A 57,500-nucleotide genomic window follows, 5' to 3' on the forward strand; every position below is an offset into this window, starting at 1 on the left:
TAGGGGACCTGTTTCAAACGTTAAAGACATTAATCCGCTTTGATTGTGCTGTCTCCAGCGAACAAAAGATTTTTACTTATTTTGGGGTGTTGCGTCACATTGCAAGTTTCAAAGAGGCTAAATTGCAATTTTCTCGACTTGTGATCGGCGTTTATGCAGAATTGCCAGTAAATCCCATAAAAATGAAACTGAAAACCTAAAATTCACTGACTGAACTGTGTTTTGCTACCGGTCAGCATTACCGGTCAGCATTACCGGTCAGCTTTTTTCCGCACTGTATTTGCATAACTTTTGAGTTTTGTTTTAATTAGAAAAGTATGTGTACTTAGTCGGGGCTCAATTCGCTCAGAAAACGCAAGAAATGAAAATAATCACTATATCTTGATTGAAAAAGAGTCAATGTATACATTTAAAGTTGAGAACTTTTCACAGCGATGTAAACGTTTGTGTAGCAAGAAGCTGAAAATTGTAAAATTTGGGTTTATCGTGAAGTGAAATCTGAGCTTTCGGTACGATGACGTTTTTCCGTGAATTTCTGTCGTTATATTAGATATTTCAAAAAACTAACTTGATTCCCTTTAGTTACTTACCTAGGCCTTCAAACCGGCAAAGTATCAGCGAAATCGATTTTTCGACCGTGGCCATGATTTTTTTGATTTTTAGTGGCAAATACTCTTAATACCAAAATGTTCCGCTTTACTTTTTTTTAATGATTCGACCACATACCGTCAGTGTTTGACCAATTGATCAGTTAAGACCGGAAATATTTGGAAACAGGTCCAGTAGTTCAAATAATACTTTGGCTGAGTTAGGATCTGCTAATATCGTCGTGGTGTCGTCAGCATACTGTAAAAGTTTCTATTCTTGCTCTTTTCCGATATAAATCCCTGAACTCCAGAATGTCTGAATTCTGTCTAATGGTGATAGCCAGTGTTTTTACAGCAAATATGAACGGATATGGAGACAGCGGGTCTCCCTGCCGAACTCCTCGTTCCAGGGTAAAGAAATTTGAAGTCATACCGTTGCTTAAGATCCAACTTTGTATATTTTTATAGAATATTTCAACCCAGTGAAGGGAATCTGGACCAAAATTGAATGCTTCAAGACATTTAAAAAGAAATTCCCATTCGGCTATCGAAAGCCTTTTGAAAATCAACGAGTAACATTGAACCGGGAATGTTGTTTTCCACAGTAAAGTCCACGACATCGTAAATAGATCGTATAGTTTCGCCTATGAAATGATCCTTCCATATCCTGTCTGATTAGGGTGAATAATATCGGGCAAGACATTTTTTTTATCGTCGATGCAGTTGCTTTGGTAATTATTTTTGAGGGAGATTGGACGCCAATTTTCTAAAAGTGAACGATCTTTCCCTTTCTTTTTAATTAGTGTGGTGACTGCTTGTTTTAGAGAGCTAGACATCTCACCTTTCTCGAAACATTCATTAATGCAGTTCATAAAGCTATCGCTAATTACTGACCAGAATGTCTTATAGAATTCAATGGGAATGCCGTCTTTACCAGGAATTCTACTACCGTCAAAGCTATCAAGAAGACAAAACATTCTTCTGCTGAAATTTTGCCTTCACAAAAGTTTTTCTGCTCTTCAGAAAGTGTGGGTATATTTAAATTGTTTGGTAAAGAAGAAATTTTCATTGCAATATCGGGATCAATAGTACTGCTTTTGTGCAGGTTTCTTTAGAACCGTTCTTGCTCCTTTAATATATATATATATATATATATATATATATATATATATATATATATAAATGGATCCGATTTAATTACTCCACTGAAATGAAGTTGTCGTATATGTTTCTTTATATGATCTCTTTGCTCGAGGTTTTAAAATATTTTGCTCTCTTTTCCCCATGCTCATGCCAACGAGCACGTGCTCGTATAATCATTTCTTTAGTTTCTTCTTCATAAAAGGTTTATAACTTTTCCTGAGCCGCATTAAAGCGAGTTGCGTTAGAGTCACTGGATATAGTTTCGTATTCTTCTTTGGCTTTTACAAGCTCATCTTGGAGATTTATTTGCTGTTGCATTTCTTTCCTTGGCGTTTTTCTTTGATTAGTTAATAGGGTGCGCCCTTATATTATATTTGATCCAACTCCAGGCGTTGCCACTATCGGAACGTTCTTTGTGCCCCTCTGCCATTCATACTGGAAGCATTTCAGTAACAGTATTTACATATTCTTCATCCTTCAACATGGAACAGTTTATTTTTCAATACCCGGGACCTTTATGCTCATTTTCTAGCTCACAAATCTCTATCGAAATTGCATCATGATCTCTTCGAATGGTTGGAATTATATCACTTGATTTTACTAAATCATTCAAATTATTAGAAATCAACGAATGAAAACGCCACGTTTTAATCTTGATCTTTACCCCAGAGTTCCACAGCGTCGTACTATTTTTCTTAGCCTTAATATGCGTTTCTACGTATCACATCTCAATCTACGTTCGCTTCGAAATTCTCTGAACTTTCTTACAAAACTTTCTTCGCGAACCTCGCGAACTAACTTACATATTAATTCTCAAAAGAGTAAAGTTAAACGTACTTTTTCAAAACAAAATGTCACGTGCAGGCGAAACTTATCACATCAGTTGGATTCTATTGATATTCTATTCGATGGATGTTCATTTGACTTGTCAATTATTCGAATTCACTTGCTAGCAGGCGGTCTTAAAATATTTTCGATCGACACGCATACAAAAGACACGACAGCGGCCCCGCAAACGTCAAAGTCCAAACGTTTGCTAATCGTGGCAAGTGTCTGTCCTACCCATCCGATAGACACAGCTTAGCAACAGGGCGATGTAACTCCGTGCTGGAAGTCTTCACCTTGGCGCACTCTTGAATCTCGTCCCATAAAGACCTCTGTTACACGACCCAAATTCCACTTGTTACGGGGAACATTCTCTTCCAAAATGAGCACGATATCTCCCACTCTAACATTTCGTTGATCCTTCAGCCACTTTTCTCGTTCGGTCAAGGTCGGTAAATATTCGCCAATCCACCTTTCCCAAAAATTGCACCTTTCTCGATTGCTTCCTGCCTAGATGGTCTTCCCTAATGAAAACCCCTGGAAGCAATCCAGCCACCTTTCTTTGCAGCAAGAAATGATTGGGGGTCAACGCTCCCAAGTCGGCAGGGTTATCCGACGCTGCTACAATCGGGCGGTTGTTCATAATGAATTCCACTTCGGTGAACAGAGTTTGCGACGCAAACTCACTGAGCAATCTGTCTCCCACGATAACTTTCAGGCGCTTCTTCGCACTCTGCACCAGTCTTTCCCAGAGTCCAGACATGTGCGCCGCTGTAGGAGGGTGAAAAGTCCAGTTGACTCCTTTGTGCTACAATTCTTGGTAGATCTTAGTGTTGTTCCAGCCTCTGATTGCTTCCTTTAATTCACGCTCCGCTCCAACAAAGTTAGTACCTCTGTCCGATCTGATCTCCTCAGAGGGTCCCCTTCGGCTGATGAACTATCGCTAGGCCATGATGAGATCGTCGGACTCCAGTGACGGTACTAGCTCCAGGAAAACGGCTCGCGTTGTTAAACAAGTGAATAGGCACCGGCATCCCCAGGGTTTTGCTGGACCGCGGCCCCATTTAACCATTAGTGGCCCGAAGAAATCGACACCGGAGAACGTAAAGGGTGGCTTGTACGGTTGCAATCTCTCTTTAGGAAGGGGAGCCATGACCTCCTTCATTAGCTTCTCATTCAGCCGGCGACACTTGAAACAATTTCTACTGATATTCTTCGCCAAACCTCTGCTTCCAAGTATCCAGAACATTTTCTCGTCTGCGCTAGGGTTTGCTCTCTCCCAGCATGGGCCAGACCTTCGTGACAGTAACGAACAATCAGCTTACTAATGTGGTATTTCTTTGGGAGTATGATTGGGTGCTTTTTGTCGTAGGACAGTACAACTGCTTCCTCCAGCCGGCCTTCAACACAAAGGACCACCTCTGTCAGCACCGGTTTCAACTTCGCAAGTCTGCTGGAACTCTCTACTTCCTTGTTGGCTTTGAGGTCTCTCAGGTCTTCAGCGAAACTTTGAGCCTGAATTAACCTCATGATTAGCAGGGTTGCTTCTCGTAGCTCCTTTGAGGTTAATGCTTCTGTACTTGAAGAGGTTTTCCGGTTCTTTAGCCAATGGCAAAAACGCACTAGCCAAGCAACGCAACGTTGCAGCTTTAACCATGAGCTATAGTGAAGCATCATCTTGTAAACGCATGGAGCTTCTGAGTTGAGTTCAGCGTCAGGGTTTTCAATCTTGGTTGAATGAACTTGCACTTCATCCCGAACTTCAGGATCGTCTTTTGAGACTTTGCTAATCTCTGCTTCAGGCCAATTCTCTCCCGATTCCCATAGAAACTCTGGTCCCTTCCACCAACGATACTGATCGGTCAATTTCTGGGGCTTCAAACAACGGGAAGCGTCGTCGACTGGATTCAATTTTCCTGGGCAGTGTCTCCATTGGTCTAGGCTGGTTATCTCACGAATCTCAGTAATCCTGTTGGCTACGAAGACGTGAAAACGTTTGCTTTCGTTCTTGATGTACTGCAAGGTAGTTTGAGAGTCGGTCCAGAATACCATTCTTTCAATCTTGTAGATTAACTCCTCTCGACAAACTTGATAAATCCCGGCAGAGAGCGTTGCAGCTTACAGCTCGAGTCTTGGGGTTGAAATCGGTCTCACTGGCATCGCCTTTGAATTGCCAATCAGGAAGGAACATTGAATAGAACCATCCTCATAGACGAACCGCAGAAAGGAGCACATGCCTTAACCCTCATCTGACGCGTCAGAGAACTGATGAAGAGAGATTTCTTTGACTTCGCCGCATAGCTGGAAATGGCATCTCGGTATCTGTTCCCGCGTCAAAGCGGACAGCTCAGACTTCCTTCGTTCCCAATGGGCAACCTCACACTCTGGGACAGGATCATTCCATCCTAACTGTAATTTCCACAGCCGCTGCATGATCTACTTTGCTTCCAGCACGACTGGACAAACGAAACCCATAGGATCGTAAAGGGAACTGATAGCTGACAGGATCCTTCGTTTAGTGGCTGGTTTGTCAGGTTTGAAGGCTTCAAATTGGAAGACATCTCTCTCGACGTTCCACAGAACACCCAGGGCCCTCTCAATAGGCAACTCATCCAAATCTAGATTTATAGTTGGCCGCACCCGTTAATCTTCGGGTATACTCGCTAACACTTCTCGACTATTGCTCGTCCACTTAGTCAGACGAAATCGGCCCTTCTCGAGTAGGGCCAGGGAAATCGCTTTGCTGGGTGTTTCTATGGCCTTCAACAGATAGTCAACGTAAAAGTCTTCTTGGACGGACTTAACGGCTTCTTCACTAAAGATATTTTTGTTATCGTCAGCGATTCTTTTTAGACAGTAATTTGCACAGCTCGGAGAATCTTTCGCACCAAATATGTGAGAGACCATCTGGTACTCTTCAGGAGGCTTACGGAAATCAGCGTCTTCCCACTATAAGAAACGAAGGGCGTCGGCGTCCTCGGGAGGTACCTTCACCTGAAGGAACATTGATTGTATGTCTGCTGCAAGTACGATGCGTTCTTATCTGAACCTCAGTAACGCACCAAGCAAACTGTTTGTTAAATCTGGCCCTGGATTCAGCTGACTGTTAAGGGAAACTCGATCATGCAATGCTGCAGCATCGAATACCACTCGGATTTTTCCCGGCTTGTGTGGGTGGAAGACGCCGTGGTGTGGCAGGTGCCACGTCCTGGAACTTCGAGCCGCAGCCTCATCTTCCGTCAACCTTCGTGCATATTCTTTTGTCAAAAGGTCATCCACAAAGCTCCGGTACTTACAGCAAAACTGCTTATCTGTGCACAGCCGTCTTTTTAGGGAACGAAGTCTAGCTACAGGGGTCATTCTGTTGTTTGGTAACCACGGATTCTCGTGCTTCCACAGGATTCCTACCTCGTAGTGGCTATCTACTAGGCGAACAGAACTGTTCAGTTTGCCTAAGGCTACTCGTTCCTGGACTGAAATCCCTCTCTTACTGCTGCTGATTAAATCAATGTTCTCCAAACCAAGAAACTGACTCATTTGTTGCTCTAACATCTCGCTGCCATACTTCAGAAAGTTTACATTTACTTTGTCAGATTGGCTTCTAATGTTGCTATTAAGCGGACCCATAATGGCCCACCCAAGTAGAGTACGAACGGCATATGGTTCTTCCGCTCCACCAACGCGAACTTCCTCCTGTATCTGGGCTTCAGGGATATTTGCTCCTGTTAGCAACGTAACTTCTTCTCCACCAATCTCTAGAGGCTGTATGTCATTTAAGTGTTCCCATTTCGACAGGTCCTGCGGCCTAGAAATGTTCACATTGAGGCGTTCAACAACCTTGACATCCCTAATCTGAATTGGATGGCCTTCTGGATCTTCCATTGGTAAAACTGCCAGGTCTACTTTGCCTACACGTACTGTTGACTCCTCAGTCAAGGTACACACTGCCAAGGACTCGAAGCTCTTCACTCTCAACTTCAGTTTGTCAGCGGTAGGTTTAGCAATAAACGACTCCTCGCTTCCCGTATCGAGCAACGCCTATGTGTTCACTGATTTCCCATTCTCTCCTTCCAACCTTACAGGGAACACTTGCAGAGCAACTTTATGCGAGGTGAACGCTGTCGGATGCACGCCTTGTAGGATGCGGACTTGGCACAATGCACCGTACTGATCATTGGGGTTTCACTGGTAGCTTGGTCGTAGGTGAAGCCAGTGAAGGTACCACCATCGGCCGTCATCACGTTCCCGGATACTCTAACATGGTCCTGGTTTTGACTAGAGGAGAATGTACTACCATTGCCCATCATAGTGCTAGCGGTTACCTTGACTTGGTCTTGGCTTTGGTAAGGAGGGTCAACACAGTGTGACGTAGCGTTGTACTAGAGGAGGTGATATTTCTGTGGGCACAGGTTGCACTTCGATTTGGCAAGGCATTGGGAAACGAAGTGTCCCTTCCTCAGGCAGTTTAAACAAAGAACTCTACCTCGAACAAAGACTCGTCGTTGTCTCGCAGTGATGTTCTTAAATTTATTGCAATCGGCCAACTTGTGGGATGCCTCTCAATTCATACATTTAACTGGGCGGCCTGTACCTCGTGAACCATTCTGCCCAGGCAGAGAAAGCTGCGTTGCTAGCGTAGTCACTTTACCGTCAGTTCTCCCGGGAGGAGGCACTTTCGAATTTCTCTTGCCAGATACATTCGCGGCTCCGCTTGTTTCGCCAATTCGTCCAAAGATTTCATCGTTTACAGCATCTGCGCGTTTCTCTACGAACTCCACAAGGTCTTTAAAGCTCGGCAACATCCCTCGCTCGTAGATCCGTTGCACTTCATCCCTCCATCTAGCCTGATGGACAGTAGGTAGCTTTCTGGACATTCTTCCAAGGTTCGAGAGGTTCATTTCTGACAGTGCGTTCATTTCTTTCAGAGTCTCGTATAAGGTCCTGCTACAATCTGCAAACTCTCTCAGGCCTTCTCTGTCGCTGTTTGAAATGTTTGGTCCTTCAATCAAAGCATGAACACATGCTTTGGCTATCATGTGTGGTGGCCAAATTGTAGCTCTTATAATCGCATGGCTTTCTTAACTCCACCAGGCGAGCCTTTGAATCCTGCTACAGCCTTTTTTGGGTTGCCCTCGAGAAACTGCAGCAGACGGGACATCTTTTGTGCGTCAGACAGACTCTGAGACTCCACTATTTGATGGAAACGTGTATTGAATTTGAAGAACTCACACGGATCTCCGGAAAACTTTACCACCTACAGGGGGGGGGGGGGGGGGCAAGCTCGCTCCCGTAGCAATCAGGTTCATATTAGTGACAACACTTTCGAGATCACTAGTACTGTCAGTATTATTAAACTTAAATGAAACTCTGCGTTCACTCTGGCTGAGGAAAAGGAGGAGCCCTAGGGTTCAATAATGATCTTGGAACCTCCTCAAGAAGTCTTGGATCTGGAACAATGGTATGCGGCTAAGACCCTTTCAGGCAAGCTCCAGGAATAAATGGTTCAGGCTTCTCATTTACCCGCGGATCAGAGTACTGGACTACCTTCTCCAAAGCAACTGGCTCAGTAGATGTTTCGTTGACGATAGGCACTTCTTCCGACCCTTCGCTTCCTTTGTCTAAATCCAAATATTCGTAAAAACGAGTCTTCGGCGTCATCTATCGCCCTCGTCGTCAGCTATCTCATTTTCTAACTGTAACAGCTCCTGTTTCAACTTTCTCTCTTTAGCTCTCTTTAACTGAGCCAATTTCGCTACGGCCAAAATGCTTTCTACTGCGGCCTTTTCGCGTGATCTTGAACCACTACTTGAACTACGACTTGAACGTCTCGATTTTCTAGAACCAGTCAAAACGGAACTTTGTGCATCTCTAGGAAAACTAACACGCTCTTCGGAAATACCTGGTTCCTGAGCTGATAGCGCTCTGCCTCCTGTTCCTCCATTCTGAAGTTCTGCACGGGTCAGGAACTGCTTAATCAGAAAGCTGTATCTTTCGTACGCTCGAGTCCAATCATTGAAGCGATCTCTTTCATTCGCTCTTTCACTATCCGCCAGTAGGCTGGTTGTCCAGCGGCACTCCGCTGTAGTCGGTCGGTCAGCGGCGTTCATTGTTGTATAAAAGCCCGCGCGATCAGCCTTCATTCGTCCGCCATCTTGGTTGTATCTAGTTCTCGTTACGGGGAGATTTCGCTTGCATTAAAGATAAAGCTTACAGTTCGTCGGGGCCTAGTGTGTGCCCATTTAGACTACTGGCGTGTGGCAGCGATAAAGATTCGAATCGTCACGTTCCCGTCAGATCCAACGCACTTTATCGACAGATTCGTCGGGATTCCCGAGCAGCCAAGAGTCGGTTGTCGATATCATCTTGTTCCGTAAGCTGCGATGTCTTCTAACAGAGCCCCCAAGCAGTGGTGCCTCTCAGAGAACGAAACTTTAACCTCCTTCGAGAGTTGGAAACAAAATCTTCTCTACACCTTGTCTCTGGACGCCAATTTCGCGCCATTTTTGGGCGAAGGGTCGTCGTGGCTGAAAAAGACTAGGGCGAGCCCGTTACGCGGTTACGCTGATGATGGGGAGTCGGTTCCAGCTGCTCGAAGGCGAACTGCTACCCAAAAGGTAAACATGCTCGAACTCATGCTAGGCTAGATTGCAAATTATTGCCCAATTATCTCTCGTAATACGATTGTCAAGAATTCTACTTGTATTGGGGACATATGGCAGACAATTAGACTTCATTTCGGATTCCAGACTACTGGGGGTCACTTTTTAGACCTGGATGACATTCATTCGATGAGCGCCCGGAAGATCTTTTCCAGCGTCTTATGGCTTTTGTGGAGGACAGTTTAATTAAACCTCACACCCTGTTCCACCACGGTTCTGTTCTTGAGGAGGAAGAGGAATTGTCACCGACGTTAGAGAATTTTGTTATTTTAATGTGGCTGAGATTGATTAACCCTGCTTTACCTAAACTTGTTAAACAACGATATGGAACTGAACTTCGGTCTCGTACTTTGGCGTCCTTAAAGCCTGAGATCTCCCAGGCGCTGGACTCACTCCTTGATGAAATCCGTTCTGCTGAAGACACAAAAGTCATGCGTACAGGAGCCTCATTTGCCACTCAGAAGTCCTCTTTTCGGAGGGGTACACCGACCTACAGTAAGTCGTCTGCGAGGTTCCCGGGACGCTCCTCTCAAAAGGCGAAAGAATGCCCCCTCTGTAAACAAGCTGGCCGCGCTTCTCACAGCCACTTTTTAAGCGAATGTGGATTCCTTCCTGAACAGGACCTTTTGTACCTTCTGAAAGCTCGTCAGATTGTTTCAATCCTGGATGACGACAGCGTTGAGTTAGACCTTTTGTCAAGTAATGTTTACCCGCCGCGTCATCAGAATCTGGTTGAGCAGAGTGATCCATTTACGTCTGATGCAGTCAGGAGGGTCCTCGTACGTCAGTCCCCGTACATTGACACGTTTTTCGGCCATCATCAGGCTAGAGTCATCATTGACAGCGGCGCCACAGGTAACATGATCAGGCTCTCCGCTGTACAGAGGCTCGGTGCAGGGATTTGGCACAGTTCACAGTCAGCTCATCAAGCGGATGGCTCCTCTCCTTTGAAAGTCCTGGGGAAAACTCGCCTGAGCCTCACCCGTGGGAGTCATTCGTTTCAATTTGAAGGTCTTGTTGTGGAGAATCTGGACGTAGATGTCTTGGCTGGTACTCCCTTCATGGAAGCGAATGACATAACCATTCGTCCTGCCAAACGCCAGGTCATCCTCGGGGATGGTACCATCTTCACCTATCCTCCGACTCACAATGCTGTCCGCCGTGCACAAGTGCTGCGTGCACCCTCTTCTTCTACCACTGTCTGGCCTGGCGACTTTATAGAAATAGTTCTCCCGGAAGATTCCTTACCTGATGCTGAGTACGCTCAAGAGCCTCGATTTGACGCCACTAACGCCCGTTCGGCCAAAGTCGTCGGCGCGTGGTCGCCTCCCTGTCTCATCACAAGCGTCGCTGGTAGAGTGCGTATTCCTAACCTCTCAGATAGGCCCTATGTCCTGAAACGAAATGAACACTTTTGCCAGGTCAACCCTGTCTTCTGTCCGTCTACTCAAGATCAGTCTTCCAACCCAGTTGACAACCTTTCGTACCACAAGGTGTGTTCAGTCCCAGTTTCAGAGTCAAAGTACTCCCAGGGCGTGGCACTAGACCCCGACAACCTCCTCCCTCCAGACATCACAACCAAGTTCCGTAACCTTTTGGTCCAGTACGACTCCGTCTTTGATCCAGCAATTACCGGCTACAATGGCGCCTTTGGTCCCCTTCAGGCAAAAGTAAATATGGGCCCGGTAGAGTCTCCTCAGCGTAAAGGTCGCCTCCCCCTGTACAGTCGCGATAAACTTGTCGAGCTCCAGCAGAAGTTCGATGAATTGGAAAATCTTGGCGTGTTCCGTCGCCCCGAAGACATTGATGTTTCTGTCGAGTATCTTAACCCGTCGTTCCTGGTCAAAAAGTCGTCGGGTGGCTTTCGTCTCGTCACTGACTTCGCAGACGTAGGTCGTTATAGCAAACCCCAGCCTTCTCTGCTCCCGGACGTGGATTCTACCCTACGCTGCATAGCTCAGTGGAGACACATCATCGTCTCAGACCTAACCAGAGCCTTCTATCAGGTCCTCTCGCCCGTGAGTCCATGAAGTACTGCGGAGTCGCTACCCCATTCCGGGGCGTACGCGTCTATGCCCGGTCGACCATGGGTATACCTGGCTCGGAAACCGCACTTGAAGAGCTCATGTGTCGCGTCTTGGGTGACCTCCTCCAGGCTGGTATCGTAGCCAAGATAGCAGATGATCTGTATTGTGGGGGCAACAGCCCAGACGAGTTGCTTCGAAATTGGTCTTCTGTTCTCCAAGCTCTGCATAAAGCTAGCCTGCGCCTTTCGGCGTCGAAGACCATCATCAACCCCAAAACTACTTCCATCTTGGGTTGGACTTGGTCCCAAGGCACTCTTCGTGCCAGCCCTCATCGCGTCTCAACACTGTCCTCCTGCAGTCCTCCCAATAAAGTTGGCGGCATGAAGTCCTTTATCGGTGCGGTCAAGGTCCTTGCTCGTGTTGTTCCACATTGTTCTGCTCTATTGGCTCCCCTTGACGAGGCTGTAGCCGGGAAACAGTCCCAGGATGGCATTGTCTGGTCCGAACATCTTACTAAAGCCTTCAAGTCTGCTCAAGCTGCCGTGGTGTCTAGCCAAACAATTACTCTCCCGAAGCCAGATGTCCAGTTATGGATCGTGACCGACGCTGCTGTCAAGAGACCCGGCATCGCCGCCACTCTCTACATCTCGCGGGGCGACAAGCTAGCCCTCGCTGGTTTCTTTAGTGCAAAGTTGCGTAGTCACCAATTATCCTGGTTACCGTGCGAAGTGGAAGCACTTGCGATTGGTGTTGCAACAAAACACTTTAGCCCCTACTTAATACAATCTAAACACAAGGCCTGCGTGCTCACCGACAGTAAGCCTTGTGTCCAGGCCTTCGAGAAAATGTGCAGGGGAGAGTTTTCTGTTAGCCCGCGAGTGTCGACTTATTTGTCAGCTGTCAGCCGCTTCCAAGCCAACGTGAGGCATGTTGCTGGTGCTGCGATCCTACCTTCTGACTTTGCAAGCCGCAATGCACCGGACTGCTTTGATCCTTCTTGTCAGGTGTGCAAATTCATCACTCAAGCTGAGGAATCTGTCGTCCGACACCTATCTGCCCAGGACGTCCTATCTGGTCAGAAGAACCTCCCTTTCACAAGTCGAAAAAGTCTCGTTACAAGTCTCGTTACGGGGAGATTTCGCTTGCATTAAAGATAAAGCTTACCGTTCGTCGGGGCCTAGTGTGTGTCCATTTAGACTACTGGCGATCCTCCATACAAAACAATACCGCGCCCATTGATCCTTTAAACGACGACTCATGTCCGTTACTTCGCTTGTAAAACGATAATCTTTGAGCACTTCGTCTAAACGGCTAAAAATCTTTGTCATTTCGTCGAGGTGACCAGCTTTCGACCTCTTCCAGACCGTAATCCTTTCTTTCGGCACTCCTTGTTCAAGAACATCGTCGCTTTCGACTAAGCTGTGCGCAGTTCGCAGAAATTATCCGTTCATCCGCAGGATTTTGAAAAATCCACAGAATTTCGAAGAACAAAAACTCCACGTTTTAATCTTGACCTTTACCTCAGAGTTCCACAGCGTCGTACTATTTTCCTTAGCCTTAATGTGCGTTTCTACGCATCACATATCAATCTACATTCGCTTCGAAATCTTCTGAACTTTCTTACGAAACTTTCTTCGCGAACTTCGCGAACTAACTTACATACTAATTCTCAAAAGAGTAAAGTTGAACGTACTTATTCAAAACAAAATGTCACGTGCAGGCGAAACTTATCACATCAGTCGGATTCTATTGATATTCTATTCGATGGATGTTCATTTGACTTGTCAATTATTCGAATTCACGTGCTAGCAGGCGTTTTTAAAACATTTTCGGTCGACACGCATACAAAAGACACGACAACGAATAATCAAGACCGCAAAAGATTCTTGGAGATTTTCGACTCCAGGTAAAACTCCTTGTGTCTGGGTTTTTGATTCTCCAGATATTAACCAGATCGAGTTGGTTTTGTAAGCAATCAATGCAGTCAGTAACTGATTTTCTTTGAACAAGTATACCTCCTTTTCTTTTTATCTCTTGGTTAATGTGCAATTGAAATCGCCTCCTATACTGATATTATCTTCCGAATCTAAGTTTTCTCTTGGTAACGTTGTAAACAAATGATTGAAAAACGAGAAGAAATCTTTGTCCTTGTTTATAATAATAATAATAATAATAATGATAATAAACTTTATTTTTTTTAGGGTAGCACTCAACAGTAATAACTGAAAAACCAGTGGCCCTCATACAAATATATATGCACCTGTTTGGTGCATATATATTTATTAAAACATATGTTTTGTCTTTAATATCAACTTTAAAAACAATGAAGCTCCCCAAAGGGTTCAGGATCTTTTGATGGTTGGTACAATCAAACCCATTTTAAATCAGAATAGCAAATCCACTTGCGTTTGAGCTACCATGATGTGCTATAATCTCTGCACCCCATTCATTCTTTCATTGAGTATTTCTTTTATTTTTGAATGGGTTTCTTGCAAAAAAAAAAAAAAAAATGTCAGCTTTAAGTTTCCTGGACCAAGTAAACATTTTTCTTCTTTTTTTATTGCTTATGCCCTTTACGTTGATTCACCAATGCTGCTCGATGCATACAAGCAGCTATAATCCTACATGCATTAGTAATCAGAGAATGGCAAAGTAAAACAAAACCATCCTAAATAAACAAGTAACATAAATACGCAAATTGTTTGTCTGACGTGCATTTAGTCCCAACAGCCCCCCATATACTAAAGCTTATGTGCTATTCATAATTAACCCGTAGTGAGGAAAATTTTCAGTTTCAATCCCATTAAATACTTGACCGTTGATGATCAATTTGTACTACCTTGAAGAAAGCTGATTGTTCTTCTTCCTTAGCTTTTTTTTAGCTACGGGTACAATTTCGCCTGAATCGCTGGATTTCTTTAAGGTAGTCATGCGAAATTCCAATTTTAGTGCCTTTAAATTTTTTTTTAACTTTTGACCAAACGAACTCCTTATCTTGATAAAATCTGAATGGACTCTTCGCACGATCCGGTCACATGGTATGGAATTAATTGTTGTGGAACGCAAGTTACGCGTTGTGACTTCCAAAACAAAGGAACTCGTCCCAGTCCAGCCCGACCTCCCTTTGTTTTGGAAGTCCCACTGCCTAACTTGCGTCCCAGCGTAATGAATTCCGTACCATGTGACCGGATCCTGCAAAGGGCCTATTTAGCAATAACAGGCCTTGTATTCGTGGACCTCCGCGGGCTACGCCGCGTCGGCAAGAGATGTACTCGTTCGTCTAATCTCATTCATATCATCACTTGAAATTTTCATTTTCTCCTTCATCTTTAAATGAACCAAATCTTCTGTTTCACGTGGTGTCTCATCTTCAGTTTCCTGGAGGTTGTAGATCTTTATACTCTCCCTTCTAGTGCACGCCTCCAATTTGATGTTGCGGCATTTCAACTGTTGGATCTCCATGTTGAGGTTCTGCATCTCTTCGGTATCACTCGCTGTTTGAGAGCACATGTTGGCTACACAGGTTTTTAAGTCTGTTAGCTCCTTTCCCGTGTACTCAGCGGCCTTCTTTAGCTGTTTGGTTTCGTCTTTTTTCCTCTGTTAAACGGACTTTCAGAGATTCCATTTCCGTGAACAATTATAGTAGTTTATTGATCTTGGCCTCTAATTTAGTTGTACTTGCCGAGGCATCGCAGCAATGGCCTGAAACACAGTCTTCGTCCGTTTGAGAACCAGTATTTTCTCGCGGTCGCTTGCGCGGAATACACCTTTCTTCGGTGTTTAAAGCGGCTTTCTTGAGTTCTTCATTCATTTTGTCAGTATACGGAGCGCTGAATTTAAAATTAAAATTCACATATTTATAAAACTTCTAACAGAGCGACCAAAAACACGTCTTCTACCTTGCTCTGCCACCGCGCCTCTCCCGCGATCTTATCTTGACACTCGACTTTTAAGAAATATATATATTTTGATAATTCCTACACTCGTTTTGTTTCCCTGTCAAAATTACACTCCGGGGGAAACATGACCAAGTATCAGACACATCCAAGTGCTTTTGCCTAAAATGGGGCTGCATTGCATTTTTGGTTTGATGTTTAGGGAAATATCAATTTTATTGATTGATTATTCTTGTAATAAAATTAATCCTTGGCATGCAGTGAATCAAGCTCTTAAGTAGAATTGTGTGAGTAGCCGTCCAGTAACAATAAGGGGCCTAAGAGCCTATTCCGCTAGGGGGTTCGGAGGGCATGCCCCGCCAAAATGTTTCAAGTTGAAGCAAATTGGTGCGTTTTCCACGATTTTCAGCCGATAAATTTAATGTATTGATTGGACTTGAATGATAATGCATCGTTTACTTTGTCAGAAACCTAAAATAGATTGAAACAGCCCATAATGACTAAACGCATCGGTTGTGTTAACACATCCATGATTGTCTTTGTTTACAACATTTGTCCAACGTTGATCTTAGCGGCCATCCTAGGGGACCTGTTACGGTTCACCATGGGTGTGCACGTCTGTGTCCGCAATCGTCATCTATGCATGTCAGTTGTGAAATCACTCCAATATTTCGAGGTTCTCAAGACATGGTATGGGTAAGGGTTTTTCTGCAAGAGTGTTTGGGTAGAAGTGTCCATGATGAGGTTGCTGGGCACAAAATGTATCAGCCTTGAAAGGGAAAAATGTCCATTTTCCTAATTGTAGAGAAATTAAAACCAGGTGAACAGGGACTCCACCAGGACCAAGAAATTAAAACTACAGGATAAGGTGTCTGCCAAGGTGCCGTTCAGGCATGTACGGTTTGTAAGCCCGACAGTGCAATTTACCATTGAAGGATTTTTTTTTCTTTAATTTTTCTTTCCAGGACTTTTCTTTTTCCGTACCCTCCCTTACACAACTTTTTTTTTCTTTTCTTTTTTTTTTTTCCAACGCCCCATCACTTTAATTTTCTGATGGTCCGTCCCTTGTCGCTTAAATTACGACGCCAAAGAATGGCGTCTAATAGTTCAACGGCATCATGATCTCAATTCAAATAATATTTGTCTCTTCTCACTTACTTTAAATAATAATTGTTTTCAGCTGTGCTTCCCTTGAACTGGATAGCTTCGGTGATTTCGGTATGCCATTTACTACTGTCTTCGCAGACTCCGTCGTAAAGACTGCAGTGCTATAGAAATTGACAGCCAATAGGCCACTTTCGATATATTATAATTCAGCTTGATAGTGAGTGAAGAAAAAAAAGTCAACATAAACATGATCAGTCAATTTCCTTTGTTTATGCCTCACTGCCAAGCTGAATTTTAATATATCGAAAAAAGTCTATTAAAGTCAAAAGGCTATGTCCTGAGAACGTTATCAGGAAAGAAGAAGAAGTAATGAACCTTGACTTTTTCTTTAATAATAAAATTCAAAATACTTTTATTCAAAGACAATGTAGTGGTGGCAAGGAAAACATGTGGACTTGTGATCTTGCTGAAACTCAATGTGAACCGATTTTCTTGAAAACAGTTATTTGTTCAATGTAGTATACATTTTATTTTTTGATAGCTAATGAATCGTTGCTGTGTAAACCTGAATATGTGACTAAGCTTTTTTTTATCTTTAAGTTGTAAAATGCATGGAAGTACAATTATGTGATCTTTTTAATGTCTTGTATATGTAATCTCATGGGCCTAAGGGCAATATTAAGGATTATTTCACGCGTATTTTCAAAGTTTCACAAAATTAGAAATTTGGAAAAATTTGAAAATACAAGTGAAATTAACAGCCACTGCCTGTAAATATGGAGAATCTGACTACAGGTCGGAAATTCTAATTTCCTTTTATTGCGTCAAACGAAACTTTTGGTGAACTACCAAGTATTAGCAAGTTCACATTTTTGTGAAATCTAGGAAAGTCAGTAAATACCGCTCAATCAACCAAGATGGCCAATGGAATATGCAAATTCCGCATTTTGATCAGACCGTTTTCAGACAGAAGGGAGCTTGCCTCGATTTGATATTCACAACGTTCGTAATTTACACTTTGATCCTTCCTCTGAGCCAAAATTCATCTTGAACTAAAAACGTATTGTCCACTTCCTGGCCGGTTTGAAAATACTATCGCAATTTAATTTACATGTGAAATTTTAACTGATTTTAGAGGGTCATAACTCTTCTAGTATACGAATCTCTCGATAAATAAAAGATTCTAAAGAAAGAGCCGTGCTATGGGTATACTATATCCAAATGGCTAGTTTAGCCCATGAAAATTAAGCGCGCTATACGAAAAACTATAAAGGGCATTTTGACCAATGGCGCCATTTTTAGACGACAGAGCGAGAGCTTCGTTTTCGCAGTCATCTTTATGAACGTAATTCGACATGTTTCATAACAAAAATTATTCTTTGACATTGTGTATCACATATGTAAGCAGTAATTTAAATCATACCTACGAAATGGCGTTAGATATAGATGGCAAAGTCCCGTAGAAATCTGCGTGAGAAGACGACTTCACTTATCCTAACTTACGACGGGCCATTAAGTCATGAACGGCAGTTTTACGATCCAAAATCGCCGAAAAATTTCACAGATGAAACCGAGAAATATTCGCTACTTCTTTTCTGACCATTTTCCCTCAATATGTATCTTTTTCTAAATCAATGGAGAAGAGAAAGTTCAAATGCAGTGGTTAAAAACTGTGACTGGTCAGCCAGCGTGTTAGATACAGTCGAACCTCCGGTTGCGACACCTCTTGAATTAAGCAACCACCTCTCCTCGGCGACCAGTTTTCCAAAATACCACTGCGCTCTAATTCAGGCACTCCTCTATTACATCCAGCAGGGAAAATGGGCTCAAGTTTAGAGCTCATCAAGGTCACGTGTTTTTTTTTGTAGATGACCACTTCCCAAGAGCTGGTTTTCTATTGGATTGCGGGTTCATGTCAGGTTAACTTGTTGTAAACGGGGCCGGGTTGTTCGGAAGCCGGTTAACGCTATCCCAGGATTAAAGTACGACACACACGAGGGGACTAGACCCCGCGACTAGTCCCGGCAACAAGTCCCCTGAAGAGTTTACGTGAAGGGACTGGTCGCAGGGACTTGTCCCGCGAACAGTTTACACTAAGCGTTTTGGGGCACAGGTCGCAGGGTCTTGTCCCAAAAATTCAAAATGGTTTGAAATCGTGGAACTAGTCGCAGGGACCAACTTTGGTCCCTGCGACTAGGTTTTGAAGCAAAAATGGCCAGTTCACACGATGGGACTTGTCCTCGAGACTTGTTGCAGGGACTAGTCCCCATGCGTGTGCCGACCTTAAGAGTTAACAGAAGTATAAATATTTCTTGTATACAAATGTTTTTCACTATTCTTATTTTGTGTATTTTGAGATTATTCAAACTCTAAAAACAGAAGGCCAAACAATATGCAGAAAACTTCACTGCAAAGTTACAAAACTAAAATCAAAATTCTCGCTTTACCTGGTTTATCTTAATCGGGCTTTGAACCAACCGGCCCTGGAGCTCCGCTTTTAGGTTTGGCTACATCTACATATTAAATTTTAAATCTTGTCTTAAAATATATCTTTTCAAGTTAGCTTTTAGCCTTTCGCGCTTAAATTAATTTTACATATTAACTTTTAAATCTTGTCTTAAAACATATCTTTTCAAGTTAGCTTTTAGCCTTTAGCGCTTAAATGACTTTGTTATTGTTAAATTTAGTGTATGTACATATTTAGTATGTTTTTTTTAATATTGTAACGCGCTTTGATCATTGTATATTGACAAGCGCAATATAAATTAATAAATTATTATTATTATTATCTTTATCATTATCATTATCATTATCATTATCATCATCATTATCATCGTCATTGTCATTGTCATTGTCGTTGTCGTTGTCATTGCTATTGTTATTATAATTATTATTAGTTTCCAAGTCAAATCACTATATTTGGAACCTCTTGTAAGCGACCACCTCTCGTGAGCGACTGCGACCACTTTTAGAGTTAAAAGTTTGAAATTTTGTTTTTTTATTAACCTCCCGTACGCGACCACTTTATAGATTATAGCGTGTAAATTAGACAATAAGGTGTTCTAACCATTTTGCATGCCTAGGTAGTGCAAGAGACGGAAATTTCTCAATGGGAACACCAGGACTTTTTTTCTCGCAATTGAATTTCCGCATGAATGAAACATTTAAAACATACAGTAAGTCTATGTAGCTACCATTGTCACAGCTCTCGTAAGCAACCACCTTCCGTAAGCAATTACCTAGGTTTGACATTTTGGGTGGTCGTCAAGCGGTTAGACACGACTCGCAAAGCGTGCCTGGAGAAATTTTCGCTCGAGCTCATTTTCAGCTGATCGTCGAACGGGAAACATCTCCGCCCTGAAGGTGATATGGAAATATGACTTGTAGGGGGCTCGCTCGCTTTCGGTGCTGAAAGAAATCTCGATTGACATCCATATTAAATATTTCGCAGGCAAGCTGACAGCTGTAGATGTCTTCTAATCGATTCACAAAGCCGCCATTTTCAGTGCTGAACAACAGATTTTAGGAATCGCAGCTTCGCGGTACGTCGAATCTCTACGGTTGAACGGAAAATTATTTCCGTTTCTGACATCTTCGAATTCGATCTTGTCTCGCGGAATTCAACTTATCTTCGGCACTTTCTTTCTTATATACCTCGACTTGTGGTTTAAGTACATCGGTGTATCGCTGGCCAACAAAATGGCTGATGACAGTTTTTTTTTTCTTTTTTTCGTTCGATGCCAAGGGAGCTGAGAAGTAAAACCTACGAAGAAAAGGGTTGAATTGAATATTTCTAAAACAAAGCAATGTTTTTTCCTTGAAAACTTGTGTAAAACTTGATTATTCGAGTTTCGACAGGTGTATCCATTTTGAAATCACTGGTTATCCTCGCAATCTGATTGGCTCTCAGCAGTGCGATTTATTCTCCAAATCACATCTTTTGCTCAGCTAATGAGAATGGGGCCGTAAAACAAAATAACCAATCAGATTTCAAGGTTAGTTTAAAGTAACCTTTAAAATTTCAGGAAAATGAAAGACAAAAAGCCATTGTGTGGCGAATTCTGCAACTATTATTGGCAAAACTTTGTTGTCGTTGGATTTTCTTTTTTTAAAACAATTGACGAATTTAATTAATTACAGTTTCCGAATGCCGATTATGAGCTCCTTCAGGCAGAAGACCTACTTTAAGGGAAGTTTGCAACTTTCATTGTCCGTTTTGACGAACATTTTGGCGATTTTTCTTCAACATCTCCTTAAGATCCGTATAATACCGAGTCCAGCAAAACGTAAACAGACGTAAACCACACAACAGCAAATTCAGAGCCATCTCAAGAAGGTAGATGTTTCCACGTTTCCGGTAGTTTCAAACGTAGCAATACAAGAGCCCAACTCTGTCACTGTGAATAAACATAGTCAAAATAAGCTCGCTCCACCTAACAGTGAATGAACGAACGTCTTCCTGGTGCAGTCCCACCATCTTTAAAATATATTGAAACATATGGCGCTGTCCTGAGTATTGAGTCCTACGCCGAGATCACAAAAAGAAACGGAAATGATGGCGAGCTAGACTCCCTTAAAATCATGTCACTAAACGGTATTTAAAAGGAAAACGTACTATCCACTGAGCATCGTGGACTCGAGGGAGTTTCACAACTCAAAAGAAATCCATCGCAGAATTACACAGGATGCACCCTCAAATTCCTTCTTCAAAGACAATGTAAATTCTCAGCCTCAACCACAGAAGAAAGGCCTTCTATCACTTATTCAGACGACGAGATCTGAACTTTTAAGCATGAAGTAGACTATTTTCGGTCTGAATTCAGAACTGCTTGTTTATTTGTCTTGCTCGAATGGGTTTTCGTCACATTTTTTAATTTTTTTTAAATTTTTATTTCTTATTTTAATTTTTTTTTATTTTTACTTTCAATCACCTTGCGTGGTGTGGAAATGATGTATAACTGTGAAACAAATGTCCAATGGATCAAAATAGATTCGGTTATTACATAACCATGCTGAGATGTTCTGTAACTAAACATTCGAATTGCTCAAGTTGAAATTAGTAGCTATGGCTATGTAAGAAAATAATGAAATCATTGATTAAAATTTGCGTTCCATATATACATCATGACTTAAATTATCTGAAATTTACAGAGTAGCTTAAGAAGCTAATATCTTCGTTAAAAGTAACATTGTAACTATAAAGACAATGAGAACTACTATTAACTATTACGTTTATCTACATTATAAAAGTTTATCTTTAAAAGACCAGTATAGACCACTTCCATAAACGGCGGCCAATTATAAATCCCCCTGCAACCATTAAAATTAGCCTTGCCAACCTCATTTTGAAGTTGGTGATTCAGAAGAATTTTTACACTGAAACGAGGTTAGTAAGGCTAGTTCAAACGCATTCAAGAGAATTTTAAATTGGCAGCCACTTATGAAAAGGGTCTGTAGTAATGAACAATCATGCCTGAAAGGAGACTACTGTTTTCATGAGGCTTTTGAAAGCAGCGAAAGTAGGCTCAGTCCTAATGTTCTCAAATAGAGAGCTCCAAGTACAAGTTTTGCATGCGAAATACTTAAAACGAGTGAAGACCATAAGAAGTGGGAGCAGGTTTACACAGTGAGAATATATCAGTTCCTTTACGAGAGTAGACCGTAGAACGCACTGTAAAAAAATCCTTAAGATTCCTGGGGTAGGAATTGTAATGTAAACATTTATAGACACAGTAATTAACATATTCTATATTATTAATTTGTAGAGTGATGGGTTGCTGCTGTATGTAAAACATTATAAAAAATGGAACAAATTGCTACCTTGCTTGCTAATTGCTTTGCTAATTTAGTTTATGTTTTGTGATGATGTATGTAGAGATCTATTTACTTTGTAATAGGCTTCTTTACCTCTTCTTTTAATACAATAACGGAGGAGAGTAAATTTCTTTCCATTCCAGAGAAAGATTTGGATATTTTAGGTTTATTTTCTTTTGAGCAGAAGGCGCCATTTGCTTTTTGCGTTTAAAGTCATTGTAAAGCATTTTCGAAGTAACTTTCAAAACATTTACCGTAGCGTTTTCTATGTTAATCTGAAACGTGTCCTTCGAGGGGGGACAAATATGTTGCTGACTTTGTTTGATGATAAGCTTCCATTCATTAAGAATAGAATTAACGATGCCCATTAATTTAAAAAAGTGGACAGGAGAGAGTCGAGCTTGTAATAATTTTTCACTTTCGAGAAACCTACCATTGTCGGATATCAAATCTCCTATTTTAACAATTCCATGGACAGCCAGGTGTTTTATATAACACTACTTGTTCTCAATAAGGATAAACATATTGTTCCATATTGTTTGATTAACAACATCGTCATAAGAAACAACGTTTGATGTACTTACATAAGACCACGCATCGAGGCACTCTTTGTAGAAGTCCGGTAGATAAATAGGAAGTTTACGGGTATCAAACTTGCAGCAGAAAATAGATTTTCCGCTTCTTCTTTCTAGTTGCTTAAATTGGAAAATTTACTGCGATGATCATTCTTCAGTTTCGTCATAACTATTACTTGTCAAGACATGTTACACATAAATTAAGAAGTTCTCCGCGCATTTTATTCATGAGCCGCATTTGACTAGTACTTGACTAGAACTTTAGCAGGCGGAAAATGCGCAGACAATGCTTGGTAATATCTTTCGGAAAATTTCTAATTACCCAACTGCATAAAGCTAGCTTGTAAATCCAGTATATTGGTATTCTTAACTGAGCTGGAAAGACTTTAAGGATAAAGTTCATTTTGATGAAATTAAACTGCCTTTTTGTCATTGATACTTTTTTTTTTTTTCACTCAATTAAGCTACTCGGTGTCTTTTTTTATAATAAATAAATATACATTTATATAGCGCCATTTTCCACTAATTGTCCATGGCGCTTTACCAACATTTTGCATAGAGCTTAGCTGGGGAATTTGACTTTTGACTGTACGACGCAATAAAACAGTATCATTTTCTTCTGTTAAACAATTTAAGAGTTGATTCCAATTAAACTTTTAGCGTCTGTGCGTGTGATTTTAATTACTTGCTTGTTTCTTTTCTAAATGATTTGCTAAGATAAAAAGGTTAAGCAGCAGAGGGAGCCGGAAGGAGAGCAGTCTGAGAAACCATGTGAACAAGAAGGAGAGCAGTCTGAACCACTGAGTGAAGGAGAAGGTGAACAGTCTGAGCAGCCCAGTGAACGGGATAAACCGGACGATATATTTAGCCTGCTAGCAGAAGGTAAACTGGGTTTTCGAAAACACTATTTCTGCAGTGTCGGCAAATGCCTGACGATACAAATAGAACAATTGCCACCTATAGACCAAATTTGCACTCGAAATGTGAAAACCAACACTTTGTCTGAGCAGTGTTTGTATTGAGAACTATAACAGCTCCAAATCTGTTTCAGAGCAAATGCAGTGTTTAATTCAAATCAAAATGAACTACTGATGAAAGAATAACAGTCCTTTCCAAAGTCAGGGAGAAAAATGCTTAAATAAAATGATCCATATCAAGCAAATGGTTCCTTAAAGGGCTCAAAAAATTAATTTATGCATAGTTGATGATTCAAGCACAAATTGGACTTTTTCGAATTTCTCAAAAACTATAAAGCTTTAGAAAGTGACAATAGCATATTGGATGATAGCTCCTTAAAAGTGTTCTTCACGCAAAATATCAGGATATTCGGCCCTTTTAAGCGGGCCTGCGATTCTCGATATTTCCAGACATTGATTTTTAAGCTAAAACAAAATCATAATTTTTGTACCGCTTAGTAGTTTCTGAGCAGCGAGCTAGTCAATTTTGGTCATTCTCACTCCAGTCATACTCAGAATAAGGCCTTCGGCGGCTTTGATTGTTGCGAGCTCTAAAAAAAACATAATAATATTTTGACACAAGAGACGACGATTTTGACATATTTCCGAAATCTATAGTCGTTACATATTCTGAGCCGAATTGAAGTGCACCGCTTTTACAGAGACCGCCATTTAAGTTTGCGTTTTTCTTTCCTAATAGCACCCCAAGAGGTTTTTGCTCGGGGGCCTGCGGCCATCCAGACTTACCAGAAAGCCCTTGTAGAAGGAAAAGCCGGTATAAAACGACTGCCAATCATGTTGATCGGGCAAGGTCAGTCGGGAAAAACCAGTTTAAGAAGGTCATTGAGAGGAGAAAGGTTTGATCCAGAGGAACCCAGCACCACAGGGATTGAGATGAATGCTTCCTATTGCAAAGTGTTAACAGAGATTTGGAAAGTGGAGGAAAAAAAGCAATCAGCGGTTTCAGAACGCCGAACAATTGTTGACAATGGCAAAGACAAAGAAGAAATCCATTCAGTTTTGTGGGATTTTGGTGATGAATCAGCCTATTCCGCCACCCATCCGCTATTCCTTACAACACGAGGAATTTATTGTTTGGTTTACAACGCAAGTCAAGATCCAAAAGAAACCGTCGGTGAAAGGAGTAACAAGGATTATCTGGACAAATGGATGTTTCTAGTTTCTGGTCTGGTTTCACCAGGTGAAGAATCCAAGGAGATGCCTGCATCTGAGATGTTACCAGAGAGGTTGCCTACGGTGTTCCTTGTTTGCACTCACGCTGACAAACCTTACAAAAGTGTACCGCCTGAAGAGCTAGCTCGAGAGATCATTGGGTCATTACAGACAAACCTCCATGGTAAACGTTTCTTTGCGGTTGACAACACGAAGTCAGGAAGTGAACAAGAATGTCCAGAAGTCACCGGCCTGAAAAACGAGATTCTTCACGTTGCTAAAGAACTGCCGCAAATGAAAGAGGTGATTCCAATCAAGTGGTTGATGTATGAGAAGGCTGTTGCCGAGATTGCTGGAAATGGTTGCAAGTGGATTTCGCTTGACGATTCGAGAAATATTGCATTTGACATATGCGAAATTTCCAGTGAAGAACAGTTTATGGCATTATTGAACTTCTTACATGACAAGGGAATCCTAATTCACTTTGATGACACTCCAGAGTTAAACAAAATGGTGATCTTGGATCTACAGTGGTTGATAAATGTTTTCATGAAGGTTCTCACCATTACGCCTCAAGAGAGAAGGGAGAGGAAATTCATGAAATTGTGGCGAAAGCTTGAGACAACGGGAGTTTTGAACAAGGAACTCTTACGGCATGTGTGGCGCCCCTTGTTTGATGGCCGAGACACCTGGAAGAGTCTCATCGCCATTATGGAGAAACTCTGCTTACTCTGTCCGCTGCCGTCATCCGGAGAATATCTTGTACCTTCTACGCTGCTGTACCCACCAAAAGAGGATGTCGCTAAGCTAATTGCATCTACAGGCGTACCATCGCTTTTTGTGAAGTTTGAATCTGGACCAGTGCCCCCTGGCTTATTTCCTCGTCTGGTGCTTATGTTCTTTCAGTGGAGCACTAAGGAATGGCTTTGCCAATCGGAACCAGAGTTACATCGAAACTTTGCAAGATTCCACAGCTACCCAGCTGAAGGCTGTTCTGCAACACTGCTTTGCCATTCCTCTTTCATTGAAGTTAATGTCCTCATGGAAGATAGTGGGATACATGCATCTTCAAAACCAGGCCACGACTCCTGTCAAATAAACGCCGCTCGCATCGTGCACCGACAGCTAGGTCTGATGCTTGAATGCATGCGCAAGGAGTTTAATTGGCTGAAGAACATGGCTTATGAGTTGTTAATATCCTGTCCAGTCTGTACGCAGGGATCCGTAAACCATTGTCTCAAACACAAGATATCTGGTTGCAAGAAAGAGGAGTGCCTTCATTTTTGGTCAGAGCGTCAATGTAAAGATCTCATCGCATGCACTAGGTCTGCTGTTGCTGGAGATCTCAGAGTTCCGGTCAGGTTATTTGCGCCTTGGTTCACATTTGTAGACGCAGAGGTAAAATGATTTACGCTATACTACTATAAAATATATAGACTTAGCCAGGACTTAAGGTGGAGCTTAATCTTCTGGGTCGGGTTGTTCAAAGGCCGATTAAGCTAACCCAGGATAAACGAGAATTTGTTTTGAGCTTTGAATTTTTGATTTCTGTTTCATCGTTTTGACCATATAACCTAGCTCTTCTGTTTTTACTGTTATTCCCGCTCTAGTTCAGCTATTGAGCACTTTGTAGTAGATGAGAATTTCACTCCATTTTTTGGTTATATATATATATATATATATATATATATATATATCCACTCATCAGTTAGTTTCCATATACACTGAAGCCTACTACAGTAGGCTTCAGTGTTTATGGAAACTAACTGATGAGTGGGCTAGCTTTGTGCTAGCCTACGAAACAGACCTGCATTAAACTCCATATGTACTCAAGATCTCAGTAGTATCTCAACGTAATTCGTCATAACAGCCCCTTCATTTTAGAGCACTATATTAGCTCCCGCAGTGATCAGCACCTGAATCTTGATGTATATACACGAATCTTCATGTATATATACGAATCTTCATGTATCTATCACTGCCTTGTCATATAAATAATGATCTTGTTGTTTTGTCCCTTTTCAACAAGCATACTCTTTTGAATTTAAAAAAGCTAAAACTACGCAGCGTTAATCAGTTCTCGAACAACCCGGCTCATATAACAACAAGCTAACTAGACATGAACTCGCGCGATCCAATCGAAAACAAAACTAGCCCTTGGTCAGCGGTCAACTAAAAAAACACGTGATCTCAATTAGCTCTAAACTTGAGCGCGCCATATGGTCACGTGATACTGGTCAGCGGATACTTTGTTTTGAGGAGTCAATTGACTATAACATGGATGCCCAATATGAAAAAAGTACGCTATAAACCAAAGCTGTTTGTCTCGGTCAAGTATGGCCGCCATCTTGGCGGCGATTCCGCCGCCGCTGCCGCCGTCGTCGTCATGCACCCGCACCCACGAGCAATACCGCTAGCCATGATAACCATGAGAAAATCAATTCATGGGTTTCCTTATTTTGCTATATGAACACGGTGCTCCGCTTGGCGGTCCTCGGGCCGTGGGAATTCCGCTGTAAAGTTGCTCAGAAGTAGACTAGATGTACTGACACCTGCTTTCATTTACGCAGTGAGAGTGTTTCAGTCGGTTTACAACAGTCTCAGATCAACTCTAAAATACATAACGTGTAAGATAGAAACCCCTTGAAATCCACTTCTGATATGGCAAGCTGTCATAAATAATTAGGGTATTTATATTCATGTTAAAACGTTATCTGGCCTAAAAATTGTTTTTAATAATGTAAAGCACTCGCATACACACTAGAAAATACATTTCTTGCGGATTCAAACCTTAAGCTATATAGGGGGAGGGGGGGGGGAGGGATGGGGTGGTTTTGTGTTGCCTGCCAGCTTTTCCTTCTGTGATTTTTTTCTTTTTTCCCCCAAAATAGGGGGGGGCGGCTCTCCCGGCCCCCTCCCCTAGATCTGCCAATGGTTCTAAAAACTGGAGATTTTTAATGAATCAGTAGCACCGCAGAAAGTATAAGAATAGCACCTTCAGCCAGACCATGTCTTTCAAAAAGAGACCTTGCGAACAAATAATGACAAAATACCCAACCGCACCATTATATGTCGGTAAGTATGTTTTTCTTTTTCAAAGCAGACAACTATTGATGGATCTGATGGAGGAGCTGTGGCTTGTAAGGAGGGTAAGCTTAAGTATTACTCCCCTTGGGAACTATTATTTGTAACTCTACTGCTGCTACTTCGTTTTTAAGAGGCTGTCCGATTCCCGTAAGAACAGATAAGGCAAACTTCGGACTTTCACCGATTGGCCTCATTTTTTTTAGTGAAAAGTCAACCATTATCTCCAATGTACAAATAACGCATTTATTTGGATCAATAGGATTGCTTTCATTTTTTTGCGAGACGTTTTTCAAGTTGTCTTTGGGAGATTCGGAAATTTTGCTAAAAATGTCAGGCGCTGTAAAGACACCGTTTTATATCCCAACGAGCTGAATGTATTACATGCAACGTTTCGTCTCTCCTCGATGCAAATATACATATCTTTTGTGAAAACAATTATATTCGGTGAAAGTTTGACGGAATTACGAATTTTCTAAAATACATCTTGCGAGGGTTCCACGGGTGACGAAGAGCGTAGCACCGAATGACTGCTCCATTGGTAACTATCTAAAGCAGATCACTAGGTCTAGGAAGGGTGACGAGGGGATTAGAAGTAGAGCATGCTATGCTGCTTGGAATGTAGCTCTAAGGTCGACGAGCTACTGCGTCGCCAAGCGGGGCCAGAAAGGAAGAGCGCTGAGTAGAAAAATTATTCTCACAAAGACTTTATAAGCGCCAATAAAAGAACGCATGCGGATTACTGTCTCTCGCTTAGGGTAGGAGGCACGGGTGTCGGTGCGATGAGGACTAGCTCTTAAGATGTTGTTGTTTCCGTAACATAATGTTTTTTACAGGACATGGTTGTTGGCCCTGTGCCAAACCCCCAACCTGGAGGGCCAGGGGATCACTTTTTGTCAGGCCCCTACCCTTCGAACTGTCCGGCAAGGGTGGCCCTACCAGGAGTACAAGACTCCAGCCGGCATAGCTCTCGGGGTTATTGGGACACGCAAACCACCCTACCACGATAAGGTAGTGAACCCATAAAGATGAAAGATGAGATGCACAGAAAAATTGAGAAAAATGTAAAAACCGCGGCCACGTTCAAAAATGAAACCAGTCTTAATTTTCAATTTGTAACGAAGCATTAACGAGTTTTCAAAGGCTTCGGGGTTTCTTTCTCAAAACACGGCCGGATGTTTGAATTATTTGAGAAAATAGATTTTCGCACTCTCGCTGGCGAAAAATAGCATAAATTAGCATTCGCGTATATGTCTTTGCGTAAGCAGTAAAGCCTATATCATCGGGAAGAAAGAAGCTAATTTAGAAGGAGTAATTGATACTTTATTTATGCCTCCTTTTTGGTTTTAGATGATGCTTCTTGCCTCAAGAAAACATATTCTTTTGTAAGGTTTCATCAAAGTCTCAGCAAATCAATTTTCACCTTATAATTACAAACCGACTTTTCGATAGGCGGCTATTGTTCTATCGGGCTCGTTTTTTGGCTAAAACGCGTCTAAATGTTCTCCTTACACATCATGTAAAACTTGGTCTGGGTTTTTAATCGAGCGCTTTATAAAACGCTTTCGAAAATTGAGTAGTTTAACCAAAATTTGAGCTAATTAGCTTATTCCCGACTCTTGACTCTTATTTAAACCGAAAACGAAGGCTTAAATGAAATTATTGCGCTAAACTCTGCTCTACAGCTTAAAATGAATGACTTACTTTTATATGCGGTCCAGCTGTGGTCCATTTTATGCTGCGGTCCAGATTTTGTAAGGATCAATTCATTCGATCAAGGGTCACGACTTAAAGTCCCGGTAACGTCAGTCTGTGATGCTCCTTCATAAACGGCTGTAACGCACAGCAATGTAAATCAGGAAATGCATTCTAGTACCGGAACAAATTTAATTAATCTATCCTAACAATTTTTGGCCACTCGGGAAACTCGAATTAAATGGCGGCTATTACAAAGTGTGGACATATACCGTAATGATTCGATTTAGCGCCCGGGGCGCTTATTTACTTTTGGTACCTCAAGGAATGGTGGCGAGGGGGGAGAGGGGGGGAGGGGCTTATTCAAGACAGGGCGCTTACCTCGTTTTTGAGAAACTACGGAATGTTCAAAACGGATCGACTTGTTCTCTCTGGATCCTTCCTGGCCAGAACCACCAGCCGAGCTGTCGCCACAAACTTTGAGTAGAGATCATTCGTTCTTGTGAAGGAATTATGCACTCACATGGACATAATAGTTGAGAAACTCAGACGAAGACCATGCACTGTTTGTAATGCGGAATGGAAGATGAACCTCAGTTGATACAAACTCTGAGAGTGCTGTTTCTAAAATTATAATTTTAGATTAGGGGCGCTGATAAGAATGGAGGCGCTTATTGGAATAAGGGCGCTTATAAGAATGGGGGCGCTTACTGGAATGGAGGCGCTTAGTAATAAAAACACATTCAAAGGAGCGCTTATTCGAAACAAGGCACCTACTGGAAGGAAGGCACTAACTCGAATCATTACGATAAGTTAATACAGGATTATAATCTCTTGGTTTATGTCGTTAAGTTGGGAGGGAAGGGCTTAAATATAACCGGAACATCATTTTGTTTGTATTCAATCGATTAATCGCTTAGTTTACCGAACCCTTCCTTTGTTATTTGTATTTTGCGGTCCCGGTGCGACCGCGCCAAAAATTCTTTGGTGGACAGTAGCTACACTTTTTCAAAAAATCTTCAATTCAACTCAGGTAGACTTCTGTCTTGAAATATCTCGATTAAAGCTAAGCAAAGGAGCCATTTTCACTCAGTTCAGCAGTTCGTATCGTAACTGCAATGGCCGCCAGCAATGGCAAGAAACGAACAGGTAATGTTCTCCATGGCGCCTCTATTCTAAGACGGACTGTTAAATTAAGCCAAATAATAGATCTATTGATCAAGAGATGTTGATTTCACCTCTTTTTTTCCATGCCAGGAGAATCACGCATTGTAATCGCAGCGCGTGACCAATTCAATCGATTTGAAACTCTGGAAATAGTATTCTTTTCAGATTCAGGAAAAGGGTAGTCGAATACTTAAGGTTACTGTAGACCTTCAAGAGCCTATTTTGTCCAAATTTTTTTTTTTTTTTTTACACCAAATTCAAGACTTCTACTTTATCTGAATTTTCCAAAAAAATATATTTTGAAACTTAAAACGCGAACGTGCTATCCATCAAAAACATAATTTTTTAACACGAGTCAATGAACCGCAAACTGAGGTAAGCCAATTCAAATGTGTCAATCCTTGAGTTGAACAGGAACAATTTTCGCGGCAGCTGATCTCACCCGCGGAGTCGTATTTCGCTTCTTTTGTTTATCTCTTACGTCTTGCAATTTCTTGCACAGAAATCTTCACTTTTGTTGATTGTTTTCTTCTCTTAAGGTTATTCCCCAGTATTGCATTGCGCATCCCTACTGCGCATAATTTCACGCGTGATTAGCGCGCGCGCATTAAAAAATGGCGGCTTTTTCTTTACAGCTGGACCTCACCATAGAGGTAAATCGTCGTTTTCTCGCAAACAAATATGGTGACCTATCATTTTCTTCTGTTGTTTTGAATTAAGTAATAAATTTCTCTGTGTAAAATAAATATGGACCAATTCTCAGTGTAGAACAAAAAGCAATCGTCGGAAACGTGAATTTTGTAAGCAATCGTGACTACAATCATGGTGCTATTATAAGGATTTATATGGGTATAAACAAGGTGCTGTTGCTCCTAAACGAACATGTGGACCCCTCATTTTTATTTCAAAATCCAAGTTCGTATAAGATAAACAATCAATAGGAAATGTTTCACAAAAATCTCAGTGCAGGTTCTATTTCAGTGGAATGACCTTAACTGATAGACTAGCGCGCGATTTTGCACAGTCTTTGCGTTCCCACATTTGAACGCAAGCGCAAATCGCAAGCGAATGTTTCGTCGATGCCCTTCTCTAGCTTCTTCTGGCACAGAAGTTGATTGCCGTGGAACTACCGACGAATTTAATCCCTGATATCTGACAAGTCAGACTCTCCAAACGTTCCGAGTATCCTCTGCTTTGCTCGAAGAGTGTTTTCCCATAGTACGCTGGACAAAACTGTTCTGGATCGATGTTTTACAGCAAAAAAATGAAATTAAACATCGTGATACAAATAATTTTGTGATCGTCTTAAACTATACCATCCTCGGAGACCCAGGGGCTACTAGCCGAGACGAAGCGATATTTTCGGGCGAGCGATATTTTCTGGCGAAAGTTTACTTCAAGAGCTGAAGAGCCCCTGGGAACTTATTCATACCGAACCAGTTCCAGAAGTGGTCGAATTCCGTCCCGCTAATTGGCCAGAAAAATATTTTTCTGGCCAATTAGCGAGAAGGTCCAGCCGGGTAACTCTGTCGCCTTCTGACACGAAGAAAGCTAGTCGAGTGCACAAGCTTGCCTATTATTTCTCCTCGATCGTTGAACAACTTCTGAAACTTTCCACGATGTGCAAATTGCAGTTGCACGGGCCACGCAACTATGTTGACCGAAGGTGGGAACGATCGGCTAATTACTGCCAATACAGTGCACGCACCTTCTTGCTATCGCGCCAAATCAAAATGCAACTTTAGTTCGTCTTCTGTACGATGGATCCACAGTGCGAGGTCGATTGTTGCAGATTGTGCGGGTTTGGGTTTTTGGATAAGCGAAGGAAAGGAAATATTGCTGGGGAATTGAAAATTCCCCTTATTCAGCAGATAATTATCATAAGCTGTTATCTTTCTGGGCAAGATTGGTATTGGACACGGCGAACAAAACAAAACATTAAACATTGTAGTGATTATTGTATAGAGGTCAAACTCTTTTCTGCCACTTCTGTTTGCTCGGTGTTGGACAATTTACCGAACAAGTTTCTATGTCCAATGTACAATTTCGTGATATTTTCCGTGAAAATTAAAGCTAATTCGATTTCATAATTCAATTTGAATGTTTACACAGGTGTAATGATGCATTGATTTTCTGAGATGAAAGTATATCTGGGCTGCAAATTTCTTGCCTTATGCCTTTTTCAACCCGAATTAAAAGATCAGTGTCGGCTAGTGTTATATTACTTTTAATGTATAAAAGTGCACCCATGTCTGTATGATGCAAACGGGCTTCGGACATACCTCGGGAAAACCGTTCTTAAACTATGGCCATCGCCAAAATGTTTCGCTTCCCATCGCCCATCCGACAGGCTATTTTTTGGATGAATTAAGAAAAAAAAGGCGTATTGCCTTCTCCCTTTTTCTGGTGTTGCCATGTTTAGTACCTTTCATAAACATATTCAAGTGACAGACATCTAAATCAACCTTCACAACGACGTCTCCGAAAACTTGTGAAAGTGAGAGTGACAAAATAGAATTCCTGGCCGTGAAGATATAATCAAAGCTCGCTTGGAAAATTTTCTTAGGAATTGCATGTAATTCGTGTATCAGCTGACAAACACTTTACTCGTGGAAAAATAGTGATAGTATATCATTGATCCCAACATGCGTTACAGGCTGAATAAAAAGCCGGGGGGGGGCACTGCCATATATGGGCTATATAGGTATGTGCCGCTGTGAAGGGTATGGCTTTCAAGCAGTTTACTCTAGGATAGGGTATATAAATCAGAGCGTTTGGGTCTAGAAAAGAGGATCATTTTTCACAAAACTGACTAGTTGGTTGAAGATTTTATCTAGACTAAGGAAACCTGGAATTGCCACTCAAAAAAATAAAAAAAAATCAAATCGGCAAGTTTAAATTTACGCAAATCTGATTTGGCTCTGATTGAAGCGGGCGGAATTTTCTCATCTGGACTGCCACAGCGGGGGGAATCCATCGAGTTGATCTATTTTCGTGAGCGAATTCATCAGAGAAAACAACTTTATTGAAAGACTGGATAGCATTAAAAAAAATTATCAATGTATTTGGTCCTCAAGAGGTTTATCCATCTATGGTAAGTTGACAATGATCAAATCCCTTCTAATCCTCAAAATATTATGTGCGCCACTACCAACACCAAATGAACTGTTGAAACAGTTAAATCAATCACTATTCAGAAATTCTTATGAAAAGGCACAGACAAAGTAAGACGTGTGTCGGTAATAAATGAATGTGAGGAAGGTGGCTTGAAAATGATTGATCTAGAGACTATGGTTAAATATTTAAGACTAGCCTGCCTGAAACGAATATTTAATGGAAATGATGGGATATGGAAGGGGTACTTAAAACACCATTAAATCTCACGCGCCGCTGGAGGTCCTTTCTTTATAAATCGTAATTCTGACGTTAAAGACTTCACAATTTCTTTCCAGTTTTATTGCGAACTTTTGTTGTGGTGGTCACAGTTCCTTGGAGTGTTTGCTTCAGGAAGCAATTGGAATCATTTGGCATAGTAAAGAAATACGAATAGATAACAAAATACGGTATAGTTTAACACATTATGAATCTGGAATTGTCTATGTAAATGATTTCTTATTTAATATGAGCAGTAACGACTCTTTCGGCTATTTTGCCAAAAAAAAAAAAAAAAATAGTAAAATCAACATTCTTCAATGGGCAGACCTTCGACACTCTATACCTGACTTTTTGAAAGGCGGTTACACATCCCTGCCATTAACCTCTCCTTCATTTCTGATTCACAACAACATCTTTGAAGTGAAGGAAAAGAAATCGAAAGATTATTATTCACTACTTGTCACGGAAAAGCACAGCCTCCTAACATTATCCATAAATGGAAAAACGATTTTAACCTTTCGAATGATTATTTGAAATATTTTTTTTTTCTGGTACCTCCTTCTGTTGCGCACGAATCTTATGTTTCAGCTTTCCAGTATAAAGCGCTTAACAATATACTCTACACAAATAAAAAGATTATTCGAAATTGGTTACCAAACAGACGATGTTTGTACTTTTTGTGAGGCCGAACCAGAAACTCTGTGCCATATCCTTAACCAGTGTCCTTACTTAAGGCAATTTTGGAACGGTTTTGAATCTTATTGGTGCCTTTTATCAAATCAACAGGTTCGTCTCTCTTTGCAGAATGTTATATTTGGTATAATATCTAAGTAATGCCCTTCAACTGACTAAATAACTAAATTACGTTATTATTGTTGGAAAGCTGTTTTCGTGGAACTGCAGAAGAAACCAAATACATCCTAAAACTAAAGGTCATCAAAACAAAAAAAGAAAAAAAATTAACCTGGCCAGAAATCAAATCAAATCAATATGTAGATAGATTAACAGCCAATTCCTCTAAATGCCGAAAATGAGGTGACAGTCGCGAAATTTCGGATTTCTTCATATTTTGCCCACATAACCTCTAAAGTGGGTTGTTTTCGAAAATGCCATTCAAAGATCCTGAAGCGCTTTAGTTTTTTGGAAATCGAGGAAAGTTCGAAAATTGCCACTTTAGCTGCTTGCCGTCGCCGAAAATGGCCGAAAATTGTGCGTTTTCTTTTTGCTCGTACAGATCAACGCGATCATATCTATCAATATACTTTGGGTGGTTCATAGTGCATGCCTTGCTGTTTCTAAAGCAGTAATTTGATAAGCAAAAGCTCCAAGTCTTATAATATGGCCGATACAAGTACCTTAATCGAAGCTCGTGAGCGAAAGGGCTAATTTTAGCTAATTTCAATACCATCAAAAGCCCACTGGTACATTGAATTTAAATTCGAAACTAAAATTTTCTGAAAGCCTATACTCTAATTATGTTGTCTGAAAGTCTCTTTCGCGGCCCGAAAAAAGTACCCTTTCGGGAGACATAAACGTGTGATACATTTTGATAGTTTCGTCATTCGTGAAACCCACATGGAACTTGGAAAGTTACCTTCATCAAGAACAAAAATAAGCGAATGGATACCATTTCGACGATAAAGATGCTAGTAATCTGTTTTTTTTCCTTCTAGATTGACCACATGAATAACTTTTGCAAACATTTGCGGTTAATTCAATATAGACGCTGCTTTTGGTACATTGTAATGTTATGCAAATTTATTTCGATCACCGGCACCCGCATATCGCCCGAAACTGATTTTCCTGGGTGCCTGGAAAACACGAATAGCGAATAGCGAATAGTCGCAAATAGCGAATAGCGGATAGTTCCGATTATCTTCCATTAAATATTTTCGCTCGCGCGCGATTCGTCTAAACTCGTCACGTGACCAAATATTCCCCAGCTAAAACTGGGGAATATCCGAGATTATTAAATTAAATTCTCGGATAATGCAATTCTAGCTTTCTGATTGGTTCACTGGATCTCGGTTACCAGCCATTATACCTGCGTTTGACCTTATATGGAAATGAAAGCGGCAAATGTCGCTCGGCATGAGCTTTTTCGCGTGAAACAAAGTTTCGTCGACAAAAAAAATGGATGAAAAAAAGCACATTCGGTGAGCTATCTACACAGGAAATACAGGAAATTATGGACAATGCCGTCCCAGTAACAACAAATTAAAAAAGCCAGAAAGCTCGAGATAAGATTATTTAACGGTACGTATACGTTAAGTTTCCCTTAAAGTTTCAAAATTAAAATATGACCGGCGAGATTTTACGCATTCATGAAGATTATGTAACAAAAACAAATTTTACCTGAACAGAATGGCTTGCTAGTCCTGGTGGCACCAAAGTTTCGAAACCGATATAAGAAATGTCAAAAGAAGAACTGAATGTTCAGTTGAAGTGTTTTTACTCGTCTGCGAGGAAGAAAGATGACACGTATTGCAAAAGTTTATTGATTAAATCCATTAAAGCCGCCAGTTGATCATTTCCTTCGCACGCCGCCGCACAACAAACCGTTTGCCATTATCTCTGACCAGGCAAATAAATTATTAGAGCATATGCATTTGTAAAAGACCGCAGGAAAACAGGCATAATTGGCGGCGTAGTCCATGAGAAACCAGTTTCCAATGAGCAGATGAGGAAACTGTTCGACTAAGCAAGCTCGGATCGGCCGCACAGCTACAGAGGACGACCTAGTTTTATCTCAGTCTCTTTTTTGACCGACGACGACGAGAGAATCAACGACAGCTAGCGTCAACAATTCTGTCCTTGCGAAAAACACCTCAAGCAGTTGAGTGTTTTGAGCTGAACCGAAATAAGCCCGGTTCTTTACCAGCCACGCAAAACCACCAGGGTGGCCTCGGAGATTCTGAAGATGAATCTGACGCTGAGATAGTTTCTGTCCTTGACTCTAAAACTGATCAACAATGAGCTCCACACATACAGCTCGAAATGCCAAGGCTTTCAAAGCAAGGGAATCCTGAGAGAGATCTTGTCGAGAATAATTTTGGCACAACGTCTGTGTCACATGGCGATCAAAGGTTTCCGCAGCATTATTACGATGGCAATGTGCAAGTGCACAATTATTTGGCTCTTCTCCATGACTCGAACTTGAACGCTTTTCAAACTTTTTAACCAAGGTTATATCTCCTTCATTTGATAGACGTTTCTTGAATTCTACTTGATTGCAATTTCATTCAGCAAATTCGTTTGCTTCGCTCTCAAATTTTTCATTCAACTAATTTTACAAACGGCGCGCATGTCATGTGATTTCCCACTTGTTGTTGTTTTTGTCACATCGACCTCCGGTCGTTTTGTAAAATTAAAACCCAATAAAATTAAGCTATATTTCCAAGAATACAAACGCACCGAATTTAATAAAACAATTATTCCATTCGCGCTTGTTGGATATGAGATTGGTTATAGCCAACTCGGCCCTACGGGCCTCGTTGGCTATTTACCATCTCATATCCAACGCGCGCTCATGGAATAATTGTTAATTATTCCCCAAAAAACTGCGCGTGTTGCGAGAAATATTTGAAGTATGATAAACACAATAGCTTCCATTTGACTTTAAATATATGCTTGGATATTTGTCCTTGAACATTATCTGTTTCTCAAGGCTCACACTTTTCCTTGAACTACGCTCTCGGAAAACTGTTCGCCTCTCGAAGCAGATAATATCCGCGGACAAATATCCGAGCATATTTTCACGCCAAATGGAGGCTATTGTTTATATAGCGAATAGCGAATAGTGCGAATAGTTTTAATAGCCTGGAAGAGTGCGAATATAAGCGAACAGTCGCGAATAGTGGCAAATAGAAGCAAATAAGGTACCCAGTATCTCGCAGTCAGCCTCGCAGTAACGTGGGATGGGATTTTCCTACTAAAAATCATAGACTCAAATCAGGGCAAAAGGTGTTTCTAAACGTAATTTCTTCTGTTTTCATTGCTGCAAAAGCGTAAATATGTCTTTATTAGGCTATCCTGGTGTTTTCTGATTTCTTTATGTCGGCGATAGACAGCCTTAGCCTGAGTCCTGAGAAGAAAAGGTAATAAATTCACTGAAATTCTGTCGCTTAATTGGATAATTAATTAACGCAAGATATAGCTTAGATGTTTTTGTTTTTATAGCCGGTTATCAGAGCAGCTCGTTTGTGTCTTTCCAGTTGATAAACTAATCACAGACCACTTGCCTCACATTGGTATTTGTATTGTTTCTTAGCTTGTTTTGTTTTTTGTTTTTTGTTTTTGTTTTTCACAGAACGTGCTTGGTCGAATTTATCAGCTTCCGCAGATAAACGCTATATTGCTCTAACTGATCAATTTGAACAAATCTAGATCAGTGCTGAAGTAAAGCGGTGACTGTTGACGACTATTCGTCATTATTCGCTTCTGTTCGCCACTATTCGCACTATTCGAGACTATTCGCACTATTCTTACCATTCGCCATTCGTTACTCGTGACTATTCGCTATTCGCTATTCGGATTTTCCAGACACCAATTTTCTTTCCGCCTATTGTATGTTTCTTTTTGAAGGTTACAACTTCAACCGTAGCATACATTATTCGTTCAATATCGGCAGTTTTAATTTCTCTGGAAGACCCACAGCCGAACCTGACTTCAAGAAAAAAAACAAACATTTTGAAACGTGAAACTTAAGAAATCAATCGATTACAGTTGCATCCATCATGTTTGGCCTAAATATTCGAGCACGACCATTTCATGTAAACAGGTACACTCTACTTTAAAAATAACCGTCTCATCGCAGCATTTCTTAAAATCTTGGTCTAAGACCAGGTAATGATAACAAAGCACGAGCAGTTGGCAAAACGTCATGATCAACTGTCGAAAAGTTGTGGCATAACTCGGCAAGATCATTCAACGTTTGTATTTCTTAGCCATGTGCTTGCAATTCTAATGGTTAAAATTGCCCCTGTCTTTTACCACCAGATTTACAGATGAATCGTTCGTTTCCCATCACCTAATATGTAACATACCTCTGAATAAAACACAGACTGTGACATCATTTTGCTCGGAGTGTTCCAACAGTCGTCCGGCACTTGCAAAACGTTAGAAGCAAAACAGAAAACTACAAAGGATACTTCGTCAATCGCACTGCGCTGTTCAGATTTCTTTCTTACAAAGTTTCCAGACTTCGCTCTCTCTCAAAATTCCAAGAATTCGCCGTTCTGTTGGGTAGTCCGAATAACTGTCACGGCGTTGGTTGAAAGTTCTTGACTTTGTTTGGTGGTCCCAGTTCAGACTACCCGCAGATGTGGATTGCGTGACAAATGGCCACTTGCAAAGTGAGTCAAGATGGCGGCGAGTGAATCCAAACCGTTTGCTTGTGCAAGTAAGGTAATTCGCATTGTCAGCCTAAATAAACACTTTTGGACAAAATTGGAGGATGTAGGGAAGGAGGGGGGGGGTTGGGGGAGAGGGTGTTGCTCAATTTTGCAAGAGGACAGGACTCGACGAATCACAAAGCCGCAGGTCCTGCTATTATGGCATGTTTACGTGGATTAATGGAAAGTATTACCGCGTTTACAAAAGTTGTGCAACACACCTTTCCTCTTACCTTTAAAATACATGTTTGTCGTTCGTGGTTTTTAAATAGAAATGCACCCGGGCTGGGATACAAAAGGGACAAAGGAGGCTTAGAGGGCATCAGGTTTTAGATACGCGGGGTGAGTTTACCTACATATTCACCCCTGTTGCTTTCTGCTAAACTATATGGACTACTATATGGGCGCTTTCCATTCAACCAGAAATTCCGAAACTTGCGAAAAGGGAAAGGAAAAGGTTCCAGAAAATCCGGAAATTTTTGGTCGAATGAAAAGTGCCCATATAAATACCTCATTGGCCGTTAGGAGAAAAGTATGTATTAGAGAGGAGTCCGCTGTGGAGAGGTGACCGTTAGTGGAGGTTTCGACTGTATCGTCTATATAGTTTTAAAAAAAGTAAGTAACAGGAGTGAATACGTACGTAAATTCTCAACACTTACCCATTTAAGACCAGTGCCTCCTAGGCTTTCTTTTCCCATACCAGTCAAGTCCTCAGTGCATTTCTATACCAAAAGCACCTATATACCTGTATTTTAAAGTTGAATAGGAAGTGTGTGTGTGTGTGTGTGTGTGTGTGTGTGTGTGTGTGTGTTTATTAGCGGTAATAAAGTCGAAACTCTCTACAACGGCCACCTTGGGGACAGAGAAAAGTGGCCGTTATGGAGCGATATTAGTAGGGGTGAAAATTGACACTGATATTTTCTCGGGATTCAGCATTTTTATCTTTAAAAAAATGCTCACTGTAACATGTAAATACGTAACGTAATCAAAATATAACATATAGATTTAGCCAAGCCTAAAAGCGGAGCTCCTGGGCCGGGTTGTCCAAAGCCCGATTAAGCTAGTCCGGGTTAAGCGAGAATTTTGATTTCAATTTTGTAACTTTGCAGTGAGATTTTCTGTATATTGTTTGACCTTCTGGTTTGAGTTTGAATGATCTCAAAATACACAAAACAAAACCAATGAAAAAATTTCTATACAAGAACTATTTATACTTCTGTTAACTTAAATCCTGGGTTAGCATTAACCGGCTTCCGAACAACCCAACCACATTTACAACAAGTTAATTTGACATAAGACCGCGATCCAATAAAAAAAACAGCACTTGGTCAGCCGTCCACTTTAAAGAAAAACGTGAACTCGATGAGCTCCAGACTTGAGTTCGCAATATGGTCACGTGATACTGGTCAGCGAAAACCTTGATTTGACAGGCGTCAATTGACCATAATATGGATATCCAATATCAAAGAAGAAGGCTATAAATCAAGGCTGTATATTTCTGTCAACCTTTAAGCTTAGCTGGAGAGTGGCCGCCATCTTGCGCGACCTCGCCGCCGTCGCCGTCGCCGTCGTGCGTACTCGCCCACGAGCAATACCGCTAGCCATGATAACCATGAGAAAATCCATTCCTGCGCTTCCTTTTCTTTTCTATATGAATATGGGACTCCGCTTCGCGGTCCTTCGGGCCGCCGGATCTCCGCTATCGATAAAACAGAAACCAAACAGAGATATAGACCAACGGCTCTCGTTATGGATCAAGTTTCGTGACCATTTCCAATAAAATAAATGTGGTTCTGTAGACAGCGTTCGTCAGTTGTTGATTAACGGGCCGCTTTGAAGAGGTTATTTTGGCAGTTGGGACGCGTTTTAGTGGCTGTTGCCTTTGTAGAGAGGTTGCTGTTATAGAGAGATTAAAATAAGAGTGACCGTCCGCCGGGACAAAAAAAAAGTGGTCGTTGTAGAGAGGTGCCAATTTGCGTAGATTCGACTTTAGTTTCCATTTTTTCACGCAGAGAAAACACCGTGCCTAAACGTGCAAGGAGCAGTTTGGATTTCCTGTCCATGTTCCCGGGGGAGGGGGCAGACTCTCATATAAAAATAATGGGGGTGCTCGTCGTTCCTTTTACGGGCTAAAATGAGTTTTTAGTAGCCCTTAGGGTGTTTAGCCTCAAGAGGTTCACAGCGGGAGTTCTTGCGATGCCTTTTAGGGTACTGAGCCAAAAAAAAAAAAAATTGACACGGGATAATGTGTTATGTAAGAATTAGTATCTCTTAGGGAGAAATAATTTCAAGCCACGCCCACAAAATAGGATCTTGGTACCCCTTAGGGATGCTTCACAAAGTTTTTGACGAGCATCCCCATCCTTCTTATATGGGTGTCTCTCTCCCTTCGGGGTCCACGTCGCCATCTTCACTCACTTTGCAAAACGTCAGAGGGGAGTCTCAAAGTCTGGAAAGTCTGGAAATATCATGTGATATTAGGTGATGGGAAACGAACGATTCAGGGGCAATCGGTAACCATTAGAATTGCAAGTACATGGCTAAGAAATACAAACGTTGAATGATCTTGCCGAGTTATGCCACAACTTTTCGACAGTTGATCATGAAGTCTCGCTAACTGCTCGCGGTTTGTTATCATTACCTGGTCTTAGACCAAGATTTTAAGAAATGCTGCGATGAGACGTTTATTTTTAAAGTAGAGTGTACCTGTTTACATGAAATGGTCATGCTCGAATATTTAGGCCAAACATGATGGATGCAACTGTAATCGATTGATTTCTTAAGTTTCACGTTTCAAAATGTTTGTTTTTTTTTCTTGAAGTCAGGTTCGGCTGTGGGTCTTCCAGAGAAATTAAAACTGCCGATATTGAACGAATAATGTATGCTACGGTTGAAGTTGTAACCTTCAAAAAGAAACATACAGTAGGCGGAAGGAAAATCAGTTTCGGGCGATCTGCAGGTGCCGGTGATCGAAATAAATTTGCAGAACATTGCAATGCACCAATAGCAGCGTTTATTTTCAGGTTACAAGCATCTTTATCGACGAAAAGGTATCCATTCGCTTATTTCTGTTCTTGGTGAAGGTAGCTTTCCAAGTTCCATGTGGGTTTCAAGAATGACGAAATTATCAAAACGTACCACACGTTTCTGTCTCTCGAGAGGACACTTTTTTTCGGGCCGCGGAAGAGACTTTTACACAACATAATATTGTGTATAGGCTTTCAGAAAATTTTAGTTTCGACTTCAAATTCAATGTACCAGTGGGCTTTTGATGGTATTGAAATTAGCTAAAATTAGCCCTTTCGCTCACGAGCTTCGATTAAGGTACTTGTATCGGCCTAACATATTATAAGACTTGAAGCTTTTGCTAATCAAATTAATGCTTTAGAAACAGCAAGACATGCACTATGAGCCACTCAAAGTATATTGATAGACATCATCGCGTTGATTTGTACGAGCGAAAAGAAAATACACAATTTTCGGCCATTTTCGGCGGCAGCCAGCGGCTAAAATTAATGGCGATTTTCGAACTTTCCTCGATTTCGAAAAAACTAAAGTGCCTCAGGACCTTTGAATGGTATTTTCGAAAACAGCTCTCTATAGAAGTTATTTGGGCACAGTATGAAGAAATGCGAAATTTCGCGACTGTCATCTCATTCTCGGTATTTAGAGGATTTCTCTCTTACAAACGTCAGTAACCAAATTAATAATTTAGATTGATTCGCCCTTTGTAATCACGAAGTTATTCGTTCTTTTTTTTTTTAAGTTGAGTTTTTTTTAGTTGCCAGAGTTTGTTTGGCTGTTTGTAGCTTGGCGATGTAATGGCGCGTAGTGATGTGTGAGTTTACCTCTCTGATCGTTGCCGTATTTGAGAGAATTTCTGTGGAATAAATTTAACGAATTCTCTCGCTATCTGTTACTCAAGTTACCGTCAAAAACTCTGCTTTCGAACGATTCGCAACCAGTGACAGAAATTGTTTTTATAGTACAACCTCAAACTTTGCAAGAAATTTCACACCGGAGAACACTTTTGGATAACTTAACTGTTGAACTAAATGCAACTAACATAAAGCAGTTGGAAATAAATACGTTCTTTAATACATCTTTCTTTGTCTAGTATCTGAGTTACTCGCCCGTTCGCTCGTTAGACGTTTTACCAATGGTTTGTTGACGGCCCGCAAGCCAATTCAATGACGAAGTTGCGTAAACAAACTTAAGCCAATTTACCGCAAGAAAAAAAAGATAAACATCTTATTGGCCGGTTTAGGGTCGGTCCCAAAAGTAAAAAACGATGACCCCGGGCTTGAAAATGCTCCCCTCGGCCTGCGGCCTCTGGCAGCATCTTCAAGACCTCGGTCACCGTTTCTCACTTTGCGGACCTCCCAGCCGGCCAATAACATATTTATTCTCGCATTTTGATTGGTTTTCGCCTATAATCTATTAGAGGACAGACGCACGATTGAGGTCATCATTACAAAGTTTTTCCCGGAAAGTTTTGAGAATTAAGATAATATTTTACGAGTCTGGGCAATAGATTAGGTACAAAAAAGTCTTGTCGAGGCTTTGAATAGGTACAAAAAGCAGGAAGAAGAAAGAAAAAGCCGTTCTGTTTTAGAAAATGACTCGGAAAAAAATTCTCGAGCAGTCTCAGTCGGAAGTCGAGCGAGACTAAACCAAACACAAAATTGGTAAGAAACCATTGCTTTGTCTCGAATTTAACAAACCTAATGAACAAACTTTTTTATGACATAGATTTATTTAAAAAATCCTACTTTTCTCAGTCTCAAAGTAATTGTTGACACAGATTGATGTCAGGAATGAAACATCAAAACGTCATCTCTTAAAATCAGTTTAAATAGACACTCAACCTCGCTATCCCTCGCGAGTGTTCCAGTACGTTTCAGGGCACAGCAGCGAGCAAAGTATAGCTCACTACAGCTCACGGCCAACTGTATTGCAGCTATAAGGTATCTGCGACACTATATCAAACTGATTTGAGAATCACCAACCACCGAGGACACAAATTTCCATCGTCACTAACGCTCCTGTCATTCAAAACTCCAATCGATTGGCCTCCAGTGTTGACCGCAACCGCAAGTTTTCCAAGCGTATTTTTCAACTCACGCAATATTCAAGGTCAACAAGTCCAGGCTTTTCGGTTCACAGGGCTGCTCTGATGACAAAAACGAACTTGATATTTCCAGCAGTTTCTTTAAGATTTGCAGATTTCGCAGTTCAATTCTGCTTTCGCTGTAAGTTTTCAGTCCACGAGAAGCGACGCTTAAGTCAAGTTTAACAGTGATGTGATTTTCCTGGGCCGATCACAATTCTTTGCTACACGTAGTAACCAAATGGGATTGCTTCATTTTGAGTAGACAATAGATTAATTACGTCAAGTTGCTATTTTCGTGTTTGCCAAGGCTGCTTTCGAGTTATGGTGAAAGATGCTGCAATGAAAAGGTTTTTTAGGCAGTAGGTTGTTTCTTTATTATATAAAACAAATAGATTCCATATTGCCGTGCGTCTGTTCAGTAATAGATCACAGAAGACGTCAAAATGTGGTAAGAACATCAGCGACACACTCAGCTATCGCCTCGTGTGGCACTTACTTGTTCTTACCACATTTTGACGTCATCTGCGATCTATTACTAAACAGACGCATGACAACATAGAATCTATTTGTTAATTTGACACTATAGCCATAAAATGAGCTCGATTTGAGCTCGGCTACATAACGAAAAGTCTTTTTGCAATTATAGACCAAAATTCTCTTTACAACGGCTATTGCCAAATCTTCATCAAAGGATGTGTTTTTCGTAGTAAGAGCTATCATCTGCAAGCGAAAAACAGACAAATATTAAGTGCCAAAAACTTCTTCTTTTATTATTAGTTTCTAAGTCCCGTAAATATATTTTTAACTATTAACGAGAAGATGTTTTTGCAATCCTCTTTTTTGCCAATTTATTCGGCCATTTTATGGCCAGGGAGAGGGCGAAATCTATTTTCCCAAATATTCCTGAAAGTAAGCCGTATTTAGAAAAATGAACCCCCAAACCGTTGATCATGAAAACTTATCAATACCTTTATACAAACTCGAAATAAAGGTAAGTTAGATTTTGACCGTGGCCACACTTTGCTCGATTTTTCTGTGCATTTCCTCTTAAGCTCCCAGGTACCATCCAAGGGTTGTGGTAGACATCGCGTTAACGATGGCTTTAGATGTAGACGGGGGTACGTTCCATTGATAGAGGGCCTGAAGGACCCTCGCCCAGTTCTGAAGCAGCTCAAGCGGAATGTTGCCTCCACGGTAGAGGTCGTCAGTAGATCAGTTTTAGATCTCATCAAAGGTAGAGAGATACACAACCTCATGTCGATGGAGCGGACAAACTCTTCTTAAAACTTCATCATATGGTGCAATGGATGCGCTCAGCCGAAGACGAAGAAGAAAAAGAAGCCATCAGAAAGTTAATGTAAGGGGAGAGGAATCAGTGATATTGGCAGGAAAACTGGAGAAAAATGAAGAACACAAACAATAGGAGAGAAAATGAGAACCCGCAATACAAGTTCTGGGAGTTTATAACTTGGTCACGAGTCCAGTATTAATTTAGGTGATCAGATAAGAAGCAGTATTTTCTTTCTGGTGACGTCTTGGACAAGGATAACTGATGACTTCTTACTGTTTTTAACGGTCTCATATTTCCTTATCTTTTCTCTTGCAGTTGCGTTTTGCACTCTCTATTAACAATGTCAGTGGACTTTAAATGCATTTTTTTTTGGCTGTTTACGGATTAAAATCTCAGTTCAGTAGAGACAAAATTGCCGCGGTTTAGGAACGATTTCTTTTCCAAGTTGAATGGCTTGTAACCACCTTGATTTTTCCATCGGCCATTCTATCCTGAGATCGCCGGGTCTGTCCAAAACGTTCCATTTCAACCCTACCACTCAGTATCAAATTTATTTGTGACGTGTCTAATCACAGGTCTTGAGTATGGCGATTTATATCATACTAAACGCCTGAATGTTTGCCAGCTGTCACGTAGTAACTATGCGACGAGACAAATGCAACATCTCGAGAACTGCTTCCCTGCATGACTAATGAACTATCGTGGGCGTGCTAAATACAAAAGAAAGTTACTGAACACAATCCAACTCTGCTCTTGTCGCAGTTTAAGCGATATCATATCTCTTTTTATGGTACGTTTCATTATCTAGACGACAGAGAACGAGACCTTGTCTTGCCAAGTGGGGTACTCGAGGCTCTTCAGCTGCAGACGTGTGATGCAAATGATGTCATTGCTCGACTACAAGACAGTCTGTCATGGGAGCAAGCGCAACTGGAAAAGCCAGGTCCAGAGACTAAGAGGCTGATTCGCTGCCTTTGCATGAACGCTAAAGTTGGAGGCAGGGTGGATGTTGTCAAAAAACTAAGAGAAATTGTCCCTGCTGGTACGACAGGTGAGATTTTTGGTTATCCTCGCTCGCAATATGTGAAACGTCCTGGTTAAAACTGTCTTGTTCTTGTTAAGATAGCTTGCTTAAATGTGATTGATCTTTAAACTGCTTTGAACGCCTGTGTCTCGGTCGGAGACTGGCGATCTAAATGAAACCATTCACCGTGACCATTACGACGAAAATTAGTGTTTAGTAAATAACCTTTACATTCTAATTCTATTTACATTTAATTCAGTCCTCAAACTTTCTTCTGCCATGCTGAGAAGTAACCACCAGCTGCTTGGCTATTTGCTATAAGGCTCTGTACTGAGCTAAACAAAAACAAATCTCGCTAGTGGACTTATTATTTAACTTTTCATCTTAGAGTAAATTTCTACAGCTACCTCGAACTCTTGGCTTTGTCCGATTCAAGTCAATTAAAAACAAGCAATGGCAGGATTATGAGATTAACACGGGCCTTCTACAAGAAATTAAATTAAAATAAATAGGTTACAAAGATACATTTGTTGATATTTTAATTTGTTGATATTTAACCACGAAAAGCTATAAAGCTACGAAAATCGCTGTTTTTATTAAGAAAATGTGCAACAATGATTATCATCAGTATAGCATTCAGTCAGTCGTCACCGGCACCAAATTTCACATTTGGTTTCACTCCGCCACCACAACACAACAAATTGTAGATCGTTTACTGACCAATCGATATTGACTACGAGCGGACATGTTTGGGTAAGCCTATTGTGCCATTGTGATGAAAGGGGGGTACCTCCTCTCGGCCGTATAATGGTGAACAGAGAGCTTAAGCAAACCACGACGACGACGGCAACGAGAACGTCACCAAACAAAAGGTTTAATGAGCAAAACAATAGCTGTGCACGTGCGTTATAAATCTTTGTATATTTCTTTGCCGTCCTCTGCAAAACAACACTTGAAATGACCAAGTTTTGCGTCGTCCGAGAAACGCGAACAACGACGGCTAATTTTTTCGTATTTCCATTTGGAATTGAACGCTGTCATTGCATATTTCGCCTGAGCACGTTTTTAGAGCCATTGGCGTACTGAACAGTTCTAGACAATTGCGAATTTCGCTGGTGAAATATAAACTCATTTTTGATTTGTCGTCGTCCTCGGCGTCGCCGTCGTCGTTGCTTAAGCTCCCTAACGTCATTAGTACGGAGGAACTCACTAGAGTAGTATGCCGGAAAGCCTTTTAAGTATGCAGGAAATCAAAATCGTTATACAAGAAATCCATGACAGGACTTCTCTTCGCTGATCTATTAGTGTTAAATCAACCAGATTTCATCAAATTTGTTTAGCCGCCTTGGAGTAAGGTTTGGTAGAAAGTCTTACCTACCCACTAGCATAAGATAGACAGGTGGTGGTTGATATACAACTAATTTTCTTTTAGGACCTCTTTTGCCTGAAACTCTAGATGTGGTAAATATTCCTTTTCGCCAAAGGCAGGAGCTCACAATTAACTTGAGTGGTAAGGAGTAATCTGTAGACTTATAGTAGTCGAGGCATAGAGTGGAGCACAGCAGACGTAAGCAACTCCAAAATATTGGTCGATCCGAAAGCGCCCCTTTACTTTTGCAAAGAATAGGAAAATAATTTACGCGCTTATGAGGGCTGATGTGGGTTCCTCTGTGACTATTGTAATTTATTTATTTTTCCCAACATCAGTAAAAAAAAAAAATCAATTCAAAATGTTCCATTATTATAAAAGATCTTTTGCTAACTCGCAAAGGTTTGGGCCACTTTTGTGAAAGGCTTTACTATTTTAATAAAATGAATGAAACAAAATTATGTTAAACTAAATGTATTATTTTGAATTTGTTCAAAATTATAACCTGCCTTTCATATCTTACATCATGCTCCCTTTTACACTTAATAACTCGCAGAGAAGAAATTGTGCTCAGTAAAAGTTTACTTTACTGCGTAAATGGCAACTACAATACCGTTCAGTACAGTACAGTGCGATGCGGTGCGGTGTGGTTCGGTGCGGTGCAGTGCAGTGCGGTACAGTACGATACAATGCAATAATGGTTTAATGTGAATATACACTTATCTTTGGTGGTGCACTACAATAGCTCACCAGCTAGTTTAGAAGCATATCACTAAGCATATCACATACTAGAAAAGAAATATTGAAAATCAAGAGCAATGCTCCTTAAAAGGTATCCACTCCATTTTTATGCTCCATAGTATACCCCACTTTTGATAGGACTACTATTATTCAAGTTGGAAGCAGGAAGCTCCAAAAATTTTAAATTTCAAGATATCATAAAAGCATGTGGCCCTGTCAAGCGTTATTTATATACCGTCTGGGACTGTTAGACGTCAGACGTTTGAACAGTTTGAAAAAAGTAGAAATTAATGTGGCCCAAACAAGCATGAAAGTTCACATGCGACTTCTGCTGACGAATACAACAACATCATCAACAACAAAAACAACAAAAGAAACTCGAAGGTCTTTATTGCTTTTTAGGAGGAGATGAATGGAAATTTTTTGCAGACAGACTGCGTTTAACTCCCGCCGAGATCCACTTCCTCGACAAGCGAGTGATTAACCCATGTGACGTTGCATTGAGCCACAGTAGAAGACAAGGTTTCACAAGAAGTGCAGGAGAGCTCTATGATGCATTGGTAGAATGCGATCTTCCCGTAATGGCTGATTTGCTTTAAGGAAAGAATCGCAACCTTAAATAGATGAGGTTGTTTTCTACAGCAATTCCTAAATTGTGTTGGCAAGCCTCTCTCTACCAATTGTGGTTGTCACGATTATCAAGCCATTTTCGTTTGTAATTTTATAATACAATTTTAAGCCGCGGTCTAACGATCGCAAAATTTCAATGCAACATATCGCAACATTTAAAATATGTTTAACGTGCAGCGTGCAACTATTCACTTATGGATGCTAGCGGGAGGTTACTAAGCACGAAAGAAGCTTAAGGGTCGCAGAGGCGATAGCCGAGTGCGACTCTAGCTTCTTGAGTGCTTAGCAACCTACCAAGTGCATCCATAACTCGATAGTAGCACGCTGCACGTTTACCATTTCTTTCATAACATTGAGACTTTTGAGATAGTATAGTATAGTATATATTGAATCTCATCCGGCTCAAACGAAGTCAAAAGCGTTATAAACCCGCGTGAAAATTGAAAACAAACCGCACATGCATGGTTAAAGCTTTTGGTGGTTGAGCTCTCTGTCCTTCACGGCCTCTTCGGCAAAAGAAAAGAACAATATGGAACCAGAAATTTCTTAAAAGCGAGAGTGGAGAAGAAAGCGAACAAACACCTCTGGCTTTGAGCTGTTTGAGATGCTCTTATTCAATAGCAGGCTTTCGGGTTTGGTTTTCCTTTCTACTTCGTTTTAAATTGATGAGTTGCTCGTCTAAGGCTGAACTTCAACACATGAATGACTTTTAAAAATGATCCCTGCCACTCTCGTTACTGGGTAAAATAGGCTCAAATGAACAGAAGACTGTGGGTTAAAATAAATTTCCGAAATGTAAGCTTACATTTTATATTTGTGCACGATACAGTCGTTCTTTCGAGCGACTGTTTCTTCAATTTCAAGAGTTAAATTCACGATCGAGCAACAAGTGATCGAGCAAAAGTGAAACCCGGGAACTGAAATAATTCATCAGAGGCTACCAATATTTTATAAAACTTCCTTTATTAAAGCTCAGAAAAACTATTATCTTTCAAGTTTTTGGAACAGAAGGATTTCGTATGCAAGACTTCGCTTACAACAGAAATTTGTTAAAACTCTCATGTACAAGTTTTGCTCGCCGAAAGCATTTAAGGACGTTCGCGCGAAAATTTTTCAATATTGATTTTTTTTCTGAGACTTTTGCCACTGTAAGATGATGAGTTAGCTATGTCAGAAATGTAAACAAAATGGGGGGTCACCGACTTCATTTTGGAGAAAATATACCTGGAAGAACACCCTGAGTCTGAAAAAATCGAGCTTCGTTGGCGAACAAGCCCATATTGTCTGTAAGCCCAAAAAATATTGCAACTAGATATTTGAAGTGAAATGTTCTCTGCCAAATATTGTTTAAGTGGACCTATTAAGTGAATTTAGTCAACAGGTGAGGTTCCTTGAGGAACAAGTTCGCATTTAGCGACCATAGTTTCACGCGCCTCGCAGCTGCAAGATGACAGGGTTCGATGTCCTGTGGACAGAAATCTTGGATTCCACATTGATTTTTTTGTTCATTTTTGGACAATGTGGAGATAATTGTAAACGAAATCTGTTTCTGGAAAGAAAAGTAGGGTCACCGAACGTCCAAGATTGTTAAATCCAGGCAAAGCTATAGCAGTGGCCATCTGCGCTATCATTGCTTATTTTATTACTTAATTAGCGCGCGCTCTCACGTGGCGTGTAAATTTGCGTGCCCAGTAAGGATGCGCAGAAACAACGTCCTCAAATGGCTTTAGACGCCAGAAAAGTTTCACAATGAAAGCTTGAGCTGAATTTTATTGCCGCCAAATCACTGAAAATTATCTCTCAAATTCCGGCAATGCATTGCAAACCTCGAAAGGTTGATACAGACCAGTTTGATGTCTTTTTTGGTCCTTCTCCGAGTGCTGTGTGCCTTTGTCCAACCAGCTGATTCAACTCTTGCTCGCTTAAATTAGCAAATCTCTTAGGTGGAGGCCCGGCAAAAGACTTGAGCTCGAAATTTCTGAGCTCACAGGAATGATCTTCCTCATCTCCGGAAGAATTATTAGAGTTTTCCATATTTTGGGGGAAGAAAAATAGCAGTTATGTTTAAAAATCCGGTGGACATCAATGAAAAAATTGCCGAGGAAAAGTACAAATAAACAAACTGACTTGAGCGTGCAACTCACAGGCAAAGGGATCGAGCGTATTAACCAATCAGAACGCGTGCTTCGCTAAGGCTATGCTATAATGTTGGTTGGGCGTTTGGTCATCCTGTTGCGACATGGTGCGATATGTTGGCTTTTGTTGCTTTAAATTTGACCATTTTCAAACTTGAACCAACATGTCGCAATCGGGTGGCCAAACGTGCGCAACATGATGCGCCCAATAACGTTGCGACATGTTGAATTGAGACTTTTTTTTTTCCGATCATGCTTAAAAGTCATAAGAGCTGATAAAATCTCATGCAGCCACTTTCCATAAAGTAATAACCAATAATACTCCCGTATGTTGCTATATGCTGCGTTAAAATGTTGCGATCGTTTGGCCGGGGCTTTATGTTTTGAACCATTAGCAGGTTTCTTCTGTGAAAATTAAATCTTAATGGCATATAAAGAAGAGATAAACTAAGTGACTTAAGCTATTTCGAAAACATATTTTTGCCGTGCAGTTGAGATAAATAACGTGCTGTAACGAGATATTTTGGACAGTAATTGTTTCTAGTCAGAGGAGATATTCTATATTTTTAACCATTCTTAATATGAATTATGAAATGCAGTTTTTACTTTTAAAGTACCAATTTTTCTGGCGTGATTGTGTTATAGTGTGCCTGTAAAGTAAGCTGTGTGCGATGGCACGGGCTCTTCTTCGACCTGTGCCTGTGGCAAAAAGATATAAAGTTCTAAGTGATTTCACGAATAACTATATTCAAAGGAACTGTTAACTATTATTTTATTTAACATGTTGTTTACTGGGGTGTGGGGCGGAGTACTCCCTTATTTGGGCTACACAGGGACGTGCCACTGGACAGGGTATGGTTTTTTGGCCTCGTTGTCCTGAACAGGGTATGCAATTTTACTCGCATCTGTCCTTAACAGGGTATGCTATTACGAGCCGAAAGACGTTAATCGGCCATTACAAGGTCATCAATCACATCAGATCATTTTCTGGACAAGAATGATATTGTTGTCGGTATCCTCTAATTGAAATAGTTTAGAACTTAATGCTTGATGGCCTTTTGTTTAGTTTAATAATAATAATAACTGGGTTTTAGACGCATCAAGCATGATTTCTCTGATTAGAATGGCTGATTATAAACAGTTTAAATTCCTGTAAAACGAGAGAGTGAGTATTTTGTCTCTTGTCCTAAACAGGGTATTAAAATAGAGGGTGTTGTCCTACACAGAGTAGGATTTTTAGAGTATTTTTGTCCTAACCAGGGTCAGGATTTCAAACCGTTGGTAGCACCCCTATACCCAAACATAAGTCAAGTACAACCCCACGACACGCGGTTGTTTATAGGTTTTACCGGCTCTGTACCATTTAAGTAAAACTTGACAAACCTGTGAATCCATCGAAGCTTAGAATTAAGCAATGTAAATTTGCGTTTGATATACCAAATATTTAGACGTGTGGCAGAATGTGTGTTAATATACCGGTAGGCTGTTTCCGCGTGACTTTTCTTGGCCTTGTGCCTGTTTAAACGGTATATTAGCTATTTTAATTTACGATAAACTATATACAAAATACTTCATAGTTCTGTCGAGATAAGCAACGCGTATCGAAATGTTTTGCACATTATTGTTTATAAGACTCTAAAGATTGATACAATTTACTTTGGATATTTTATATTTTGAAGCTGATTAATCTGATTTAGTTTGGAATTATGAAATAAAAGTTTTCGCTTTTGATATACCAGTACTAAATAAGCATCAATGGACAATGTTTTTACTATAGGCAGTCGACCACCTTGTTATACCTTGTGGGCGAAAAATGGCAAACGAACCGAGTACAGAGTTTAACTCGCAGCCAAATGCACGTTTAGGGAATTTTAATTGCCGTTGGTAGTAAAGATAAGGGCTAACTTTAACTTGCGGTTTTGTTTTTCATATAATTAATTTTAACGGCGGAACCATTCAAGGAGCCCTAACCCTTCACTCCTGGTAACCAGGCTTTTAGTTGCTTGAAAATTAAAGAATTAGTGGCTCAAAACAGTCTCCAACACTTTCCAAGCATTTTGATACACCATTTTAGGTCTGATAACCACTCTATCAGTTGATGCTACAATCATGGTATGTGTATCGTAAAACTGCCCAATCATCGCTGAACACGTTATCATTTTCGTGACACAATAGGTTACTATAGCAACAGTATGTTCTGTTACAAAACATCCGTATCTTTAGCTTTAAGTGCTTTTAATTCAAAGGCGGCAAGGTGAAACCCATTTTTGTTATCGAATTTTAATTAGCACGGTAAGGCGAAACTTTTGGCAAAGTTTTGAAGGAACAAATACATGGGGTTCAGAGCCATCTTAAATTTTCGGACTATAAAAAAACTGCGATACAATATTTCTTCACAACATATTGATAACAAGAAGCCATAAGGCTTTCACGCGGGATGTTTTGGTCGATGTGCTAATGCCATCAACTTTGAACTGCTATCCGCGTAGAAAACAACGCAAAAGATCCAAAAGGAAATGCTAACATTAAGAGCCACTACCTATAAATATAAAGTAAACACCGTCCCAAGTCGAAAAATCGATTTCGCTCATTTTTGGCCATAGATTGGCCTTAGCTAGAAAACAAGCGGATCATATGTAGTTTCTGCTCATACAGTTTTTTTTTTTTTTTTGAAGAAATTTGCGAAAAACGATTTCGCCCCAAAATCTACATCCGGTTATACTTATTTGATCGCATTGCACACCACACAACAGCTACTTGAAAATCTTTTAATGACTTTTATATTCATCTCAGGTCCTGAACGAGAAATGAAATAAATCGAAGTTAGTTTTGAACCCTAAACGAGCTCGAACAGACACGCAAAATTTGAGGATGCTGCAGGCGAATTGTAGCACTAAAATATCGCCATATTTTTCTGTGTATAACTTTAAATGCCATAAAAACACTTTCTACGCGTTAACTATACATCCACATGTTTGAAATCAAAGAATATGTTTGGGCAAATGGTTTAAGTAGGCCACCTTGGCCTGTGTTTCTCATATATTTTTGCCCTAAATTCGCCATTGAAATGTAAACAATTGCATGACACGGCCAGTCACCCTGAATCACCCTGTATTCATCATTGTTTCTAACAAACCGCAGAAAGCTATCTGGGAACGCCAAACAAGATAAATATAATGGAACACTTTAATTTTAATGTTTTGAAGGCATCTCTTTAGAAATCTCGGTAACGTTAATTAAAAACAATTTACTTGGAGTTTGGTTTTACTGCTCTGTCGTTTTAAAAACTATCGTTCTGTATTTGATCATTTTCATCACAAAACAAGTTCTAGAGAGGAAATAGTTTTAAGGCCAATCCCCAGTATTGCATTGCGCATCCCTACTGCGCATAATTTCACGCGTGATAAACGCACGCGCATTAAAAATTGGCGGCTTTTTCTTTGCAGCTGGACCTCGCCATAGAGGAAAATCGTCATTTTCTCCAAAACAAGTACGGTGACCTATCATTTTTTTTCTGTTGTGTTGAATTAAGTAATAAATTTCTCTATGTAAAATAAATATGGACCAATTCTCAGTGTTGAGCAAGAAACAATCGTCGGAAATGTGAATTTAGTAAGCAATCGTGACTACAATCATTGTGCTATTATAAGGATTTATTGGGTATAAACAAGGTACTGTTGCTCCTAAACGAACATGGGGACCCCTCATTTTATTTCCAAATTTAAGTTCCTACAATATAAACAGTCAATAGGCAAAGTTTGACAAAAATCTCAGTGCAGATTATATTTCAGTGGAATGACCTTAAGTTGATTAATTAAGCGTAGTAACAAGTTTTAAAATATTGTTGGTTGTAACATTACGTGATGTCATGGAATGCTGCAATACCGTAATTAAATTAGTATTTGCGATTTCGACGGATGCCTTACGCTTTATTTGCACTCTCAGTTTGTCGACATTTGGTGTCTTTTCTTCGTCTATAAAGAATGAAAAAGTAAATTCAAAATGTAGCTACCTAAAACTAAATAAATCTGAATTTTAAATTAAAGGTAAAAGGCATTCGTGGTGTAAGTATCCCGGTAAATGTTCAATTTAAATCAAGAGATGATCTCTTGATTCAGTAGAGCTGTGTGTTGATATTGCAGTTGTACCTGTCATGGTATTTACCCCGAGAAATCTGTTTGATCTACGAGTGAAGTACTGATACACTTAGAATTTTTCATGCGTTTATGGCCATGGTAACAAAATAACAAGCATTTTTGGCCCTTTCAATGGGTCTCATGAGCGTGATTCTGAAACAAATCGAAAAAAAGTAATATGCTAGAAATAACTATCATAAAAATTGAAATCGAAGGAGTTGTTCGATATTATCATTACAATTATGCTTATTGTATTATGTTACATTATAGACGGTTGACTGATATTACGTCTCTAACAGAGGGAGTGTTTGCCAACCTGACACATCTGCGGAGTCTGCAAGTTAATCGAAGCGCACCCTCACCACAAACCTCTCTCTAACAAAACAAAACAAAACAAAACAAAACAAAACAAACAAAACAAACCAACAAAACCCTGAAACCTTGAGGTATAAATTCATGCAAGAATTTGATAATTATTGTAATCTCACACATTGCCTTGCCCTGACAGACAAATAGCTGTAAATGCAATTAAATCTCTACCACTGAGAGTGTTTGCTAATTTGACAGAATTAGAAGATCTGTAAGTAAAACATAGCGCAATGGTAGGGTTAGGCAACAATCATGTGTTTAAAAATTCTTTTAGGATTTTATTTGAGACTCTTGGATGATGTCTTCATAGAAGCCGCTTTCATAACACTTTTGCGTAGTTGGTTAGGTTGTCTATGTTAGTACAATGAATTTCAGTGAATTTCGGCTGCATTTCACTGAGTTTCCCGGTACAGAATAGCTCCATAGGAGCTTATACTGCCTTAATGTCAGCGAATTTGGACATGTTGACTTAATCTTCGGTATGATGGTCCCAGTGGGCCTTTCGGTTGCTGCTGATAAGCGTGATCTTCCTGAGTCATCTTTAAGATAAAGATGTTGTAGTTAAAATTAACGATGTGCACGACAGCCCTTTGGTAAAAAGGGTATTGCATGTAATCTGATCTAGGGCGTTGTTTGCACGCCATAACTAGATCGCCACAACTGGAAGCACGCCACAACTAGATCTGGTACTGCAGCGGAATGAGGAAGAGCAAATAATGGCTTTAAAATTGTCAGGAATATTAAAATTTTGCCAAAACTAAAAGGAAAGAATATGCATATTTAGGTTTTTGACCTTTGATTATGTACTGTTAATTGTGATCTGCATGGTGCTTACAAACGTTTCATCGCTCTCAGCAGCTCTGTACACGACTATAATTATTTGTCTTTTAAAACGTCCGGTGTTCATTGTGAAACTTTTAGATAAATTCCTTGGGACCCTTGGATATTAATTCATGAAGGGCCCCAAGGACCCCTCCGTATTTCATATTGTCTTTAGACTGTTTAAAGTAATAGCAAATAAATATAGACCACTACTTACGCAAGGAATAACGAATACCCATTGAAAATAGATTACGAATAATAAATATCCATTAACAAAAGTATTTAGCTGCCAGTTTTGAAACTTACTAAGTGTGATCTGACGTTAGGTGAGATAGGTTTGTATCACAGGGTCATTCAGGTCGGTTTGAGCTGCCATTTAACCTTCCAGCGACAT

General features: G+C 40.6%; 1 protein-coding gene across 1 annotated transcript; it reads left to right on the forward strand.

The window, feature by feature from the left end:
* Nucleotides 1–15,633: 15,633 nt before the first annotated feature.
* LOC145486871 (uncharacterized) lies at nucleotides 15,634–49,613 on the forward strand. The gene is made up of 7 exons (XM_081465584.1): nucleotides 15,634–15,745; nucleotides 23,351–23,515; nucleotides 24,290–26,160; nucleotides 27,863–27,911; nucleotides 46,689–46,931; nucleotides 48,337–48,414; nucleotides 49,417–49,613. Exons 1-7 carry the CDS (start codon nucleotides 15,634–15,636, stop codon nucleotides 49,611–49,613), a joined length of 2,715 nt encoding a protein of 904 aa, XP_081321710.1.
* The last annotated feature ends 7,887 nt before the right edge of the window (nucleotides 49,614–57,500 follow it).

The sequence above is a fragment of the Orbicella franksi genome, chromosome 5 (genome assembly GCF_964199315.1).
Source record: "Orbicella franksi chromosome 5, jaOrbFran1.1, whole genome shotgun sequence".
NCBI lineage: Eukaryota > Metazoa > Cnidaria > Anthozoa > Scleractinia > Merulinidae > Orbicella > Orbicella franksi.

Bases quoted from the DNA above. Each gene is read 5' to 3' on its own strand.
- LOC145486871 (XM_081465584.1), top strand. From the start codon at position 15,634: ATGACTAAACGCATCGGTTGTGTTAACACATCCATGATTGTCTTTGTT. The intron at 23,516-24,289 runs GTAAACTGGGTT...CTTTCCTAATAG, and splicing joins ATTTAGCCTGCTAGCAGAAG to CACCCCAAGAGGTTTTTGCT. The intron at 27,912-46,688 runs GTAAGCTTAAGT...TTCATTATCTAG, and splicing joins AGCTGTGGCTTGTAAGGAGG to ACGACAGAGAACGAGACCTT.